Source organism: Myotis daubentonii, chromosome 13 (genome assembly GCF_963259705.1).
Source record: "Myotis daubentonii chromosome 13, mMyoDau2.1, whole genome shotgun sequence".
Taxonomy (NCBI): Eukaryota; Metazoa; Chordata; class Mammalia; order Chiroptera; family Vespertilionidae; genus Myotis; species Myotis daubentonii.
This window is the reverse complement of record NC_081852.1, coordinates 6,178,814-6,250,902: the sequence shown is the minus strand read 5'-3', so window position 1 is coordinate 6,250,902 and position 72,089 is coordinate 6,178,814. Positions and strand designations below refer to the sequence as shown.

General features: G+C 42.3%; 1 protein-coding gene across 1 annotated transcript; it reads left to right on the top strand.

Annotated features, from left to right (window-relative positions):
• The first annotated feature begins 57,455 nt into the window (after positions 1 to 57,455).
• LOC132214713 (elongation factor 1-alpha 1-like) lies at positions 57,456 to 59,218 on the top strand. The gene has a single exon (XM_059662066.1). It carries the CDS (start codon positions 57,524 to 57,526, stop codon positions 58,910 to 58,912), a length of 1,389 nt encoding a protein of 462 aa, XP_059518049.1. The 5' UTR covers positions 57,456 to 57,523; the 3' UTR covers positions 58,913 to 59,218.
• Positions 59,219 to 72,089: the final 12,871 nt, after the last annotated feature.

Below are 72,089 nucleotides of genomic sequence, written 5' to 3'. Positions count from 1 at the left end.
TCCAGGTCCCTCCATGCTGTCTCCAAGGGTAAGAGATTGTTCTTTTTTGCTGCTGCATAGTACAGTGGGGCCTTGACTTACGAGTTTAATTCGTTCCAAGACCAAGACGGAACTCATTAAGGAGCTCGTTAACTCAAATTACTCTGTCAACTTAATGCAAAAAATTGGCCGAGAGACAGCTGGTATCTCAAAAAACTCGTTAGTTGGGGCACTTGTAAGTCAAGGCCCCACTGTATTCCATGGTGTAAATGTACCACAGTTTTTTTATCCGCTCATCTACTGATGGGCACTTGGGCTATTTCTAGATCTTAGCTATTGTAAATTGTGGTGCTATGAACATAGGGGTGCATACATTCTTTTTGTTTGGTGTTTCTGGTTTCTTAGGATATATTCCTAGAAGTGGGATCACTGGGTCAAGTGGCAGTTTCATAGTTTTTTGGGAAAACTCCATACCGTTTTTCACAGTGTCTGTACCAGTCTGCATTCCCACCAGCAGTATACTAGGGTTCCCTTTTCTCCACATCCTCGCACTTGTCAGTTGCTGATTTGTTGATGGAAGCCATTCTGATAGGTGTGAGGTCATATCTCAGTTGTGGGGAAGCATGAGACTTGGTTGGAAAGTTTGTAAGGAGGACATTCCAAGAAAAGGGAAGTGTGCCGAAGGCCACCCACCTGTTCATTGGAATTCTGACTTAGGGGAGTGCTGAAGAAGGTGCCCTTCCTTGACCTTTCCAAACAAGTCTGTGCATGTGCAGACCTCCCGGTGTTTACTGGAATCCTTATGCTTAATCTTTGGGTGTCCTTTAAAGGATACTACAAACACATGTGTCCTCCCAATATTTTTTACCCTACTGATTATATCTAAAAGAGAAGCTTTATCTCAAACTGCTGCTACAATAAAAGCCTAATGAGGCAGGCAATTGAGGCTGTTTGGTTCCTTTAGCCAGGCAGTACCTTAGCCCTCTTTCACAGCAAAAGTTGTGTTGGAGTAATCCATTCTTCCGTTGCTCAGGGTCGGCTTGCCAGCCCCAACACTCGATGTTGTTTTAATTTGCATCTCTGATGATAGTAACTTTGAGCATTTTTTCATATGTCTCTTGAACATCTGTATGTCCTCTTTGGAGAAGTGTCTATTTAGGTCGCTTGCCCTTTTTTAAATTGGATTGTTTGTCTTCCTTTTGTTAAGTTGTATGAGTTCACTATATATTTTGGATATTAAACCTTTATCAGATGTATCATTGGCAAATATGTTCTCCCATATAGTGGACTCCCTTTTCATTTTGTTGATGGTTTCTTTTGCTGTGCAGGAGCTTTTATTTTTGATGTAGTCCCATTTGTTTATTTTCTACTTAGTGATCTTTACCCTACAGTGTTTGGCAAACTGCGGCTTGTGAGCCACATGTGGCTCTTTGGCCCCTTGAGTGTGGCTCTTCCACAAAATACCACGTGTAGGCGCGCATGTACAGTGCAATTGAAACTTCGTGGCTCATGCACAGAAGTCAGTATTTTGTGGAAGAGCCACATTCAAGGGGCCAAAGAGCTGCATGTGGCTCGCGAGCTGCAGTTTGCCGACCACTGCCCTAGGAGATGTATCTGTAAACATGTTGCTATGAGAGATGTGTGAGATTTTGCTGCCTATGGTTTCTTCTAGGATTTTTATAGTTTACCGAATTACGTTTAAGTCTTTTATTCAATTTAAGTTTATTTTTGTGTATGGTGTGAGTTGGTGGTCTAGTTTCATTTTTTTGCATGTATCTGTCCAATTTTCACAACACCATTTATTGAAGAGACTGTCTTGACTCCATTATATGTTCTTGCCTCCTTTGTCAAATATTGGTTGAGCATAATGGCTTTACTCAATTTCTGGGGTCTCCGTTCTGTTGCATTGATCTATATGCCTGTTCTTGTGACAGTACCAAGCTGTTTTCATTATGGTGGCTTTGTAGTTTAACTTTATATCTGGTAATGTTATTGCTCCAATATTGTTCTTCTTTTCCAATCTTGCTGCAGCTATTAGGGGCCTTTTTTTAGTCCATATAAATTTTTGGAGTATTTTTTCTAGATCTGGAAAATATGCTGTTGGTATTTTAATAGGGTTTGCATTTAATCTGCAGATTGCCTTGGGTAGTATGAACATATTAATTACATTGATTCTACCAGTCTATGAACACAGTATATTCTTCCACTTGTTTATACCTTCCTCTGTCTCTTTTTTCAATGTCTTTAGATTTCCAAGTACCAGTCTTTTACCTCTTTGGTTAAGTTTATTCCTAAGTTTTTATTTTTTTGTTGCAATGATAAATGAGATTATTCGTTTAGTTTCTCTTTCTGAGAATTCATTATTGGTGTATAAAAAAAGACATTAATTTTTGGGTGTTGATTTTGTGTTCTGCTGCATTGCCAAATTTATTTATTAAATCTAGTAGTTTTTTGGTGGAGTCTTTAGGGTTTTTTATGTACAATATCATGCCATCTGTGAATAATGAGAATTTTACTTCCTTCTTCTTTCCAATTTGAATGCCTTTTATTTCTTCTTGTGTGATTGCTATGGCTAGAACTTCCAGTACTATGTTGGATAAGAGTGGTGAAAGTGGTATCTGTATCTTGTTCCTGTTCTTAGGAGAGATGGTTTTAGTTTTTGCATGTGGAGTATGATGTTGGCTGTAGGTTTGTCACATATGGCATTTATTATGTTGAGATATGCTCCCTCTATTCCCACTTTGCTGTGAGTTTTTATCAAAAATGGGTGTTGGATTTTGCCGAATGCTTTTTCTGCATCTATTGGTATAATCATGTGGTTTTTGTCTTTCAGTTTGTTTAGGTGATATATCACGTTTCTTGATTTGCGAATATTGTACTAGCTTTTCATCTCTGGAATAAATCCTACTTGGTCATGGTGTATGATCTTTTTAACATATTTCTGGATTTGCTAATATTTTGTTGAGTATTTTAGCACCTATGTTCAGGTATCCTGGCCTGTAATTGTCTTTCTTTGTAGTGTCTTTATCTGGTTTTGGAGTTAGAGTAATACTGGCCTCATAAAAAGAGCTTGGAATGTTCCTTCCTCTTGGATGTTGTGGAATAGTTTGAGGAGTAGAGGTGTCAGTTCTTCTTTGAGTGTTTGGTAAAACTCCCCTGTGTAGCCATCCAGACCAGGCTTTTGCTTACTAGGAATTTTTGATTACTGCTTCTATTTCCTCAGTATTGGCCTGTTCAGGTTTCTGATTCTTCTTGTTTCAATTTTGGGAGATTGTATTTTTCTAGGAATTTGTCCATTTCATCCACATTGTCCAGCTTGTTGGCATATCGTTGTTCATAGTATTTTCTTACAGTTCTTTATTTTTGTACCACAGCTTTTAATCCACTCATCTATTGATGGGCACTTAGGCTGCTTCCATATCGTGGTTATTAAAAACAACACTGCAATGAACATAGGGTAAATATAGTCTTTCAAATCAGTGTTTCAGACTTATTCAGGTTTAGTCCCAGAAATGAAATTGCTGAGTCACAATACAGCTCCATTTTTTAATATTTTTGAGGAATCTCCATACTGTTTTCCATAGTGGCTGTATCAATCTGCATTCCCACCAACAGTGCACTAGGGTTCCCTTCCTGCACATCCTGGCCAACTTATTTGTTGATTTATTAATAACTAGAGGCCCGGTGCACAAAAATTTGTACACTCGGGGGTGGGGGGTCCCTCAGCCCGGCCTGTGCCCTCTCGCAGTCTGGGACCCCTCGGGAGATAACGACCTGCTGGCTTAGGCCTGCTCCCGGGTGGCAGAGGGCAGGCCCAATCCCTAGGTGCAGCCGCTGGTTGGGCTCAGAGCAGGGCCGATTGGGGAGTTGGGGTACCACCCCCTGTCATGCACAGAGCAGGACGTATTGGGAAGTTGCGGTGCCACCCTCAGTCACGCTCAGGGTAGGGCCAATTGGGGGGTTGGGGCACCGCCCCTGTCACACTCAAGGCAGGGTCGATGGGGAAGTTGCGGCGCCACCCCCTGTCACACACAGAGCAGGGCCATCAGGGGGTTGGGGCACTGCCCCCTGTCATGCACAGAGCAGGGTCAATCAGAGGGTTGGGGAGCTTCCCCCTGTCATGCACAGAGCAGGGTCGATCAGGGGGTTGGGAAGCTCCCCCCTGTCACGCACAGAGCAGGGCCCATCAGGGGGTTGGGGAGCTCCCCCCTGTCACGCACAGAGCAGGGCCCATCAGGGGGTTGGGGAGCTCCTCCCTGTCACTCACAGAGTAGGGCCAATAAGGGAGTTGGGGCACTGCCCCCTGTCACACACAGAGCAGGGCCGATCAGGGGGTTTGGGCGCCGCCCTCTATCACCCACAGAGCAGGGCTGATCAGGGGGTTGGGGCGCTGCCACTGTCACACTCAGGGCAGGGCCGATGGGGAGGTTATGGCTCTACCCCGTCACACACAGAGCAGGGCCCGTGGGGTGGGGGGGTGGGGGCGCCGCACCCTGTCACACACAGAGCCGCAGGGAGAACAGGGGGTTTGGGAGCTCCTCCCTATCAGGCACAGAGCTGGGCCGATCAGGGGGTTGGGGCACCTTCCCCTGTCAGGAACAGAGCAGGGCCGATAGGGAGGTTGTGGCCATGCCCCCTGTCACACACAGAGCCGCAGGGCAATCAGGGGATTTGGGCGCAGCACCCTGTCACGCTGATCCCGGTGCCTGGAGGCCTCGTGGCTCCGCTGATCCCGGTGCTGGGAAGCATATTACCCGTTTACTATATAGGATAGAGGTCTGGTGCATGGGTGAGGCTGGCTGGTTTGCCCTGAAGGGTGTCCTGGATCAGGGTGGGGGTCCCCACTGGGGTGCCTGGCCAGCTTGGATGAGGGGATGATGGCTGTTTGCAGCTGGTCACACACCCTTCAGGGTGGGGGTCCCCACTGGGGTGCCTGGCCAGTCTGGCTGAGGGGCAGAGGGCTGTTTTCAGGCTGGGACTGAAGCTCCCAACTGCTCCTTTTTTTCTTCTTTTTTTATTCTGGGCCAGCTTTAGCTCTGGCTCCAGCTCTGAGGCCTCTGCTGCTGAAAGAAGGTATCTGGTTTGTTTCGGTTCTATAATTGAAACAATGTATAACTCCAGCTCTGAGATCCCGGGCTCGCTGAAAGCAGGTTTCTGGGGTTTTGTTTAGCTTCTATATTTGTTACAATGTTTCTTAAACTGCAAGCTCAGAGGCTGGCAAGGCAGGCGGGGAACGTTGGAGTCCTCCGTCACTGAAGCAAGCAAGCCTCATGTTAGTTTCAAGCTGCCTGGCTGCCGGCCGCCATCTTGGCTGGCAGTTAATTTGCATATCTCGCTGATTAGGCAGTGGGAAGGGTAGCGGTCGTACGCCAATTACCATGTTTCTCTTTTATTAGATAGGATAGCTATTCTGACAGGTATGAGGTGATATCTCATTGTTGTTATAATTTGCATTTCTCTGATGATTACTGACTTTGAGCATATTTTCATCTGTTTATTGGTCATCTGTATGTCCTCTTTGGAGAAATTTCTATTCAGGTCCTTTGCTCACTTAAAAATATATACATATATATTTTTATTGATGTCAGAGAAGAAGGGAGGAGGATAGACAGATAGAAACATCAGTGATGAGAGAAAATCATTGATTGGCTGCCTTCTGCATGCCCCACACTGGGGATTGAGCCTGCAACCGGGCATGTGCCCTGACCGGGAATCTAACCATGTTCTGGTTCATAGGTCCGCACTCAACCACTGAACCATGCTGCTAGGCCTGTGCCCATTTTTTAATTGGATTATTTGTTATTTTGGTGTTGAGTTTTATATGGTATTTATTAATTTTGGATATTAACCCTTTATCCAGTGTATCATAGACTAATATATTCTCCCATTCAGTGGGTTTTCTTTTCATATTGTTGATTGTTTCCTTCATATATTTTCTGACATATCTCCTCAAGCAAGGGAAACAAAAGAAGAAATAAACAAATGGGACTACATCAAACTTTTGCCTCTGTATCTTTTGGTAGTTGCTGGCAATTCTTGGCAGCACACTTTAATTGGTTGAGGCAATTAAAACCAGAACAATCTGGCCTCCAGCCCCCCCAAGGCTGTATCCTTACCATGTGCAAAATACCTTCACTTCATCTTAACTTCTCCAGGAAACTTGAGCATTTCCATCACCAACTGAGTTTAAAATCTCAAAATATTATCAACTCAGGATGTCCCAAATCTCATCTCCTAATTCACCTAAATCAGATAAGTGTGAACCTGAATACGGTCTATCTTGGGGCAAAATTTGTCGCCATCTGTTTTTGCTGAAATCTAGAAAACAACTTATCTGCTTTCATAATAGAAGGGTGGTACAGGCAGAGGATAGACATTCCCAATCCAGAAGGGAGAATTTGGAAGGAAAAGTGTGTTACAGGTCCCAATGAAGTCCAAAGCACAGCAGGGAACATTTCATTAAGTTTCAAGGCCTGACAGTAATTTTCTGGGTCAGTCCACTCTCTGGGCCGCTGGAGGGTGATGCTCTCAGTGAGGGTGAACCTAGCTTCAGACCATGCTCTGGTCAGAAGCATTCTTCGGGTAGTCTGTTTCCTGTGTATAATACCAGAAGTATGGCAGTCTGCCTTCATTTCATCCTGACTCTGTTTCCTTCAGTCCACGCTAGCAGTGTTTCTGCTGAGAAGGCTGACTGGATCCAGGAGTCACAACCTTATCTCTTTGTTGAAAGTTTGTCCAGCCACATCTTTAGTCATGTTTCCAGAGCCTGATATATTGGGTAGTGTGGATGAACAAAGGTGCTTTATTAAATCTAACTTCACAGGGTAATCTGATCATGAATTCGTAACTGTGAAGGTCCTGGCGTGTAATTATGCCCAGGCATACAAATTCTTAGTAAAAGGTTTATCTTTGCCTTAAGTAAGCCCTGTCCATTATTCTTGTGCATAGGGTAACACACCTGTGAAATACCTCTTTTTCAGACCCCTCAGAGAACATACACGATGTTAGGTAACCTGTAATCCTGTTCCCACTTTGCTTTCTCCCACTTTCTACCTTAATTCCAAATGCATAAAGAAACTGCAAAACTGGTATTCTCCAGAGCATTTGAGATCTTGCTTTCTGGCTGTATCCTAAGTTTGGCTTGAATACAATCTTATAATAATTCTTTACAAGTTTGGATGCTTCTTAGGTTGACAATAAATTGAGAATTTTCCAATTGATGGAAATCATCAAATTGATGATTTTCCAAATCATCAAGTGCTGGATCCTTTTGCTAACAATTTCTTCCTCATTTTTTCCTTTTCATCTGCATTTTACTCTAAACAGGAAGGAGAAACCATGGCTGCATCTCCCCACTTGGCTTAAAAATTGCTTCAGCTAAATATCCAAATTTATTGCTTATGAGTTTTACCTTCCACACAATAATAGAACCTGGCTTAGGCAACTTTCTGCCACTTTGTAACAAGGATCTCTTGTTTTCAGTGTCCTCTAATATGTTCATGGTTTCCTGGTAAGGCCTCACCAGAAGAACTTTTAAGGTTAATATTTACAGCAGTGTTGTGTTCTTGACTAAATATGTATTTTTTAAGACTAGATGCCTTTTCTGCAATTCCCCTATTTTCTTTCTGACCCCTCACGAGAATCCCCTTTAACATCATATTTCTACTAACAGCCTTTTCATGGCAATCTAGGCTCCTGTCATATTTAAATTGGGTTGTTTTCTTACCATTGTGCTTTGTTTTTCCTTTTAAGCTCCCCAGTTTGTGACACTTTGTTGTGATAGTCCTTGGTACCAATACAGTTATCCTCTATTAGTTTTATAGTTTTGTCTTTTACATTTAGGCCTGAGTTAATTTATGTGAAAGTATAAGGTCTATGTCTAGATTTATTTATTTATTTTTACATATGGAAGTCCAGTTATTTCAATACCATTTGTGAAAAAGAATATTCTTTCTCCATTGAATTGTCTTTGCTCCTTTGTCAAAGATCAGTTGACTATATCTGTGTGGGTCTATGTGTGGGCTCTTTATTATGTTCCATTGATCTATTTATCCATTCTTTCATCAGTACCATGTTGTATCATAGTACATCTTGAAATTCTTAGTGTTAGTGTTCTGACTTTGTTTTTCCTCAGTAGTGTGTTGGTTGGGCCTTTTGCCTTTCCAGATACACTTTAGAATGAGTTTGTTGATAACCACAAAATAACTTGCTGGGATTTTGGAAGGGATTACATTGACTATAAATAACACGGGGAAGAATTGAAATCTTAACCATATTGAATTTTTCTATACATATACATGAAATACCCCATATATTTATTTAGATCTCAGCTTCCTTTTGTCAGTTTTTTAGAGTTCCTCATATATATCCTGTACATATTTTGTTATATTTCATTTTGTGGAGGAGTAAATGTAATGCTAATGTGTTTTCATTTCCAGTTCCAATTGTTCATTGGTGGTATATTGGAAAGGAATTGGCATTTGTATGTTAACTTTGTATCATGCAATCTTACTGTAATTGCTTATTAGTTCTAGGAGTTCTTTGTAGTAATTGTTGATTCTTTGGGATTTTCTTCAGAGACAATCATGTCATCTAAGAAGAAATAACAGTTTTATTTTTTCCTTCCAATTTGTATACTCTTTATTTCTTTTTCTTGTGTTATTGCTTTAGCTGGAACTTCCTATATGATCTTGAATAGGAGTGGTGAGAGAGGATATCTTTTGCCTTGTTCTCTATCATAGAGGTATCTAATTTCTCAACTTTAAGTTACCTGTAGATTTTTAGTTTATTTTTTTATTTTTTAAATTAAATCTTTATTGTTCAGATTATTACATTTGTTCCTCTTCCTCCCCCCCCCCCATAACTCCCCTCCACCCAGTTCCCACCCCACCCTCCGTCCTCACTCCCCACCCACTGTCCTCATCCATAGGTGCACTATTTTTGTCCAGTCTCTTCCCGCACCTCCCACACCCCTATACCCCACAAGAATAGTCAGTCCATTCCCTTTCTATGTCCCTGATTCTATTATAATCACCACTTCATTCTGTTCATCAGATTATTTATTCACTTGATTCTTAGATTCACTTGTTGATAGATGTATATTTGTTGTTCATAATTTGTATCTTTACCTTTTTCTTCTTCTTCCTCTTCTTAAAGGATACCTTTCAGCATTTCATATAATACTGGTTTGGTGGTGGTGAACTCCTTTAGCTTTTCCTTATCTGTGAAGCTCTTTATCAGATTTTCAATTCTGAATGATAGCTTCTTTGGATAAAGTAATCTTGGTTGTAGGTTTTTGGCATTCATCACTTTGAATATTTCTTGCCACTCCCTTCTGGCTTGCAAAGTTTCTGTTGAGAAGTCAGCTGACAGTCGTATGGGTATTCCCTTGTAGGTAACTGAGTTTCTTTCTCTTGCTGTTTTTAAGATTCTCTCTTTGTCTTTTGCTCTTGGCATTTTAATTATGATGTGTCTTGGTGTGGTCCTCTTTGGATTTCTTTTGTTTGGGGTTCTCTGCGCTTCCTGGACTTGTAAGTTTATTTCTTTCAGCAGGTAGGGGAAGTTTTCTGTCATTATTTCTTCAAATAGGTTTTCAATATCTTGCGCTCTCACTTCTTCTGGCACCCCTATATTCAGATGTTGGTACGCTTGAAGCTGTCCCAGAGGCTCCTTACACTATCTTCATATTTTCGGATTCTTTTTTCCTTTTGCTTTTCTGGTTGGGTGTTTTTTGCTTCTTCGCATTTCAAATCTTTGACTTGATTCTTGCGCTCCTCTGGTCTGCTGTTGGGAGTCTGTATAATATTCTTTATTTCAGTCAGTGTATGCTTAATTTCTAGTTGGTTCTTTATCACAACATCGAGGGTCTCATTAGATTTCTTGAGGATCTCACTATATTTATCGGTGGTCTCACCAGTCTTTTTGAGGGCCTTACTAACTTTATCGGTGGCTTCTAGACAGTTCTTGAGAGACCATAAAAGTGTGATTTTGAAGTCTATATCCTCCATTTCTGTCAGTTGTGTCCTGTTCTTTGTCTCCGCATTTTTTTATGCTTTCTTGGTGCACCCCCTTGTGATCTTTGTGCACAGTATTGTTGTAGTTAAGCCTTGATTGTTGTAGGTAATACTGGGGGTGATTTGACCTCCAGGCCAACTGGCTGTGCCAAGTTGCCTATAGATTTTTAAAATACATGTTCCTTAGTAAGTTGAGGAAGTTCTCCTCTTTAGTACTAGTTTTCTAAAAATCATGAATAGAATTTGAATTTTGTTAAATGCTTTTCTGAATATGTTGATATAATAATATTTTTATTCTTTAGTCTGTTTTGTTGCATACATTAGTTGATTTTCAAATGTTGAGCCAACTTTTCATACCTGGTATAAGTTCCATTGGTCATAGTGTATAATTCTTTTTATACATTATTGGATTCAATTTGCCAATATTTTTGTTGAGTTTTGTATCTCTGTTCATGAATGATGTTGGCTTATGGTTTTTCTTTCTTCTAATGTCTTTATTGGATTTTGTAGTTAACGCAGTGTTGGCTTAATAGAATGAGTGAGCAAGTACTCCCTCTGGTTCTATTTTCTGGAAGAGATTTGAGAGAATTGGTATAGTTCTTTACCCAATAAATATTTGGTAGAATTCACTGGTGAAAACTTCTGGGTCTTGTGCTTTCACATTGGAAGGTTATTAATTACTAGGGGCCCGGTGCACGAAATTTGTGCACTGGGTGTGTGTGGGGAGGGGAGTGTCCCTCAGCTCAGCCTGCCCCCTCTCACATACTGGGAGCCCTCAGGCATTGACCCCCATCACCCTCCAATCGCAGGATCGGCCCCTTGCCCAGGCCTGACGCCTCTGACAGAGGCGTCAGGCCTGGGCAGGGGACCCTCATTTCCCCCCATCACTGATTCTGCCTCCAGCCCAGGCCTGATGCCTCTGTCCTAGGCATCAGGCCTGGGCAGGGGACCCCCAGACCCCTCCGATTGCTGGCTCTGCCCCTTGCCTAAGCCTGATGACTCAGCCAGAGGCGTAGACCCCCATCACCCTCCGATCGCCTGATCAGCCCCTTGCCCAGGCCTGACGCCTCCGCCAGAGGTGTCAGGTTTGGACAGGGGACCCCCATCTCCCCCTGATCGCTGGCTCTGGCCCCCGCCCAGGCCTGAGGCCTCTGGCCCAGGAATCTTGCCTGGGCAGGGGACCCCCATCTCCCTCTGATCGCTTGCTCCACCCCCCGCCCAAGCCTGACGCCTCTGACCCAGGCTTCAGGCCTGGGCAAGGGGACCATCATATCCCCCCAATCCCCGGCTCCGCCCCCTATCCAGGCCTGATGCCTCGGCCAGAGGAGTTGACCCTCATCACGCTCCGATCACCAATCACCGGATCGGCCCCTTGACCAGGCCTGAGGCCTCCGGCAGAGGTGTCAGGCCTGGGCAGGGGACCCCCAGCTCCCCGCGGTTGCAGGCTCCGCCCCTGCCCAGGCATAACGCCTCTGGCTGAGGGGTCCAGCTCGGGCAGCGGGGACCCGCAGCTGCAGCGGCCCCGCGATCGTGGGCTCCGCTTTAGGCCCAGGCAAGGGACCCCTAGCTCCCGGGACTGCCAGCTTTGACCGTGTCCAGCTCCCATCGCTTGCTCCACCCCTACTTCCTGCTATCACTGGCCAGTGCGGCAAAGGGGCCTGATTCTCCGATCATGGCTGCCTCCCAGCTCTTAGCTCCCCCCTGGGTTTCCGATCACTGTCAGTGGTAGGGGGCTTCTTCCTGCTTTCCCTTTCGCCTCCCTGAATTGTGCCTACATATGCAAATTAACCGCCATCTTGTTGGCAGTTAACTGCCAATCTTAGTTGGCAGTTAACTGCCAATCTTAGTTGGCAGTTAACTGCCAATCATAGTTGGCAGTTAATTTGCATATAGCCCTGATTCGCCAATGAAAAGGGTATCGTCGTACGCCAATTACCATTTTTCTCTTTTATTAGGTAGGATTGATTCTTTTGTTTTTTGTTTTTAAATATATTTTATTGATTTTTTACAGAGAGGAAGGGAGAACGATAGTTAGAACCATCGACGAGAGAGAAACATCCATCAGCTGCCTCCTGCACACCCCCCACTGGTGATGTGCCTGCAACCAAGGCACATGCCCTAGACCGGAATCAAGCCTGGGACCCTTCAGTCTGCAGGCTGACGCTCTATCCACCGAGCCAAACCGGCCAGGGCATGAGTGCTACTTTTTTTAAAAAAATAATTAAATCTTTATTGTTCAGATTATTACAGTTGTTTCTTTTTTCCCCCCATAGCTCCCGTCCACCCAGTTCCCACCCTGCCCTGTGCCCTTACGCCCCCTCCCCCCACTGTCCTCATCCATAGGTGAAAAACCTTAAAAGTGTGGTTTTGAACTATATATCCAATAGTTTGCTGTCCTCCATTTCTTTCACTTGTGTCCTCTTTCTTTGTCTCCGCATTTTGGCTGCTTCCCTGTGTTGATAGAGTGGCTTTCTGTGCTAGATGTCCTATAGGGCCCAGTGGCTCAGCCTCCCCAATTACCTGAGGTGGACACTCTTGGTGCACCCCCTTGTGGGCTTTGTGCACAGTCTTGTTGTAGTTAAGCCTTGATTGTTGTAGGTATCACTGGGAGGAATTGACCTCCAGGCCAATTGGCTGTGAGAATCAGCTGTGTCTGCAGTGGGAGAACTTCTGTGCTGGAGACACCCATCTGGGGCAAGACTTGCTTCAGTGTGGCTTTGGTGCTCACTGAGTCTGCCCCCTGAATGTGTTCTTTATGGATCCAAGGAGCTGCAATCTGGATGGTCCCACTCTGACCACCAGGCACACTGGCTCCTGGATCTCTAAGGAGGTGCTAATCTAGCCTCTGCCTGAGGCTTCCAGCAGGAGCCAGGTGTGAAGCAATGCAAGTTGCCTGGGACCTTGGGCCAGCTGAAATTTGTTAGGTAATTTTCAGATTGCAAAGGGCCAGGCCTTTCATTTCGAACAGCCTCCATGTGTGGCTTGCGGCTTGGGCGGGGCGGGGTCCCAGGAGATGAACAGGGCAGAGCAAGCAGCTATGGCTGCCCTCAGAGGCCCTGCTTCTCAGTGTCCCGGCAATCGCTGCAAGCACCTCTGAGAGAAAGCCACCCTCGAGTTCCCACCAATGCCAGGCAGTCCAGTTTCTCCCATATGAGTCTGGGTCCCCAGAGACTCGCTCAGAATTGGAGCTCAGAGCTTGAGACTCCCTCCTGATTGAAAAAGATAACTGTATCCTCAGCCACCAACCCTCTCCGCATGTGCCTGCGTACCTCTGCACTTGCGCACTGCACCTCCCCTGAGTCTCCGTATGCTTTTCTCTTTCCTTCTAGTTGTAGAATTTCCACTCAGCCAGCCTTCCTGTGGTTTTGGATGATGTCCATTCTGTCTTTTAGTTGTATTCTTGAAGTGGTTGTGTGAGGCAGCAATCTCCGGTGTATACCTATGCCGCCATCTTGGTTTTCCCTCTGATTCCGTTTCTTTAATAGACATTGGTGTATTCAGATGATTTACTTTTCCTTTTTGAGAGTACTGGTAGTTTCCATTTTATAAGGAACTGGTCTTTTAAATTTGTCAAAGTTTTGGGACATCATAAAATTCCTTTATTATCCTTTTAATGTCCATGATATCAGTAGTAATGTTCCCTCTTTCATTTCTGTTATTAATAATTTGTGCTTCTCACTTTTATTCTTGGCTATAGATTTATCAGTTTTATTAGTTTTTTACAAAGAACCAGATTTTGGTTTTGATTTTTTCTCTATTGATTTTCTGTTCAATTTCATTTATTTCTGCTCTAATTTTTATTATTTATTTTATTTGCTTGTTTTAGGCATACTTTGCTCTTCTTTCTTTAATATTCTGAGGTGGAAGCTTAGTTGTTAATTTTATCTTTGTTTTCTAATATATGCATTCAGTGATACAAATTTCTTTCTAAGAACTGCTTTTGCTGCCTCTCATGAATTTTGATGTTTTTCCATTTTCATTTAGTTTAAAATATTTTAAAATTTCTCTTGAGACTTCTTTGATCTATATGTTATTTAATTTCCAGTGAGCTCTTTCTTATGCCTAGTTTAATTTCACTGTGGTATGAGAGCATACTTTGTATATGAGTTATACTCTTTTAAATTTGTTAAATTCTGTTTTATGTTCAAAGATGTAGCCTCTAAACTCTTCTAGCCTCTACCCATCACCCAGTTCCGAAGCTGCTTCTACATTAAGTAGATGTCACAGCAGCATCCCCACTTCTCAGTACCAGTTTCTGCCTTAGTCATTTTGGGTAACTATAACAAATGCCATAAACTGAGTAGCTGAAACAATAGACATTTATATCTTTGACTTCTGGAGGCTAGAAGTCTAAGATTAGGTGCTTGGGCAGGTTTTGGTGAGGGTTCTCTTCTATGTTGTGTACGGCATCTCATTGTATCCTCACATGGTGGAAAGAGGGCTAGCTAACTCTCTAGCCTCTTCTTATAAGGGCACTAGCCTCACATATGAATGCTTCACCCTAATGACCTGATTACCTCCCAAATACTCTACCTCCAAATACCGTCACTTTATAATTAGATTTTTAATATATGAATTATGGAGGGACACACACATTCAGTTCTTTGCGGAAGGAAAGCAGATGCAAACTTCCTCTCTTAGTGGAGTCACACAGGAAGCCCTTAATTTCCGCCAGCAACAAGTTGTGGCAGCTTGTGGGAAATGTCTACCAGGGAGCACACTGCAGGTAGGAATTTAGGGTCATTTTTAGAGGTTAGTTATGGAGGCACCCATGAAGGACGTCCCTGACATTCCAGACACCCAGAAGGAAAGCAGGTGCTAGCATACACTACATCATTTGTATAATTGAGGCACTCGGAGTCACTCTCACTCTTTAGGGGAAGTTTTTCCAGGCAGGTTTCTAGATGCCATTCAAGGCTAGCCTTGTAGATAGGCCTTTCTGAGCATAGCAGACTCAGGACTGTTTCAACAGCTCTTGTTGGCACACAAATGTAATGTGCATATGCTCTTGATTGATATGATCTCAGTTATGGAAATGGTTCAGCTCTACCTTATAAATAAGTAGTTATTTGGGTAATGCAAGTATACTGATACAAGCTACAGGAACTATTTTGAAATAAGAATTATAATGTAATTATTGGTTTACTTCCAAAGGAGAGAGAGGAAGGTATGAGGGAAGGAAAAAAAAGGAGGAACAGACAGATAAAAGGACCTGAAGTTCAGGGGGTTTGAGAGAATATGCCAAAGCAAGTTATGCCATCAATGAAATAAACCATAGAAGATTGTTCACTTTGGCACCCAAGTAGCAGAAGTATCCAGGTACTGAAATAATTTTTTAAAAATTTCAATTACACTTAACATAAAATATTAGATTAGTTTCAGGTGTACAACATAGCAATTAGACATTTATATAGCTTATGAAGTGATTACCCCAACTATTCTAGTACCCATCAGACACCATACATAGTTATTAAATATTATTGACTATATTCTCTATGTGGTATTTTACATCCATGTGAGTATTTTTTATAACTGGTAATTTGTACTTCTTAATCCTTTTTCATCCAGTACCCATCCCACTCTTCCCCTCTTCTCTGGCAATCATCAGTTTGTTCTCTGTATCTATGAGTCTGTTTTATTTACTTTGTTTTATTTTTATTTATTTTTTTCCCAAATATATTTTATTGATTTTTTACAGAGAGGAAGGGAGAGAGATAGAGAGTTAGAAACATCGATGGTAGAGAAACATTGATCAGCTGCCTCCTGCACATCTCCCACTGGGGATGTGCCCGCAACCCAGGTACATGCCCTTGACCGGAATCGAACCTGGGACCCCTCAGTCTGCAGGCCGACGCTCTATCCACTGAGCCAAACCGGTTTCGGCTATTTACTTTGTTTTAAAGGGTGTCCCAAAATTCACGCAAGATTTGAATTTTACGCCATTTACAGTTAATGGTGCTTGCTATTGCGACATGATAATCCAGTTTTTTTGTGCCTAAATTGCAAGATATGGATGTGGAGGACATGTGGTTTCAACAAGATGGTGCCACATGCCATACAGCCTGAGAAACAATTCAACTACTGCATGAGTCATTTTCTGGTTGTGTAATTTCCCGCTTTGGTGATCAGAATTGGCTGCCCAGATCATGTGATTTAATGCTGTTGGACTTTTTTCTTTGGGGTTTTTTGAAGTCTAAGGTTTATGCCAACAAGCCCACAACCACCCACTCCTTGAAGGAGGAAATTGAGCGCCGTATCAATGAAATTCAGCCACATTTATGCAAAACGGTCATGGAAGATTTCAACAAAAGAGTGCGTATGTGCCAGCAAAGCCGTGGAGGCCATTTACCCGATATGCTAGTCCATACATAACCCTATACTGTGTACTTTATGAATCAAAAAAAGATTTACAATTTTTAATTATAAACCTGTGTTTTCTATCAAAATTAGTTCTTGCATGAATTTTGGGACACCCTTTATAAGTGAAATGATATGGTCTTTGACTTATTTAATTTAGCATAATACCATCTAGGCCGGCGGTTCTCAACCTGTGGGTCGCAACCCCTTTGGCAGTCGAATGACCCTTTCACAGGGGTTGCCTAAGACCATCCTGCATATCAGATATTTACATTATGATTCATAACAGTAGCAACATTACAGTTACGAAATAGCAACAAAAATAATTTTATAGTTGGGTCACAACATGAGGAACTGTATTTAAAGGGCCAGAAGGTTGAGAACCACTGAATTCTAGGCCCATCCATGTTGTTGCAAATGGCAAGATTTCCTTCATTTTCATGGCTGAATAATATTCCATTGTATTTATGTACCACAACTTCTTTATCCATTCGTCTAACAATGGACAGTCAGATTTCTTCCATATCTGAGTTATTGTAAATAATGCTGTAGTGAACATAGGGGTGCATGTAAATTTTAGAATTAGTGTTTTATGTTTCTGTGGATGAATACCCAGAAGTAGAATTGCTGGGTTTTAGGTAGTTCTATTATTAATTTTTTGAAGAAAATCTATCCTGTTTTCCCTAGTGGCTGTACCAATTTTCAGTCCCACCAACAATGCACAAAGGTTCCCTTTTCTACACATCCTTGCCAATGCTTGTTGTTTGTTGATTGATTGATAATTGCCATTCTGACAGGAGGTTTCAATTTGCATTTCTCTGATGATTAGTGACATTGAGCATTTTTTTCATACGTCTGTTGGCCATGTGTATGGCCGCTTTGGAGAAATGTCCATTCTGGTCATCTGCCCATTTTTTAAATTCAGTTGTTTGTTTTCTTGCTGTTAAATTGCATATATTTTTTATACATACATTTTCAATATTGACCCCTTGTCATTGATGAATGTCTTCTCCCAGTATGTAAGTTGTATTTTTATTCTGTTGATGTTTTCCTTTGCTTTGCAAAAAATGTTTTAATTTAATGTAGTTGCACTTGCTTATTCCCTTTTTGTTTGTTTCCTTTGCCTGAGGAGATATATCAGAAAAAATATAATTTAGCATAGTATCTGAAAGTTTAGTGCCTATGCTTTCTTCTAGGAGTTTTAGTGTTTTAGGTCTTATCTTTGGTGTTTAATCCATTTTGAGTTTATGGTGAAAAAAGGTAATCTAGTTTCATTTTTTTCCCATGTATCTATTTAGTTTTCCCAGCAACATTTATTGAATAGACTGTCTTTATCCCATCATGTATTCTTGCCTCCTTTGTCATTGGTTAATTGACTATATATATGTGGGTTTATGTCTGGGCTCTCTGTTCTGTTCCATTGATCTGTATGTCTGTTTTTATGCCAGTACCATGCCATTTTGATTACTGTAGGCTTGTAATATTGCATAATACCATGATACATTTAACTTTGTTCTTCTTTTTAAAGATTGCTTTAGATAATCTGGGTCTTTTTCATTCCATATAAAAGTTAGAATTATTCTATTTCTGTGGAAAATTGCCATGATATCTTGATAGGGGTTGCATTGAATCTTTAGTTTTTATTGGGTAGTATGGACATTTTAACAGTGTTAATTCTTCCTATCTATGAGCATGGCATATGCTTCCATTTATTTGTACCTTCTTCAATTTCTTTCTTAAATGTCTTATAAGTTTTTGAGTACAGGTATTTTACCTTATTGATTACATTTATTCAAAGGTTTAAATTTTTTTTGATGCAATTATAAATGTGATTGTTTTCTTAGTTTCCCTTTCTGATAGTCATTAATGGTGAACAAACTGTAACTGATTTCTGGATATTTATTTTTTATCCTGCTACACGACTGAATTCATTGATCAATTTCAGTACTCTTTTGGTGGAATCGTTAGGATTCTCTATGTACAGTATCATGTTACCTGCAAATAATGAGTTTTACTTATTCCTTTCCAATTTGGATGCCTTTTATTTCTCTTCTTATCTGGTTGCTGTGGCTAGGACTTCCAGTAGTATGTTGAATAAGAGTGATAAAAGCAGACATCTCTATTCTTTTCCTCATCTTAAGGGAAACACTTTTAGTTTTTGCCCATTGAGTATGATGTTGGCTGTGAGTTTGTCCTTTATTATGCTGCGGTATGTTCCCTCTATTCCCACTTTGCTGAGAGTTTTTATAATAAACTAGAGGCCCGGTGCACAAAAACTTGTGCACTCGGGGTTGGGAGAGGAGGTCCCTCAGCCTGGCCTGTGCCCTCTCACAGTCTGGGACCCATCAGGAGATAAGGACCTGCTGGTTTAGGCCTGCTCCCGGGTGGCAGAGGGCAGGCCTAATCCTAGTTGTAACCCCTGGTCGGGCTCAGAGCAGGGCCCATTGGGGAGTTGGGGCCCCGCCTCCTGTCATGCACAGAGCAGGGCGGATTGGGAGGTTGCCATGCCACCCTCAGTCATGCTCAGGGTAGGGCCGATTGGGGGGTTGGGGCACCACCCCCTGTCACACTCAAGGCAGGGTCCATAGGGAGGTTGCAGCGCCACTCCTGTCATGCACAGAGCAGGGCCGATCAGAGGGTTGGGGCTCCGCACCCTGTCACACTGATCCCGGTGCTGGGAAGCCTCGCTGCTCCGCTGATCCCAGGGCCAGGACGCCTCTCGGCTCCCCTGATCCCTGGCCCGGAGGCCTCTCGGCTCCGCTGATCACCGGGGCGGGAGGCCTCTCTGCTCCGCTGATCACCGGGGCCGGGAGGCCTCTCGGCTCCGCTGATCACCGGGGCCGGGAGGCCTCTCTGCTCCGCTGTACACCGGGGCCGGGAGGCCTCTCGGCTCCGCTGATCACCGGGGCCGGGAGGCCTCTCGGCTCCGCTGATCACCGGGGCCGGGAGGCCTCTCGGCTCCGCTGATCACCGGGGCCGGGAGGCCTCTCGGATCCGCTGATCACCGGGGCCGGGAGGCCTCTCGGATCCGCTGATCACCGGGGCCGGGAGGCCTCTCGGATCCGCTGATCACCGGGGCCGGGAGGCCTCTCGACTCCGCTGATCACCGGGGCCGGGAGGCCTCTCGGATCCGCTGATCACCGGGGCCGGGAGGCCTCTCGACTCCGCTGATCACCGGGGCCGGGAGGCCTCTCGACTCCGCTGATCACCGGGGCCGGGAGGCCTCTCAGCTCTGCTGATCACTGGGGCCGGGAGGCCTCTCAGCTCCGCTGATCCCAGGCCCTGAGGCCTCTCTGCCCTGCTGCTTCAGGGCTGTTTGGCTTCGCTCTGCTTGGAGCCTGAGTATGCAAATTAACCGCCATCTTTTAGCTTCTATAATTGAAACATTGTATCTTTTGGAGTTGTTGCTTCAGGAGCTCAGAGCCCCGCAGCTGCGGGGATCCTTGACTTTCTCCATCGCTGGGGCAACCAAGCCTCCTATTCTCAGCTGCCTGGCTGCCAGCCGCCATCTTGGCTGACAGTTAATTTGCATATCTCGCTGATTAGCCAATGAAAAAGGTATCGGTTGTACGCCAATTACCATTTTTCTCTTTTATTAGTATAGGATGAGTGCTGGATTTTATAAAATTCTTTTTCTGTATCTATTGATATGAACATATGATTTTTATCCTACATTTTGTTTATGTGGTATATCAGGTTTATTGATTTGCAGATATTACACTAGCCTTGTATCCCTGGAGTAAATCCCGCTTAGTCATGGTGTATGATTATTTAATGTATTGCTGGATTAGGTTTGCTAATATTTTGTTGAGGATTTTAGCATCTATGTTCATCAGGGATATTGGCCTATAATTTTCTTTCTTTGTACTGTCTTCATCTGGTTTGGGAGTTAGGATAATGCTGGCCTCATAAAATGAGCTGCTCTTGGAATTTTTGGAATAGTTTGAGAAAAAACAGGTGTTAGTTCTTCTTTGAATATTTGGTAAAATTCGCCTTTGAAGCTATTTGGTCCAGGACTTTTGTCTGTTGGGAGTTCATTTTTAATTTCTGCTTCAATTTCATTCATTGTAATATGTATATTCAGAATTCCTGATTCTTCCTGATTCAGTTTTGGAAGATTGTATGTTTCTAGGAATTTATCCATTTTGTCTAGGTTGTTCAATTTGTTGGCATATAGTTGTTCATAATATTTTCTTATAATCCTTTGTCCTGTGGTGTTCATGGTGACTTCTCCTCTTTCATTTATTTGAGTCTTTGTTTCTTTTTCTCCTGATAAGTCTGATTAAAGGTTTGTCAATATTGTTTATCTTTTAAAAGAACCAGCTCTTAGTTTCATTGTTCTTTGTATTGGTTTTTTTTTCTTAGACTCTATCTCATGTATTTGTTCTCTGACTTTTATTATTTCCTTTCTTCTACTTACTTTGGGCTTTGTTTTTCTTTTTCAAGTTTATTTGAGCTTTTTCTTGTTTCTTGTGTAGGCCTGTATGCTATGAATTTCCCTCTCGGGACTGCTTTCTCTTTGTCCCATATATTTTGAGTTGTTGGTTGTCATTTTTATTTGCTTCAGGGTATCTTTTGATTTCTTCCTTGATCTTATTTTAACTTTTTCATTGTTCAGTAACTTGTTATTTAGCCTCCCTGTCTCTGTGTTGTTGTTATTGTTTTCCATTGTTTTTTCTTGTGATTAATTTCTAGTTTCATACCATTATGGTCAGAGAAAATGGTTGATATAATTTCAGTCTTCTGAAATATTTTGAGACTTGTTTGTGTCCTAACATGTGGTCTATCCTAGAAAATGTTCCATGTGCACTTGAAACAAATGTATATTGTGCTGCTTTGGGGTGAAATGCTGTGATATATCAATTAGATTTCATCTAGTGTGTCATCTAAGGCCACTGTTTCCTTGTTCATTTTCTGTCTGGAAGTTCTATCCATTGATGTCAATGGTGTGTTAAAATTCTCTACCTTTACTGTTAGTCAGTCTCTCCCCTTATTTTCTTTAAGATTTGCTTTACATATTTAGGTTCTTCTATGCTGGGTGCATACATGTTTATAAGCGTTATATCCTACTAGGGGCCCAGTGCATGAAATTCATGCAGGGGGGTGGGTCCCTCAGCCCAACCTGCACCCCCTCCAATCTGGGAGTTTCTGTCTGTCTTTGCAATCATATGAGCAAATTGTCTGAGACCCCAACCCAGTTTGGTTTGGTGCTCACAGAATAATAGAGGTCTTTCTTTTTTCTTTGCTCAATTGGTAGAGATTTCCTAGAAGTTGCAGGATATCTTCCTTTTAATTTTTCCTCAACACTCTGACTTTACTTATGTCTCTCACCTTTTCTTTCCCTCCATCCCCCACCCGCAACAGTAACTTGCTCCAGGCTCACTTTGCTCAGGTGTCTAAAAGACCCCACAACGCATCTGCCACCAGAACTACGATTCCCAGCATTTCTGGTGCTCTCTGCGATCTGGGCTTCTGCTTCCAGTCCAGGGGCTGCTACCAGAATTCCCTGTGTTCCCCACGCTCTTGGTTTCTGCTTCTGGTCCAGGGGCTGCAGAAACCAAAAGGACTGGGAACTCCAGCTACCCCCACTGCTGGGGTCGAACCCCAGCAGGTCCAGGGGTCCCCAAAGGTGTGGACGGAGTCGGCGAAGAAGGAATGACACGGAGACAGCGTTCAGTTGATCAGCAGCCTAGCCAGGATCTCCAGCCAGGATCTCCAGCCAAGTTCTGGTCTGGATCTCCAGAGAGGTTCTGTGTCCATGTTCTCTTGCTAGGTTCTCCAGCCAGGTTCAGTCACCAGATTCTAGTCAGGCTCTCTTGCCAACTTCTGCAGTCAGGTTCAGTCCAGGATCCCTTGCCATGCTCTCTCCAGTGAAGTTCTTCTGTCTCTAGAGAATGTTCTGTGTAGGTTCTGTGTTCTAAATTCTGTTCTAAGCTCTGTCTCTTTCTGTCTTGTTACATCTGTATTTATACCAGTTGATTCAATCCCATCAATCTCTATTCCAAAGGTTAGGGCGTTTCTTATCTCCATTCCAGGGAGTAAAGATTATGTAGTTTAAGCATGATTGTTTGTAGTTAAAGTGATTAATTACCCGCCTGGCACTTAGTTAAGGGGTTTTATTCCCTCCCTAACTTCAGGGGAAAATCCCTACCTGGGGAAACAACCTTTCTCAGAGGTGACCTTGGTTAAAACACATAGTGCCAAGAAGGTGAGCAAACATATTAAGAAAAGTATGCCATATATGCCAGGTCCCTTGAAACAGCAAGCATGGACCGGCTCCCGGCACCCCACTCCGGGCTGACAGGACCGGACACTCCAGTGGTGACCCTGGGACCCCGGCCACTCGGCGCCAGCGTTCATGCATGCTGGCCACAGGCTTAGAGTGGTCGGGGTCCCAGGGACGACTGCCAGGGATGCCTGCCACGTCGCCCTGGCTACACCGTGGATGGGTGAGCATCCCACCCTGCCCCCAGCCACTTGGCACCTGCGCGCATGCGTGCTGCCCACAGGCCCGCCATCTTTGTTGGGTTAATTTGCATACTCACTCCTGATTGGCTGTGGGCATCATGGAAGAATAGTCAATTTATATTTTTGTCTATTATTAGTATAGACTAGAGACCCGGTGCACAAAAATTTGTGCACTCGGGGGGGAGGAAGGGGTCCCTCAGCCCGGCCTGTGCCCTCTCGCAGTCTGGGACCCCTCGGGAGATAATGACCTGCTGGCTTAGGCCTGCTCCCGGGTGGCAGAGGGCAGGCCCAATCCCTAGGTGCAGCCTCAGGTTGGGCTCAGAGCAGGGCCGATTGGGGAGTTGGGGCGCCGCCCCCTGTCATGCACAGAGCAGGGCGGATTGGGAGGTTGTGATGCCACCCTCAGTCACACTCAGGGTAGGGCCGATTGGGGTTTGGGGCACCGCCCCTGTCACACTCAAGGCAGGGTCGATGGGGAAGTTGTGGCACCACCCCCTGTCATGCACAGAGCAGGGCCAATCAGGGGGTTGGGGCGCTGCCCCCTATCACGCATAGAGCAGGGCCGATCAGGGGGTTGGGGAGCTCCCCCCTGTCACGCACAGAGCAGGGCCCATCAGGGGGTTGGGGAGCTCCCCCCTGTCATGCACAGAGCAGGGTCAGTCAGGGGGTTGGGGAGCTCCCCCCTGTCACGCACAGAGCAGGGCCCATCAGGGGGTTGGGGAGCTCCCCCCGTCACTCACAGAGTAGGGCCGATAGGGGGGTTGGGGCGCCGCCACTGTCACACTCAGGGCAGGGCCGATGGGGAGGTTGTGGCTCTACCCCATCACACACAGAGCAGGGCCCGTGCGGGGGGTTGTTGGGGCACCGTGCTCTATCACCCACAGAGCAGGGCCGATCAGGGGGTTGGGGCGCCACCACTCTCACACTCATGGCAGGGCCGATGGGGAGGTTATGGCTCTACCCTGTCACACACAGAGCAGGGCCCGTGGGGGGTGGGGGGTTGGGGCGCCACACCCCGTCACACACAGAGCAGGGCCCGTGGGGTGGGGGGGTGGGGCGCCACTTCCTGTCACACACACAGCTGCAGGGAGATCAGGGGGTTGGGGAGCTCCCCCCTATCAGGCACAGAGCAGGGCTGATCAGGGGATTGGGGCGCCTTCCCCTGTCAGGAAAAGAGCAGGGCCGATAGGGAGGTTGTGGCCATGCCCCCTGTCACACACAAAGCCGCAGGGCGATCAGGGGATTTGGGCGCTGCACCCTGTCACGCTGATCCTGGTGCCTGGAGGCCTCGCGGCTCTGCTGATCCTGGTGCTGGGAGGCATATTACCCTTTTAATATATAGAATAGAGGTCTGGTGCATGGGTGGGGCTGGCTGGTTTGCCCTGAAGGGTGTCCTGGATCAGGTTGGGGGTTCCCACTGGGGTGCCTGGCCAGCCTGGATGAGGGGATGATGGCTGTTTGCAGCTGGTCACACCCCCTTCAGGGTGGGGGTCCCCACTGGGGTGCCTGGCCAGCCTGGATGAGGGGATGATGGCTATTTGCAGCTGGTCACACACCCTTCAGGGTGGGGGTCCCCACTGGGGTGCCTGGCCAGCCTGGATGAGGGGCTGAGGGCTGTTTTCAAGCTGGGACTGAAGCTCCCAACTGCTCCTTTTTTTCTTTCTTTTTTTATTCTGGGCCAGCTTTAGCTCTGGCTCCAGCTCTGAGGCCTCTGCTGCTGAAAGAAGGTATCTGGTTTGTTTCGGTTCTATAATTGAAACAATGTATAACTCCAGCCCTGAGATCCCAGCTCGCTGAAAGCAGGTTTCTGGGGTTTTGTTTAGCTTCTATATTTGTTACAGTGTTTCTTAAACTGCAGGCCCAGAGGCCAGCAAGGCAGGCGGGAACATTGGAGTCCTCCGTCACTGAAGCAAGCAAGCCTCATGTTAGTTTCAAGCTGCCTGGCTGCCGGCCGCCATCTTGGCTGGCAGTTAATTTGTATATCTCGCTGATTAGCCAATGGGAAGGGTAGCGGTCGTACGCCAATTACCATGTTTCTCTTTTATTAGATAGGATTGTTGGGTTGCTCCCTTTATCATTATGTAGTGTCCTTTGTTTTAAAGTCTATTTTTCCATTCCAGTTGTATGAAATCTCTTTTCTATGCATTCACTTTGTGTGTATCTTTCATTTTGAGGTGGGCCTCTTGTAGACAGCATATAAATGGGTCTTGATTTCTTATCCATGCAACAACCATATGTCTTTTGATTGGAGCATAAACCTTTTACATTTAAAATGATTATTGATAGGTAAGTATTATTGCCATTTTATTCTTTTAACTATGTTCCTTTTTGTAATGTTTTTCTTAAAGAGGAGCATTTAGCATTTCTTGTAATACTGATTTCTTGATAAACGAACTCCTTTAACTTTATCTTGTCTGGGAAGCTCTTTATTTGTTCTTCAAATTTAAATGATAGCCTTTCTAGGAAGAGTGGTCTAGGTTGTAGGTGCTTGATTTTCATCACTTTGAATATTTCATGCCAATCCTTTCTTGCCTGAAATGTTTCTGTTGAGAAATCAGCTGACAGTCTTATGGGAGCTCCCTTTATGTGTGTGGCTCAGTGGTTGAACATTGACCTATGAACCAGGAGGTCATAGCTCGATTCCCTCTCAGGACATGTGCCTGGGCTGTGAACTCAATCCCTTGTAGGTGTATGTGAGGTGGCTGATCAGTGATTCTCTCTCACCATTGATGTTTCTCTCTCTCTCCCTCTCATTCCTCTCTGAAATCAATAAAAAATATTATAAAAGATTCTCTCTTTGTTTTTTATCTTTGCCATTTTAATTATGATGTGTCTTGGTTTGGGCTTCTTTGCATTCATTTTATTTGTGACTTTCTGTGCTTCATGGACTTGCGTATCATTTTCTTTCACCAGGTCAGCAAAGTTTTCAGTGAATGTTTCTTCAAATAGGTTATTGATTTCTTACTCTGTCTATTCTCCTTTTAGTACCCTTATGATGAAGATGTTGTTACTCTTCATGGTGTCCCAAAGACCCCTAATATTATCCTAATTTTTTAAAAATTCTTTTTTTCTTTTTGCTGTTTTGATTGGGTATTTTCTGCTACCTTTTCCAAATGGCTTATTTCTTCTAGTGTATTCTTCATTTCAGATATTGTAGTCTTCATTCCTGATGGGTTATTATCTTTTGCTCTAGTTGTCACTAAGATTTTCGAGCATCCTTAAAACCCTTGTTTTGAACTCTATCTGATAAATTGCTTGCCTCCATTTCATTTACCTCTTTTTCTGGAGGTTTCTCCTATTCTTTCATTTGGGACATGTTTCTTTGTCTCTCCATTTTGGCTGCCTCTTTATATTTGTTTCTATGTATTAGGTAGATCTGCTATGACTTCCAGTCTTAGTAGGATGGCCTTATGTAATAGGTGTCCTAGGGGACCCAGTGGCACAGTCTCCTTGATCACCTGAGCTGGTGCTCCAGGAATGTCCCTTATTTGGGTTTTGTGGGCTTCCTGTTGTGATTGAGCCTCGTGATTTTTATTGGCCAGTTCGTACCTGGTATTGAACCTCAGACTGGCTTACTCTGAGGATCAATCGGCATGTCAGTGTACAAGCTGCTGTTCGAGTGCTGACCACATGAAGCAGAATTTGCTTTAGCAGCATCTGGTGCCTGCTGAGATCTCTCTTTGTATATGCTGCTTGTGAAGCTAATTAGATCCTGCTCTGATGTTATCTTAAGTTGGCCACTGGATTTTTTGGTGTTGGGCCCTTGGGAGGGAGTCTGATGCAGGCCAATGTCAGCCACTGCCTGTTTGGAGTGGCTACAAAGTGATCCCCAGTTTTTGCCTGCCTCTGCTATGCGTAGGTCTGCACAGGAAGGATCAAGCTGTGCATCAAGGTCAGCTTTTACCATCCGTGGTTGTGGACAGGTCAGCAAAAGTCCCAGGCACCCTAAGATACACCTCTGCCTGCCTCTGCCTGTTGGCTGCTTGTTAGACTCAGTCAGTGAAGGATTCTCTGGCAATACTCAAGTTGTGTGGTAGGTTCTCAGTGAGTCACCAGGTATGGGTGACTGGTCTTTACCAGATTGATATAGGTTCAAACTCAGGGCCAGTGCTATGTATGAGGCCACTCAGCAAATGTCCCAGGGTATATCAATTCTAACTGCCTTTTTTATGTTGGGGCGGGGTCTCAAGAAGTTATCAGAGTTTATCTGGCCCAGCCAGACCAAGATTTGGCTATGTGAAAGTTGGGCTCTGCACCAGTTGTGTGTGTGTACAAAGGAAAAAAGCCTGTCTTAGAGCCACTCAATTCAGTCTGTCCCAGATGCTGTCAGGAGCCAGGTCTCAGCAGGTTGAGGCTAATGGGAGTTGGGAGAATGGGACTAATGGATCTTTTGTGAATAGGAGATGCCAGTCAGCCTTGAGGGATGGTGCCTCCTTGAGGGGGCATGTAACTTCGAACCTGCCACACAACTCAGTCTGTCCCTGATTCTGCCACAAGGAGTTGGGAGAGAGGGGCCACTGGGAGCCCAGAGAGTGGGGCTAGCAGATCTCCTGTGATGGAGAGCGCCAGTCAGGTTCAGGGTAAAGTGGTGGGAATGGCCACGCCTGAAAACCACACTGAAACCTTCTGAGTCTGCCCAAACCTCTGCATGCCAGCAAGGTATCTGACTCTGCAGGGCACAAGCTCTGTAGAGTGGGGCTACAGGGAGTCCAGAAGAGTTACTGCTTTCCCTCAGGCTACTGCCATATGGAGGCAAATGCTCCATCCACATAAGATGGTGTTTACAGTGTGAGATAGAGACTCTACGTGGGGATCTTGGCTCCTGTCCCTTCAGCTCTCTCCCCGGAGCCACAAACCCCAGTCTTTACTCTCATGACTGTAGTCCACTCCACCCTCCCTCCATCAGAGCCCATGGTGAGTGGCTGTGAATGAGATTTTGTGCATTGGCTCTTTCAGGGGGCGCTTGTGTCTCTAGCAGACACTTTTCTCTTCTGGCAGACAGAATTTCCACAGATTTTCACAGCCAGATATTATGTGGGTGCCTCTTCCTTACTTTGGTGCTCCTCACTTGAGGTTTAGACCTATGCTTCTCAGGGGAGCCTCTGCAGCTGAAATATCTCTTCAGAATCTTAGCCACCACCTGTGGGAGCGAAACCAGCCCTTTTTGCATCTCCATTCTTTCTACCAGTTTTGATGTGTGTTCTTTTTAAAATTTTTGGTTATAAGACTTCTCTTCAGCTAGTCTTCATTTGGTTATTCAAGTTAGTTGATCTACATATGTATTTTTAAAATATATTTTTATTGATTTCAGAGAGGAAGGGAGAGGGATAGAGAGAGAAAAACATCAATGATGAGAGGGAATCATTGAGCCACAATGGCTGGGCAGAGGTAAGCCTGTGTTGCTATTCATTTTAGAACTACTTTTAGAACTACTCTGGTTGTTTCTACTAGATTTTGGGTCATTTGTATTTCACTTTTATTTGTCCCAGGTATCTTTTGATTTCTTCCTTGACCTCATTGTTAGCCAGTTCATTGTTTAGTAGCATGTTGTTTAGCCTCCATGTGTTTTTGTCTTTTTCTTGTAATTGATTTCTAGTTTTATACCACTGTGATTAGAGAATATGCTTGATATGATTTCAGTTTTATTACATTTATTGAGACATTTTATGGCCTAACATGTGATCTATTAGATAATGTTCCATATGCACTTGAAAAGAATATAGATTCTTCTTCCTTTGTTTGAAATGCTCTAAAAATATCAATTAAATACATGTTATCTCATTTGTCCTTTAAGGCCAGTGTTTCCTTGTTTATTTTCTGTCTCTATGTATGTTCATTAATGTCAAGGGTGTTAGTCCCCCTTCTGTTAATGTATTAATACTGACAATCTCTCCCTTTATGTTTGTCAATATTTGCTTTATATATTTAGGTGCTCCTACATTGGATGAATAAATGTTTAGAAGAGTTATATTCTCTTGTTTGATTGAACTTTTTATCATTATGAAATGTTATTTTTTGTCATTTGTTATAGCCTTTGTGTTAAAGTCTTTTTGTCTAAGTAGTGCTACCTTAGCTTTAAATTTTTTTAAATTTGCATTTAATATCTTTTCCCATACATTTAGTTTTTGTGTGTCTTTCAATCTGAAGTGGATCTCTTGTAGGAAGTATATGTATGGGTTTTCCAATCTTCTCAGCCACCTTATGTCTTTTGATAGGAGCATTTAGTCCATATACATTTAAAGTAATTATTGATAAGTATACAGTTATTGCCATTTTATTAATTGTTTTCTGATTGTTTTTATCATTCTCTTTCTTAATCTTTTCTCTTGTATATTGATGGTTTCTGTAGTGTTGTTTTTGGATAACTTTCATTTTTTGCATATCACTTGTAGATTTTTGTTTTGTGGTTACTATGTGCTTCATATATGACAAGCTATTTTTTGTAGCAGTCTACTTTAAGTTGATGGTCACTTAATTTGGTACACATTCTAAAGTCATTATAGTTTTTACTCACTCCCTTCATGTTTATGTTTTTGTTATTAGTTTTCACTTCTTTTGTGTTTACATGTGTGTGTGTCCCTTAATATTATAATTTCACATGATCTTCCTACATTTGCATTTTATTATTATTTTTTATGAGGTGTTTTTTTGTGTGTGAGAGAACATTAATTGGATAAATTACAGAGATAGGAAAAATTAATTCCTAAAAGAAATGGGCTTCTAAAACAAGTTATGTTATGAGGTGTTTTTAAAAATGTATTTTTTTAATTTTTATTTATTTATTTATTTTAGAGAGAGGGGAAGGGAGAGGGATACAGAGATAGAAGCATCAATGAGAGGGAAATATTATTGATTGGCTGCCTCCTGCCCCCCCCTGCCCCCACTGGGAATCGAGCAATGACCAGGAATCAAAACAGTGATCTCTTGGTTCATGGGTTGAGGCTCAACCACGGAGCCACACTGGCCAGATATCTACTTTTGCTCTTTAATTTTTATACTAGCCTTATTGTTGGTTAATTCACTGCTTTTATTAAGTGTTTGCCTTTTCAGTGAGAATTTTTTACCTTTTCATATTTTCTTATTTATCATTTTGATATTTTCCTTTTTTATTAAAGAAGTTTTTTTTAACATTTCTTGTAATACTAGTTTAGTTATGATGAATTCCTTTAGCTTTTTCTTTCTGGGACACTATCTCTCCTTCACTTCTAAATGATAACCTTGTTAAGTAGAGCAATCTTAGTTGTAGGTCTTAGCTCTTTGTCACTTTAAATACTTTCCTTCCTTCCTTCCTTCCTTCCTTCCTTCCTTCCTTCCTTCCTTCCTTCCTTCCTTCCTTCTTTCCTTCCTTTCTTCCCTCCCTCCCTCCCTTCCTCCCTCCTTCCCTCCTTTCTTTTCTTTTCTTTTTTTTCTTTCCTTCCTTCTCTCCTTTCTCTCCTAGGTACCACTAGGATGAGATTGTTGGTATACTTTGATGTTGTCCAAGACTATCCTATCTTATTTTATTTATTTATTTATTTTATTATATTATATTTTATTAATTTAATTTAATTTTAATTTTATTTCTGTTTCTTTTGGGTGTTTTTTAGTATTTTGTCTTCCAGATTACTGATTTGATCTTCTGCTTCATCTAATCTGATTTAATTCCCTCTAATATTTTCTTCATTTCAGTTATTGTACAGGGGTTGGCAAAAGTAGGTTTGCAGTTGTAATACAAATAAATAATACAATAATAAATAAATCCCATATAATAAGAGCCTAATACGCTAAGTGTCCAGTCGTCAGGTTGTCTGTTCAACCAATTGAGGCACAAATGCTAATGATATGCTAAGGTCACTCAACCACTCGCTATAATGTGCACTGCCCACCAGGGGACAGATAGTTGACTGGACACTATGACGTGCACTGACCACCAGGGGGCACACACTCCGACTGGTAGGTTAGCTTGCTGCTGGGGTCCCACTCATCAGGGCTGAGTGAGATGGGCCGGACATGCCCTGGTGCCCTCCCGCAGTCCCTCCCTGGCTGGACAACCTCCTATTCTCTCCCCACCCCCAATCGTGCACCGGTGGGATCCCTCGGTCTGGGCTGCACCCTCTCGCAATCTGGGGCCCCTTGGGGGATGTCCAAGAGCCGATTTTGGTCCGATCCCGCAAGCCAGGCTGAGGGACCCTACTGGTGCACAAATTCATGCATTGGGCCTCTAGTAATAAGAATAAAGTTGTGTTACTCATAACTATAAACTTACTTTACCTACCCCTTTTATTTTTATTTTTATGGTCTTTATCTCTTTATGGAAGTTCTCATGGATTTTATCTATTCTTTCCTTATGTTCATTGAGCATTCCTGTAACCAATGTTTTGAACTTTGTATCTGGTAGATTGCTTGTCACCATTTTGTTTCATTCTTTTTCTGGATTTTTGTCATGTTTCTTTGTGTTCTCATTGTGGTTGCCTCCCTGTGTTTGTTTATATGTTAGGTCAGTGGTTCTCAACCTTCCTAATGCCGCGACCCTTTAATACAGTTCCTCATGTTGTGGTGACCCCCAACCATAAAATTATTTTCGTTGCTACTTCATAACTAATTTTGCTACTGTTATGAAATGTAATGTAAATATCTGATATGCAGGATATATTTTCATTGTTACAAATTGAACATAATTAAAGCATAGTGATTAATCACAAAAACAATATGTAATTATATATGTGTTTTCCGATGGTCTTAGGCGACCCCTGTGCAAGAGTCGTTCGACCCCCAAAGGGGTTGTGACCCACAGGTTGAACTGCTGTGTTAGGTAGATCTGCTATGTCTCCAAGTCTTACAGATGGCCTTATTTAGTAAGTCTCCTCTGGGGCTCAGTGGCACATTCTCCTTGGTCATCTGATCCAGGTGCTCCACGGATGTCCCTTCTGTGGGTTTTGGGTGTGTCCTCTGGTTGAGTTGAGCCTTTATTGCTGTCAGTACATCGGTGGGATTGATCCTCAGTCTTACTGGCTGTGAGGGCTATTGGTGACAGTGTATGAGCTGTTGTGTGAGGGCTGACTCCATGGAGTGGGATTTGCTTTAGTGGGCATCTGGTGGCTGCCAAAACTGTTTTTGGTTTGTCATTTATGAAGCTATTTTGGTGACGCTCTGGTGTTGTCTGAAGCTGTCTCCAGGTGTGTTGGTCCTGGGGCCTATTTTTAGGGACCAGTGTAGGCCAACATCAGCCACTGCCTGTGACTGGCCCAGGGCCACATGGTAGCACTAACAATCTATGGTTGGTTGCCATCTCTGCTGGGCTTAGGTACCTGGAAGAGGCTATGCTGCGAACTGAGGCTAGCTGCCAATAGTGCTCTGCTTGGGACCACTTAGCAAGAGCTACAATGCATTCTGAGACCAGCTGCTGTTTGTTTGGGATTTGTGTGGGAGGAAGGTAAACAGCATGAACCAAGGCAAGCTGCTTATGTGGAAATGCTATTGAAAGAGGTGTGGGCTGTGAGATGAGTTGGCTATGGTGTGAGTTGGCTGTAAGCATGAGGTTCTCAGGGAATCATCAGGGTGGGGTGGACGATGTTAGCAAGGTTAATGGTGAGCCAGGTACCTGTCTGCATCTGCTGGCTAAGTAGGGAGAAGGTTCAACAAAGGGACACTGACATTTTCTAGAACTTTCATCATGAAGAGAACTGCTTTGTTGCCTTCCCCTCAGCCCTCATTCTGAAGCTAGTCAATTTAGTTTCTTCCTGTATGTCCCTGGAGCTTTTTATATTGCTATCCCCGTGCTCGAACTCAGAGCAAGTAAGTTAGTGATCAAGTGATCTGTGCTTACTCCCTTTAAGACCTTCAGTGCCTAGGTATCTAGCAGTCTTTTGTCTTTCTCTGACACAATTCCCACAGTGTTTCAGGCAGATGTTATGGGGACTCCTCTTCCTAGCACTGGCAGCCTGGGCTGGGACCCCTCACTTATCAGGGGGAACCCCACAGCTGAGATTCATCCCGATTCTAAATTACCATGGGGACCTGCCTGTTCCACATCTGCACCCCTCCTACCAGTTTCACTGTGGCTTCTTTATATCCTTATTTATAAGAATTCTCTTTAGCTAGTCTTCAGTAATTCTCTATGATATGTAATTTAGTGATAAGTTGGATATGGTCATGGGAGATGGCCAGCACAGTGGTTACCTACTCTGCCATCTTGACTGAAGTCAATAAATCATTTTTAAATGATGTTCTTAGAGAATAGTTATTTTTACTAATGTCATTCAAATAATTGAAAAGTATTTGCTCAAGTGTGGATTATGGTAACGGCCAGTCCCTGTGTTGCTAGTGACTAAGCATTGTTGACATAGGGTTCCAACGTTTTTGTTTGTTTGTTTTTAAAATATATTTTATTGATTTTCTACAGAGAGGAAGGGAGAGGGACAGAGAGCCAGAAACATCGATGAGAGAGAAACATCGATCAGCTGCCTCCTGCACACCCCCCACTGGGGATATGCCCGCAACCAAGGTACATGCCCTTGACTGGAATCGAACCTGGGACCCTTCAGTCCCCAGGCCGATGCTCTATCCACTGAGCCAAACCGGTCAGGGCAGGTTCCAACGTTTTTAATACAAACAGGTTAGTAAGGACCCATGAAGGGCGACAGTCATTTTTTTAAATTTCTATGATTGGAGGGTGTCAGAGCCAGCTGGAGCCTTGCACAAGCTTTGGCGCTCTGAATGGCTCTGAGTCCTTGTGTTCTCAACTCTTCCAAACTACTCCAGGGAGGTCCTTCTCGAACTCTCCCTACTGTACTAACTGCTGGGACCTTAGTCCAACAAGTGTCAGAAACACAGGTCAGTTCTTGGTGGCAGGGCAGATGGAGAAGCCATGAGAGGTTGTGGGTATAAGAATGAGTCTTTATTATATAAGCCAGTGGCTATATAGCCATCAGACAAGACAATTCTTCACAGCAGAGTCCATACAGGCAGGCAGCTGGCACCAGCTGGTTAATGTGTACATCTTTCCCACAAAGCAGCATTAGTCTCTGTACCCACAGCTATTATCTGAGCACCCCGCACACTGCCTCTAAACTCACCGCCTTACATCGTAGCGGTATCTCAGCTCTCTGGCTCAGCAGCTTCTTCTGTCTCTCCTTCCCAGCACACTGGCTGGTTAACATGGCGGCTATATCTGAGCTCCCTTTGAGATCTTAGCCTTACATCATAGCAGTTCCAGCTTTCAGCTCCATCTGAGCTCTCTAGCCTCTCTTCTTCACACACTTGCTCTGCCCAGCTGCTTTCTCTGCCCTCTCTCTATGGTCAGTAACCTGTATATTACTCCAGAGGCAAAGAAGGGTAGTTGCCAACAGTGACATCAATAATTTGGGTTACAGAAGTGTACTGTGTGTCCTTGCGCCCGCTTATGGTATCTTGGCCTTGGGCATCTTGATTAGGCTCATGCCAAAACGGCCTTGAACATCCCGATGTATGAATAACAAGACCTCTGTGCTCTCATTGGCATGGTTTCCACAGAGAGTAACAACCATTTTTAATGTTTAAACATTCATCAAAAATTTGATTTTAAAAATTTCTTTTACATAATTATTTCTATACTAGAGGCCCAGTGCATGAATTTGTGCACAGGTGGGGTCTGGCTGGCCCACCCTGATGGGGGCTATTGGGCTGGGCTGGCGGGGGAGAGATCATGGGTGGTTGACCAACTGATTCTGCCCCTGATCAGAGTGGGCAATTGGGGGCTGGCCTGGCCTGGGGGAGGGGCCACTGGAGGTTGTGGGAGGGGGCAGTCGGGGCCCTGATCGGGCTGGTTGGCTGCTGCATGCGCCTCATAGCGACCCAGCTTTCCAGTTGTTTCGGTCGTTCCATCGTTCTGGTTGCTTGGCTTTTATATACATAGATATTTTACTTTAGTCTTATTGAAATAGATGACCTTTTTATGGCTTTTTAAAAATCAATTTTACTGAGGTATAATTATATACAAGAACCCAAATCTTGTGAATAAAGACAGCTTTACTTTATCTTTCCCAATCTGAATACCTTTATTTCTTTTTCTTGCCTGATTGTGCTGGCTGGAACTGCCAGTGGCTATTGAAGTACCACTTTAGCACTTTATTTCTCCCCTCTTCACAGCCCCCAACCCTTACACACACACACACACACACACACACACACACACACACACACACATTACAGAGAATGATTAACAAAGTACTGATCAAAAATGAAATTTTCTAATGATAACTTTACTTTCTTGGTTTTCTTTATAATTCGAAAAAAAACAGCAACATTATTTTTTTAAAAAAAATACTGTATTACCCTCTATCCCCATGCTTTTCAGAGTAACTCTCCACCAGTGCTTCGCCTATACTTTGTTTTTTATGATGATTTCTGAACTCATCTCATTGGACCATAAGCATCTTGGGGGGCAAATACTGTAACTTTTTCATTTTTGGATCTTTAGTGACTAGCACATTTTAGACACTAAAGAAATGTTTGATGATTTAACTAATGAGGCAGACCTGAGAGCTATTGTGGTTTCAGTTTCAGACCACCACGATAAAAGCAAGTATCTTACTAAAGCCAGTTACAAGCATTTTTTGGTTTCCCAGTACGTATACTATACTGTAGTTTATTGTTTACAAGAGCAATATATATATATATATATATATATATATATATATATATATATATGCCATAATTAAAAATACTTTATTGCTAAAAAATGCATCATCTAAACCTATTAGAAAAATGGTGACGTAGGGTTGCCACAAACCTCCAGTATGTAAAAAAAAAAATGCAATTAACTGTGAAGCACAATAAAGCTAAGTGCAATAAAAAGAGGTATCTCTGTAATTCCATGAAAATATGTATATTTCACTAAGTAATCTGCATAATCATGTCAAGAATTCTAGAAAATGGCAGTCGATAGTGGAACCTGAAAAAGTGTTCCTCTTTTGTGATACAACATTGAGGATGGAAGAAAAAAGCTCCAACATGGGACAAAGTGTTTGATTTATCTCAAACTCTCTTAAAACTAAAGTAGATGCCAGTAAAGACCCTTTTTTTTCATGTGGATACAAGATGCCAAAATATAGAATTTTAACCTGAGGCTACCCTCAAATCTTTTAAAAATTCTATCATGTCCCACTCTCTGAGACCTAGACTGGCCTAGAGAGAAGGGAATAAGAGAAATTCCAAATATGCAGGACTGAGTAATTTTGCTGCCCAACCTGAAGCCACTTCAGGGATAAGAGTTCCCTCCTGTGAAATCTGTGTTTCCTGTGATCAAATTCCAAGTATGAGCTTCTTGGACTATTATTATTTAGCATATTTTATACTTTTTTGAAATTGTTATTAGTTTAGTTTTTTATAATGTAATGCTTTTTCTAATTATAAAGAAAACCTATATTTATGTAGAAAGGAAAGTTACCATTAGGGTGGTTAATATCTCAGGACAATCTACACTAATAAAAGAGAAAAATGGTAATTGGCGTACGACGATACCCTTTTCATTGGCTAATCAGGGCTATATGCAAATTAACTGCCAACTAAGATTGGCAGTTAACTGCCAACAAGATGGCGGTTAATTTGCATATGTAGGCACAATGCAGGGAGGCGAAAGGGAAAGCAGGAAGAAGCCCCCTGCCACTGACAGTGATCGGAAACCCAGGGGGGAGCTAAGAGCTGGGGGGCAGGGCAAAGGCAGCCCTGGGGCCACCTTTGCCCTGCCCCCCAGCCATGATCGGAGAATCAGGCGCCTTTGCCGCCCTGGCCAGTGATAGCAGGAAGTAGGGGTGGAGCCAGTGATGGGAGCTCGGCACGGTCGAAGCTGGCAGTCCCGGGAGCTAGGGGTCCCTTGCCTGGGCCTAAAGCGGAGCCCACGATCGTGGGGCCGCTGCAGCTGCGGGTCCCCGCTGCCCGAGCCGGACGCCTCAGCCAGAGGCATTAGGCCTGGGCAGGAGCGGAGCCTGCAACCGCGGGGAGCTGGGGGTCCCCTGCCCAGGCCTGACACCTCTGCCGGAGGCCTCAGGCCTGGTCAAGGGGCCGATCCGGTGATTGGTGATCGGAGGGTGATGAGGGTCAACTCCTCTGGCCGAGGCATCAGGCCTGGGCGGAGGGCTGAGCCGGGGATTGGGGGGATATGATGGTCCCCTTGCCCAGGCCTGAAGCCTGGGTCAGAGGCGTCAGGCTTGGGCGGGGGGTGGAGCAAGCGATCAGAGGGAGATGGGGGTCCCCTGCCCAGGCATGATTCCTGGGCTAGAGGCCTCAGGCCTGGGCGGGGGCCAGAGCCAGTGATCGGGGGGAGATGGGGGTCCCCTGTCCAAGCCTGACACCTCTGGCGGAGGCGTCAGGCCTGGGCAAGGGGCCGATCAGGCGATCGGAGGGTGATGGGGGTCTACGCCTCTGGCTGAGGCATCAGGCCTGGGCAAGGGGCAGAGCCAGCAATCAGAGGGGTCTGGGGGTCCCCTGCCCAGGCCTGATGCCTGGGCCAGAGGCATCAGGCCTGGGCTGGAGGCAGAACCAGTGATGGGGGGAAATGAGGGGCCCCTGCCCAGGCCTGACACCTCTGTCAGAGGCGTCAGGCCTGGGCAAGGGGCCGATCCTGCGATTGGAGGGTGATGGGGGTCAACGCCTGAGGGCTCCCAGTATGTGAGAGGGGGCAGGCTGGGCTGAGGGACACTCCCCCCCACACACACCCAGTGCACGAATTTCGTGCACCGGGCCCCTAGTAAATTATAATCTTTAGTGTTTTCTGTCACATAGAAATTATTTGTATTACTACTGAACAAAAATCTAAGGTAACATGTAATTGATTAAGTCTAGGACTTTTAACAGTAAGCAATGATTTGAACAAAGTACAATAATACATAAGTAACTATGTGTTATCTACATCTACATATATGAAAGCCTAATATGCTAAGTGTCTGACCGTTTGACTGATAGCTATGACACACACTGACCACCAGGGGGCAGATGCTCAATGCACAGGCATGGAAACATGGAACAGACTGATGAATCTCAGAGGGAAGGGGGAAGTAAGGAGGGTGGGAAGAGATTAACCAAAGATCTTATATGCATACTAGAGGCCCGGTGCGTGGATTTGTCCACTGGTGGGGTCCCTTGGCCTGACCAGCACCCTCTTGCAATCCGGGATCCCTAGTGGGATGTCAGAAAGCCAGTTTCGGCCTGATCCCCACAGGCCAGGCCAAGGGATCCCACAAATCTGTGCACCGGGCCTCTAGTAATTAAATAATCCTTAAGAGGGCCTGTTTACAGTGTCCTCATGTAGCATTGAGAGGACATGCCACCTTTCTCTTTGCCTTACTTTCATGTTTTAAATAACCTTTCTTAACACCCTATATCTGAAAGTTTTAAAATACATATGTTTTAAAACATTAATTTTTAAATTCAGATTATAGCAATCCGATTTCATTTGGAGGTAGCTAATTGAAAGATCACTGGACAAAATATACTCTAGGCTTTAACCAAAGCAGGGAATGCAACATGATTTCACAGGTCTATATGGGAAGGATTAGCAGAGAAACTAAGCTTGTCCTATGTGAGGACTTTTTTTAGCTTGAACATGAACTCCCTGAAGACAGACACACTCTGTGGTTAATTCTTGTATCCATTCATACTGTATTCCTAAGCATCTATGTCAGCATAGTAGGGCATTAAGAGAACTAAGCCACTGAGCGACAGTGACCGAATAAATGAGCAATATGCCGAGGCTGTGAAACCGTTAGTAGTCTAAGAAAATCCTTTGCATTGTGTGTTTGACCAGGTGAACAATTATGTGCTGGCCTCAGGATACTAGTTAGACCTTCTGCTGAATCTCAGGACATAAGAAGCCTTTATCCATCTTATCTGCACACAGGGACATGTCTTCACCCAGAAAGGCTACAGCAGAACCCGGTAGGTTCTCATGCAGCACACACTTTGGGTATGTGGGGACCAGAGGAACTAGAGTAGTGCTTCCCAGACTGTAAAAATGCGCGGAAACATGCACATTGGTTAATTGTTAACCTGCGGATTTGTTAACCTGGGATTCTGATTCACTGCGTCTGTGGTGGGGCCTACGAGTCTGAATTTGTACAAAGGCTATATACTTAGAGTAGCAAGGATTAGGCTCGTGTTTTATTTTCTCTTTACAAATAACCTTTCTTTTCTGATTATAAATATATTTACTGTGGAGAATTAGGAAGTACAAAGAACACAGAACCACAAAGAAGAAAGCTCTTGGTACATAATACTAATGCAGTTTTAATTCGATGCCAGCTCTTTCCCAGCGGACTCATATTGCCATTGTCTAACCTCAACCAGGAGTAGCTTGCTTTCATTTTTCAACCTCTCTTATCTTTCTTCACTCCTTCTGTTCAGCTCAGCTCCTGTTCCACCTCCTGCTCTGCCCTCCTTGTTGTCAGCATTGCTCACTGCAGGTTTCAGCTCATGCTGTGCATGGGGCTGCTCCCTGGCCCTGCAGCTCCAACTCCAGAGTCCTCTCGTCCTGTTTCCACTCTGGAGGCAGCTTGCTTTCTAATTGTGATATTACTGGTCCATAGCACGTATGTTGTTTTCAGTTTTTTCTTTCTGTTATTGACATTACTATTGACAATTTATTCATATTAATAGATTTTATTCTTTGGTTGAATTCTTTAGGATAAATTCTCAGGATTGAGTTTCTTGAGCTAGTGAGTCTGAATTTTGTATTACTTTTGCTATCTATCGCCATATTATTTTCTAGAAGAGGTTAAGCATGTTATCAGCAGGTTACCAGTTATATTGTAACCTCACCACACTTGGTATTATCACAGCAAGAAGAAATGTTCCTAATTTATTTGTTATGAAATGATGCCTTGAGCTTCCTTAAGTTACGTTTCTCTGATAACTGTCCATGATTATTTATTTTCTTTTGTGTAACCAGAATTCCAAAAATTGATTTAGAGACAGAGAGGGAGAGAGAGCGAGCCGGAGAGCAAGAGAGGGGGGAGGGAGGGAGGAGGGAAGGGAGAAAAGGAGGGAGGGGGAGAGAGAGAGAGAGAGAGAGAGAGAGAGAGAGAGAGAGAGAGAGAGAGAGAGAGAGAGATATCAGTTCGTTGTTCCACTTATTTATGTATTCATTGGTTGTTTCTTGTATGTGCCCTGACAGGATTGAACCTGCAACCTTGGCATATTGGAATAGTGCTCTAACCAACTGAGCTACCTGGTCAGGGCTGTGTAATCAGATTTTTAAAAAATTCTGTTTGATCCTTTTTTTTCTTTTAAATTTACTTGTTTAGTAACAAGTTCTATCAGTTAATTATCTTCTGACTTCTCAAGAGTCTGATGAAATTCTAAAGTTTACTGGAGTCTTTTAAAATATAATTTTGACTTGACTTCTTTTCTATTTTATGTTCTTAATACTCCACTACTTCATTTCAGCTTCCTTGGCAAAGTGAGAATAGTTGAGGCACCTATTTACTTGAGACATTTGCAAATCAGTAGGCAAGTGGCCACAATGGGTGGATTTCTTTAAAAGAAATTACAGTGAAAGTAGCGATTCTTATATTTTATTAGCAAAACATTTTAGATTCTAAATATTTTTTTAATATTCAAAAAGTGCTACTTATGTTATGGTAGTTTATAGGTCTGTTCTTTATTGTTATTTAGTTAGGTTTCTTTGATCAAGAAAAGAGAATGCTTTATAAAATTGAAAAGTTAATATATAGATGAATTTAAAGTCCAACATAAGAGAGAAAGACAGACAAAAACAGAGAGAGAGAAAACCAAATTACTTTAAGTTAATTAAAATCTTTAGCTACAGACACAGTCCCTAAATCACTAAAGCATTTAGTTTTCATAGAATTCCAGGTGGAATTCTCTTTCTGGGCTCCCATAAGTCTTTATTTCTTTATTGGAATGCTTATTCATTATCTCATACTTATTTTTATATTCCCCTATTGAAATACAAACTCCTTGAGGTTTAAGGTAGTCTTTTTCTTCTTTGCTTAAGGAAGATGTTTGTATATTGTAGATGTTTAATAACTGTTTGTTGAGTTGACCATTATCTCAGAGCTGCTCTCAGTGGTAGAAGAAAGCAGAGAACAGCAAAAATACTTACTAATCTGTAGTTTCTACAATATACCGTGCTTTGAGAAAGAACAGATTAGCAATTTTGTTTTACAACAGATTTTATTACCAAGCAAATAGTCCGTGAGCCCTTAGTAAAAAAATGAAGTGATCTTTAAGAACAGAGTGCTTTTCACTCAGAATAAGACAGGTTGGCCCAGCCTGTAACTAGTCTAGAGCAGCCTTGGATTAAGAGGAAACCCCTCTTTCTGATGTGTAGGTACTCTTCTTCCTGGCCATGCTAAGTAAGGTCAGGATGACCCACACCATCAGACCACAGGGGATTCTTTGCTTGGGGCACCTGGTGGCCCTAAAATTTCCCTGGAACCCTATTGAAAGGACAAACAAATAGATGCTTGCTGAAATCAGAAATGATCCTTTTATGATCAATTCACTAGTTTAACTAATTTGCTAGCCACTTAGATGTCCCATTGACAAAGTCTTTGTGAACATTCTCAGCCTTCTTTATGCTTCAGGCTCCTTTAAAATTGAACCACGATGACCTGAAATTTCTGGTGATTTTATTGCATCAAGTCCAATATTCAGAATTGTACAGAACTATCTAGGACCTGAGCTAGCTGGCCCAGGGTTATGCTTCTTTGTCAGTCCCTGCATATCCTAGAGGAGAACAGAGTTCTCATTGTAGTAAGTGTTAATGTTAAAACAGATGACTAGGTTCTGGTTCTTTGTGCTAGTTTGTCTTTAGTTTCTCTAGTTAACCCCACTTTTTCTTAAGAGATGTTTGTTTCTTTCAGACCTTTCCATGCATGTGTCTGAGAGAGGACCATGTTTAAATCTTGCACTTTTTAAGGCCCTCTAAGTTCATTTGTACCTACTAATAAGCCAGATGGGGTACTTAAAGGAATCACTGGGAAGTACTTCGGATGCTGTGCTCTGTATGTGTAAAATGACAGGCTACATGGTGCCCAAATACTGTACTAATACCCAACAGATATTTCAATCATAGTTGTTATATCCTTCACTCCTAGTTCTGTACTTTCTCTATAGCCGTCGTCACTCTGGCTTTGGCCAGGAATCTCAATTCACAAAAACATATAGGATGCAACACCAGGAGCTGCTACTAGACTTCAATGGATACACTATTGCATTCCATAGGCCACTGAGACACATTCAACCCCCATGAACTCTCTATCACCTTACACTTTAAGAAACTTGAAAGCTGCATTCTAGTTCTTCCTGAGTCACTGAAGTTATAAGGTTACCCCCTTTCTATTATCATTATTTCCATTCACATTCTTCCTGTCTTCCACTGTTCCTTACATATGCAGCCCATGGGGCATTGGCATGCAGCCAGGACTTTTAGGATATGCTCCACAAATAGACCATACGACAGGCCTGCTCCGAGCCCTAGCCAGGAGAAAGGCTGGCCATCAGAGCAGCTTATAGGAAGCTGAGGCTCAAATAGACTTTCCTAGGGATAGGGTCTCAGCTGGGCGATGAAGAGACATCCTTGCCTTACTTCAAGACCAGGGAATCTAGGCATAAATATAATGGGGAAATAGATGTTTAAAAGCCTGGTGCTTTTACTTATTTTATTTATTATTTTATTTTTGAATCCTCACCAGAGGATATATTTTTTTTTATTTATTTATTTATTTATTTATTTATTTATTGAGAGAGAGAGAGAGAGAGAGAGAGAGAGAGAGAGAGAGAGAGAGAAAGAGAGAAATATGGATCAGTTGCCTCCCATATGCAACCTGACCAGGGACAGGACCCACAATCTAGGCATGTGCCCTGACTGGGAATTGAACACGCAACCTTTTTGGTGTAAAGATGACACTCCAACTGATTGCGCCACCTGGCTGAGGTGAAGGCCTGCTATTTTTAGACTTTCATATCTGTAGCCCCTAAGTCACACATGAACACACATAAAGTGGGGTCTGACGTCTTTTCATTTTTCAGGGACCCCATTAATTTATGGCATTTTCCCCTTTATATTTCATTCTTCAGACTGATTCTTAGCACCCCTTCTCCAGCTTTGACCTTTTCTATTCCTTCTTTGATTCTGGTTTGGACTCTTCTGGCTAAGTGATTATCATGATTTTGAAAAATATACCTTGTTCATTGTAGAGTACCAATTTAGAATCAATGATGGAAGGCCACATGCCCACCACCATAACAGAAAAGCTTTTCCCATTGCCCAGCACCTTGCATTTGTTCAAACCTGGGGAAAGTACTCTTGTTGTTAGAGAAACATATAATAAAATTAATCACACAATGAAAATTGATTAAAAAATTCATTATTTTATAGACATTTATCTCATGAATGTTCTGGTCTGGACACTGTATTTGATAGGTTAGAAATAGAGAAGTAGATAAAGCATGGTCTCTCTAAGGAGACCAATATACTGAGGAAGTTTGTGTGCAGGTAAATCATAATATAAACAGTAATGCTATAATATAACCATGTGGGGAAATGGCTGTAGTAAAGTAATCTCAGCAGAAATCCTACTGGAACGACAGTGAAGGGGTGAAAAGATGTAAACCTACAGAGCATTTTAGGAGAGGAAGTAACAGCAGAGGAAAGGGCTTACCATTTCAGACTATGGGAATCAGGTGGACAGTGACTTTAGCAGGGCAATGGAGTGGGGAGGGGAAGCGGTCAATGAGAAACTACCAGATTTTCACATTAGAACTATGAAATACTCAGGAATTAAAGCAGTGGTTCTCAACCTGTGGGTCGCGACCCCTTTGGCGGTCGAACGGCCTTTTCACAGAAGTCGCCTAGGACCATCCTGCATATCAGATATTTACATTATGATTCATAACAGTAGCAACATTACAGTTATGAAGTAGCAATGAAAATAATTTTATGGTTGGGTCACAACATGAGGAACTGTATTTAAAGGGCCAGAAGGTTGAGAACCACTGAATTAAAGGAAAGTGGAGCTGACACAGAGACAAGATGGCGGCGGTATAGGCAGAAGCGTCCCAAGGCTTGTCCCGGAGCAAATAGAATGAGCAGCTGAAACAGATACCATCCATCCCAGTATTGGCAAAGTATACTCAGCTGGTGAGACAGTTTGCAGCCGGGAAGGGCAGAGTTCCCCTGGAAAGGTAAAAACCAGGGACCTGGACAAGAAAGTTTGCCAGATCTCTGAGCCCAGAGGGTCAGAGGGAGACCGTGCGACACCCAGCCGCGTCCCTTGGGACAGGCACAGCCCCTGACTGGGGAAAGGAAATCTGCAAGACTGTTGGCGCCGGAGGATTTGAGATCTGGGTTCCATAATTACGGAAGACTGAGACCAGAGGGGGCAGCCTAAGGGCTGACCAGACCATGCAGTGCTGGTAAGAGAGGAGCTTACAGAGACTCGGTCTTCCTCGTTTCTGCGGATGGCATTTGTTTGTTTTCACTGAACCTTGTTTATAGGACATTTTGGATACAGACACTCACCTGTGCTGAGGAGCAGGAGAAGGTGCGGACAAGTGGAATCTGGGAAGAGGCTGGGGAGAGAAGGGGACCCAGGAGAGGTGGCAGCAAATTGAGTGGAGTCATGCCTGAGCCCAGGACTTGGGCAGCCATTTTCTCCTGAGGATATAACTTCCACCTCCAGCCTCCAGGCAAGGAATTCAGCCACATCCAGATTCCATCCTGAATGGTATGAAGGATTAAACAAATCTGATTAGGCCCTGGGAGTTAACAGGGTGTGGTCTATAGAGGGACCTTCAGTCCCAACAACAGAGAAAAAAAAAAGTCACAGACACTCCAGAAAACTGGGATCTTAAGCCAGCCAAAGGAATGACATTTCAATTTTTCATTTTTATTTTATTATTATTATTTTATTAGCTCTTTTTTTCCGCTTTTTTCTTTGTTTCCCTTTTTCTGTTTGTTGCTATTTTTTTTGCATTTTTCTTTGTTCTCCTTTTTTGTTTGTTGCTTTATTTTCTACTTTTTTCACATTATTTCTTCATCATTCAATTTTATTTTATTTTTACTTGTTATTTTCTATTTTTATACCATTTTTTAAAATTTTATAAATTAAATCTTTATTGTTCAGATTATTACAGTTGTTCCTCTTTTTTTATCCCCATAACTCCCCTCCACCCAGTTCCCACCCCACCCTCCTCCTTCACTCCCCACCCACTGTCCTCATCCATAGGTGCACGATTTTTGTCCAGTCTCTTCCCGCATCCCCCTCACCCCTTTCCCCCCCAAGAATAGTCAGTCCACTCCCTTTCTATGCCCCTGATTCTATTATAATCACCAGTTCATTCTGTTCATCAGATTATTCACTTGATTTTCAGATTCACTTGTTGATAGATGTGTATTTGTTGTTCATAATTTGTATCTTTACCTTTTTCTTCTTCTTCCTCTTCTTAAAGGATACCTTTCAGCATTTCATATAATACTGGTTTGGTGGTGATGAAGTCCTTTAGCTTTTTCTTATCTATGAAGTTCTTTATCTGACTTTCAATTCTGAATGATAGCTTTGCTGGATAAAGTAATCTTGGTTATAGATTCTTGGCATTCATCACTTTGAATATTTCTTGCCACTCCCTTCTGGCCTGCAAAGTTTCTATTGAGAAGTCAGCTGACAGTCGTACGGGTACTCCCTTGTAGGTAACTGACTTTCTTTCTCTTGCTGCTTTTAAGATTCTCTCTTTGTCTTTTGCTCTTGGCATTTTAATTATGATGTGTCTTGGTGTGGTCCTCTTTGGATTCCTTTTGTTTGGGGTTCTCTGCGCTTCCTGGACTTGTAAGTCTATTTCTTTCAGCAGGTAGGGGAAGTTTTCTGTCATTATTTCTTCAAATAGGTTTTCAATATCTTGCGCTCTCTCTTCTTCTGGCACCCCTATAATTCGGATGTTGGTAGGCTTGAAGCTGTCCCAGAGGCTCCATACTCTATCTTCGTATTTTGGATTCGTTTTTCATTTTGCTTTTCCAGTTGGGTGTTTTTTGCTTCTTCGTATTTCAAATCGTTGACTTGATTCTTGCAATCCTCTAGTCTGCTGTTGGGAGTCTGTATAATATTCTTTATTTCAGTCAGTGTATGCTTAATTTCTAGTTGGTTCTTTATCACAACCTCGAGGGTCTCATTAGATTTCTTGTAGGTCTCATTAAGTTTATCGGCAGTTTCTAGGAAATTCTTGAAAAACCTTAAAAGTGTGGTTTTGAACTCTATATCCAGTAGTTTGCTTTCCTCCATTTCTGTCACTTGTGTCCTTTTTCTTTGTCTCCACATTTTTTATGCTTCCCTGTGTTGATAAAGTGGTTTTCTGTGCTAAGTGTCTTCTAGGGCCCAGTGGTTCAGCCTCCCCAATTACCTGAGGAGGACACTCTTGGTGCACCCCCTTGTGGGCTTTGTGCACAGTCTTGTTGTAGTTAAGCCTTGATTGTTGTAGGTATCACTGGGAGGAATTGACCTCCAGGCCAATTGGCTGTGAGAATCAGCTGTGTCTGCAATGGGAGAACTTCTGTGCTGGAGACACCCCTCCGGGGCAAGACTTGCTTCAGTGTGGCTTTGGTGTTCACTGAGTCTGCCCCCTGAGTGTGTCCTTTATGGTTCCATGGAGCTACAAACTCTATTTTTATACCATTTTTTAAAATAAATTTTTTACAAATATATTATTTTGTTCCCTTTCTGTCTCTTCTTATTCACTCATCCCTTTTCTACCTCCGCTATACTGAAGTGAGGTCCTCCCCATATTTATCCAATTCTTAACCTTATTTCTTGTATATCAGCTCAGCCTCTACAGATCATGCCCCACCCTCTTTACTGGGTGTTTGTATTTGTTTGGTTTATCTATTGGTTCTGTGGTGTTTTCTCCATATATATATGTGTGTGTGTGTGTGTGTATATCTATCTATCTATCTATCTATCTATCTATCTATCTATCTATCTATATTCCTTTTTATTTTCTCTCCTATCTTTTTTTTTCTGTTCTCTCTCGCTCTCTCTCTTAGATATCATTTGTACTCTCTTTTCTCTATCCTAATTCTCTTTTCTCAGGTGGTCACTTATATTGGGGTTATCGGTGTCGTGAATACATTCATGCTTTGTTTCCCTTGAGTCATGTCTTGTTAAGGTGAATTTTATCCTTTCTGGCTAAAGTGCTAGAGAGCAAGCCACATAACCAGACACCTGGAGAGGAGGAGCAGCGACGCATGCAGCTCACTTCTGTCCAAAGAGCAGCAGCCGTGCAAGCAGCCCACCCCCATCCGAGGAGCAGCAGACTTGCAATCAACCTACCCAAGACCAAGGAGCAGTAGCCCCAAAAGCAGCCCACCACATCAGAGGAACAACAGCAGTGGGCAGCCAGCCCCCATCAAAGGATCAGCAGCCATGTGAGCAGTCCGTCCCAGTTCAAGGAGTAGAAGCTGCGTGTGTAGCCTGCCCCCATCCAAGGAACAGCAGCCTCGTGATCAGCACACCCTCTGTCTGAGGAACAGCAGCTGTATGAGAAGCCTCCCCCCACCAGCCAGAGGAGCCACCAGGGCTGTGAACAGCACCCACCAGAGGAGCTGCTGCCAACTGAGGAGCAACTGCTACCACAACCGCCCAAGGAGCAACTGCAGCCCGAGGAGCCTCAGCCACCCAAGTAGCAGCCCCCGAATGACTCAACATCTAGATCTGTTGGTGAGATAAAACATGGGTAGACAAAGAAACCCCCAAAGGAAAGAAAAGGAGGACTCACCAGAAAAGCAGCTCAGTGGAACAGAGAAATGCAACATGTCAGAAAAAGAATTCAGATTAAGGGTCCTAAGTGCATAAACCAGGTGGAGGAAAAAATCAACAGTTTATGCAAGAATCAAGAAGAAACAGATGAAAAAATCAACAACTTATGTAAGAACCAAGAAGAAATGAAGAGTGATATAGCTGCAATAAAAAACACCATTGAAAGTTTCAATAGTAGAGTAGGAGAAGCGGAGGACCGAATTAGTGAACTGGAAGACAGGGAAACAAAACACACCCAAACTGAACTGCAACTGGAGAAAAAATTAAAAGACAGGAGGAGAGCCTAAGGGAGCTATGGGACAACATGAAACAAAACAACATAAGAATAATAGGGGTGCCAGAACAATAGAAAGAGGAACAAGTGTTAGAAAACCTATTGGAAGAAATAATATCAGAAAAATTCCCTGAGGTGGGGAAGAAAAAGTCACACAAACACAGAGTCCCAAACAAGGTGCACCCAAAAAGACCCATGCCAAGACACATTAATGTTCATGGCAAATGTTCAGGACAAAGAGAGAATCTTAAAGGCTGCAAGAGAGAGACGGAAAGATACAAGGGATCTCCCATTAGATTATCAAATGATTACTCAACAGAAACAAATCAGGCCAGAAAAGAATGGACGGAAATTTACAAAGTGATGCAAAGCAAAGGACTGAATCCAAGAATACTCTATCCAGCAAGGCTATCATTCAAACTTGAAGGGGAGATAAGAAGCTTCACAGACAAAAATGGTTAAGAGAGTTTATCACCACCAAGCCAGCAATGCAAGAAATGCTAAAGGGACTGGTGTAAAAAGAAGAAATAAAAAGCTCAGAAAGAAAACAGCCACACACACACACAAAAAGAAATGGCTACAAACAAGTACCTTTCAATAATAACTTTAAACGTAAATGGACTAAATGCTCCAGTCAAAGGACATCGAATGGCTGAATGGATTAAACAATATGACCCATATATTTGCTGTTTACAAGAGACCCACCTCAGAATAAGGGACTCATATAGACTGAAAGTGAAGGGATGGAAAAATATCTTTCAGGCAAATGGAAATAAAAAAAAAGCTGGGGTAGCAATACTTATATCAGAAAAAATGGACATCAAAGTGAAGGCCATAACAAGAGATAAGGAAGGCCTTCATAATACTAAAGGGATCGATATAACAAGAAGATATAACCCTGATTAACATATATGCGCCCAATGCAGGAGCACCAAAATACATAAAAAAACTCCTGGAAGATACCAAGGGAGAGATCGACAACAATACAATCATAGTAAGGAACTTTAATACACCACTGACATCACTGGATAAATCCTCTAGACAAACAATCAGCAAAGAAACAGCAATCCTAAATGACTTACTAGATCAGACGGAATTAATTGACATCTTCAGAACATTTCACCCTAAACCCACAGAATAAACATTCTTCTCAAGTGCACATGGGTCATTTTCAAAGATAAACCATATATTGGGTCACAGGCAAAGTCTCTTCAAATTCAAGAAGATTGAAATCATACCAAGCATTTTCTCAGACCATGAGGGCATAATATTAGAAATAAACTACAATAAAAACAACCCAAAATACTAAAAAACTTGGAAGCTGAATAGCATGTTATTAAATATTGATTGGGTTACCAATGAGATCAAAGAAGAAATTAAAAACATCCTGGAAACTAATCACAACGAAAACAGAACAATCCAAAACCTATGGGACACAATGAAAGCAGTCCTGAGAAGGAAGTTTATAGCTCTACAGGCCGATCTCAAAAAACGAGAAAAAATGGTAGTAAATCATCTAACTCTATATCTCAAAGAATTAGAAAGAGAGCAACAAGAAAACCCAAGAGTGAGCAGAAGGAAGGAGATAATAAAGATTAGAGCAGAAATAAATGACATAGAGACCAAAAAAATAATACAGAAAATCAATGAAACTAAGAGCTGGTTTTTTGAAAGGATAAACAAGATTGACGGACCTCTAGCCAGGCTCACCAAGAAGCAAAGAGAGAGGAGCCAAATAAACAAAATCAGAAATGATAGAGGGGAAATAACAACAGACCCCACAGAAATACAAATGATTGTTAAAAAATACTATGGACAGCTGTACTCCAACAAACTAGACAACCTGGAGGAAATGGACAAATTCCTAAAAAAATACAACATTCCAAAACTCAATCAAATCAGGAAGAATCTAAAAATCTCAATAGGCCAATAACTATGGAAGAAATTGAAGCAGTCATCAAAAAGCTTCCAGCAAACCTCAGCCCAGGACCAGACAGCTTCACAGGGGAGTTTTACCAAACATTCAAGGAAGAACTAAAACCTATCCTCCTCAGACTACTACAAAAAATCCAAGAGGAAGGAACACTTCCAAGCTCATTCTATGAAGCCAGCATCACCCTAATACCAAAACCAGGTAAAGACAACACAATGAAAGAGAATTACAGGCCAATATCCCTCATGCACATAGATGCCAAAATCCTCAACAAAATCTTAGCAAATCGGATCCAGCAGTACATCAGAAAGATCATACACCATGACCAAGTAGGATTTATCCCAGGAATGCAAGGATGGTACAATATCCGCAAATCAATAAACGTGATACATCACATAAACAAATTGAAAGAAAAAACCCACATGGTCATATCAATTGATGCAGAATAAGCATTTGACAAAATTCAACACCCATTTTTGATAAAAACGCTCAGCAAGGCGGGAGTAGAAGGATCATACCTCAACATAATAAAAGCCATATATGACAGGCCCACGGCCAACATCATCCTCAATGGACAAAAACTAACACCATTTCCCCTAAGAACAGGAACAAGACAGGGATGCCCCCTCTCACCACTCCTGTTCACCATAGTACTGGAAGTGTTAGCCATTGCAATTCGGCAAGAAGAAGAAATAAAAGGCATCCAAATTGGAAAAGAGGAAGTAAAACTGTTCTTATTTGCAGACGACATGATATAATACATACAAAACCCTAGAGACTCCATCAAAAAACTACTAGACTTAATACATGAATTTGGCAATGTAGCAGGATACAAAATTAACCACAAGAAATCTGAGGCATTTCTATACACCAATAGTGAACTTTCAGAAAGAGAGATTATAAAAACAATCCCGTTTACCATCGCACCAAAAAAATTAAGCTACCTAGGAATAAACTTAACTAAAGAGGTAAAAGACCTCTACTCAGAAAACTACAGGACGTTGAAAAAAGAGAGGAAGACATAAACAGATGGAAGAACATACCGTGTTCATGGATTGGTAGAATCAAGATCATTAAAATGTCCATACTACCCAAAGCAATCTATAAATTCAACGCACTTCCCATTAAAATACCAACGGCATACTTCAGAGATCTAGAACGAACTCTCCAAAAATTCATCTGGAATAAAAAAAGACCCCGAATAGCTGCAGCAATCCTGAAAAAGAACAAAGTAGGTGGGATCTCAATACCAGATATCAAGTTGTATTACAAAGCCACTGTTCTCAAAACTGCCTGGTACTGGCACAAGAATAGGCATATAGATCAATGGAATAGAATAGAGAGCCCAGAAATCGGCCCGAACCAATATGCTCAATTAATATTTGACAAAGGAGGCAAGAACATACAATGAAGCCAAGATAGTCTCTTCAATAAATGGTGTTGGGAAAATTGGACAGATATATGCAAGAAAATGAAACTAGACCACCAACTTTCACCATACACAAAAATAAACTCAAAATGGATAAAGGACTTAAATGTACGACAGGAAACCATAAAAATTCTAGAAGAATCCAAAGGCAACAAAATCTCAGACATATGCCGAAGCAATTTCTTCACTGATACAGCTCCTAGGGCACTTGAAACGAAAGAGAAAATGAACAAATGGGACTACATCAAAATAAAAAGCTTCTGCACAGCAAAAGAAACCATCAACAAAACAACGAGAAAACCCACTGTGTGGGAAAACATATTTGCCAACGACATATCTGATAAGGGCCTAATCTCCAAAATTTATAGGGAACTCATACAACTCAACAAAAGGAAGATAAACAGTCCAATCAAAAAATGGGCAAAGGACCTAAATAGACACCTTTCAAAAGAGGACATTCAGAAAGCCAAGAGACATATGAAAACATGCTCAAAGTCACTAATCATCCGAGAGATGCAAATCAAAACAACAATGAGGTACCATCTTACACCTGTCAGACTGGCTATCATCAACAAATCAACAAACGGCAAGTGCTGGAGAGGATGTGGAGAAAAAGGAACACTTGTGCACTGCTGGTGGGAATGTAGTCTGGTGCAGCCACTATGGAAGACAGTATGGAGTTTCCTCAAAAAACTGAAAATGGAACTCCCATTTTACCCTGTGATCCCACTTCTAGGAATATATCCCAAGAAACCAGAAACACCAATCAGAAAGGATATATGCACCCCTATGTTCATAGCAGCACAATTCACCATAGCTAAGATCTGGAAACAGCCTAAGTGTCCATCTGTAGATGAATGAATTATAAAACTGTGGTACATCTACACGATGGAATGCTATGCTGCTCTAAAAAGGAAGGAACTCTTACCATTTGCAACGGCATGGATGGAACTGGAGAGCATTATGCTAAGTGAAATAAGCCAGTCAATGAAGGAAAAATACCACATGATCTCACTTATTCGTGGATAAGAGAGACCATTATAAACTTTTGAACAATAATAGATACAGAAGCAGAGCTGCCTCAAACAGATTGTCAAACTGCAGCGGGAAGGCCGGGGAGGGTTGACGGACAGGAGGTAGGTGGGTAAGCGATCAACCACAGGACTTGTATGCATGCATATAAGCATAACCAATGGACATAAGACACTGGGGGATAGGGGAGGCTAGGGGACTGTCTAGGGCGGGGGGGGGGGAAGAAATGGACACATATGTAATACCCTTTGTATTACTTTAAACAATAAAAAAAAAGACTCAAAAAAATAAATACTATGGACAGCTGTACTCCAACAAACTAGACAACCTGGAGGAAATGGACAAATTCCTAAAAAATACAACATTCCAAAACTCAATCAAATCAGGAAGAATCTAAAAATCTCAATAGGCCAATAACTATGGAAGAAATTGAAGCAGTCATCAAAAAGCTTCCAGCAAACCAAAGCCCAGGACCAGACAGCTTCACAGGGGAGTTTTACCAAACATTCAAGGAAGAACTAAAACCTATCCTCCTCAGACTACTACAAAAAATCCAAGAGGAAGGAACACTTCCAAGCTCATTCTATGAAGCCAGCATCACCCTAATACCAAAACCAGGTAAAGACAACACAATGAAAGAGAATTACAGGCCAATATCCCTCATGCACATAGATGCCAAAATCCTCAACAAAATCTTAGCAAATCGGATCCAGCAGTACATCAGAAAGATCATACACCATGACCAAGTAGGATTTATCCCAGGAATGCAAGGATGGTACAATATCCGCAAATCAATAAACGTGATACATCACATAAACAAATTGAAAGAAAAAACCCACATGGTCATATCAATTGATGCAGAATAAGCATTCGACAAAATTCAACACCCATTTTTGATAAAAACGCTCAGCAAGGCGGGAGTAGAAGGATCATACCTCAACATAATAAAAGCCATATATGACAGGCCCACGGCCAACATCATCCTCAATGGACAAAAACTAACACCATTTCCCCTAAGAACAGGAACAAGACAGGGATGCCCCCTCTCACCACTCCTGTTCACCATAGTACTGGAAGTGTTAGCCATTGCAATTCGGCAAGAAGAAGAAATAAAAGGCATCCAAATTGGAAAAGAGGAAGTAAAACTGTTCTTATTTGCAGACGACATGATATAATACATACAAAACCCTAGAGACTCCATCAAAAAACTACTAGACTTAATACATGAATTTGGCAATGTAGCAGGATACAAAATTAACCACAAGAAATCTGAGGCATTTCTATACACCAATAGTGAACTTTCAGAAAGAGAGATTATAAAAACAATCCCGTTTACCATCGCACCAAAAAAATTAAGCTACCTAGGAATAAACTTAACTAAAGAGGTAAAAGACCTCTACTCAGAAAACTACAGGACGTTGAAAAAAGAGAGGAAGACATAAACAGATGGAAGAACATACCGTGTTCATGGATTGGTAGAATCAAGATCATTAAAATGTCCATACTACCCAAAGCAATCTATAAATTCAACGCACTTCCCATTAAAATACCAACGGCATACTTCAGAGATCTAGAACGAACTCTCCAAAAATTCATCTGGAATAAAAAAAGACCCCCGAATAGCTGCAGCAATCCTGAAAAAGAACAAAGTAGGTGGGATCTCAATACCAGATATCAAGTTGTATTACAAAGCCACTGTTCTCAAAACTGCCTGGTACTGGCACAAGAATAGGCATATAGATCAATGGAATAGAATAGAGAGCCCAGAAATCGGCCCGAACCAATATGCTCAATTAATATTTGACAAAGGAGGCAAGAACATACAATGAAGCCAAGATAGTCTCTTCAATAAATGGTGTTGGGAAAATTGGACAGATATATGCAAGAAAATGAAACTAGACCACCAACTTTCACCATACACAAAAATAAACTCAAAATGGATAAAGGACTTAAATGTACGACAGGAAACCATAAAAATTCTAGAAGAATCCAAAGGCAACAAAATCTCAGACATATGCCGAAGCAATTTCTTCACTGATACAGCTCCTAGGGCACTTGAAACGAAAGAGAAAATGAACAAATGGGACTACATCAAAATAAAAAGCTTCTGCACAGCAAAAGAAACCATCAACAAAACAACGAGAAAACCCACTGTGTGGGAAAACATATTTGCCAACGACATATCTGATAAGGGCCTAATCTCCAAAATTTATAGGGAACTCATACAACTCAACAAAAGGAAGATAAACAGTCCAATCAAAAAATGGGCAAAGGACCTAAATAGACACCTTTCAAAAGAGGACATTCAGAAAGCCAAGAGACATATGAAAACATGCTCAAAGTCACTAATCATCCGAGAGATGCAAATCAAAACAACAATGAGGTACCATCTTACACCTGTCAGACTGGCTATCATCAACAAATCAACAAACGGCAAGTGCTGGAGAGGATGTGGAGAAAAAGGAACACTTGTGCACTGCTGGTGGGAATGTAGACTGGTGCAGCCACTATGGAAGACAGTATGGAGTTTCCTCAAAAAACTGAAAATGGAACTCCCATTTTACCCTGTGATCCCACTTCTAGGAATATATCCCAAGAAACCAGAAACACCAATCAGAAAGGATATATGCACCCCTATGTTCATAGCAGCACAATTCACCATAGCTAAGATCTGGAAACAGCCTAAGTGCCCATCTGTAGATGAATGAATTAGAAAACTGTGGTACATCTACACGATGGAATGCTATGCTGCTCTAAAAAGGAAGGAACTCTTACCATTTGCAACGGCATGGATGGAACTGGAGAGCATTATGCTAAGTGAAATAAGCCAGTCAATGAAGGAAAAATACCACATGATCTCACTTATTCGTGGATAAGAGAGACCATTATAAACTTTTGAACAATAATAGATACAGAGGCAGAGCTGCCTCAAACAGATTGTCAAACTGCAGCGGGAAGGCCGGGGAGGGTTGACGGACAGGAGGTAGGTGGGTAAGCGATCAACCACAGGACTTGTATGCATGCATATAAGCATAACCAATGGACATAAGACACTGGGGGATAGGGGAGGCTAGGTGACTGTCTAGGGCGGGGGGGGGGAAGAAATGGACACATATGTAATACCCTTTGTATTACTTTAAACAATAAAAAAAAAGACTCAAAAAAATAAATACTATGGACAGCTGTACTCCAACAAACTAGACAACCTGGAGGAAATGGACAAATTCCTAAAAAATACAACATTCCAAAACTCAATCAAATCAGGAAGAATCTAAAAATCTCAATAGGCCAATAACTATGGAAGAAATTGAAGCAGTCATCAAAAAGCTTCCAGCAAACCAAAGCCCAGGACCAGACAGCTTCACAGGGGAGTTTTACCAAACATTCAAGGAAGAACTAAAACCTATCCTCCTCAGACTACTACAAAAAATCCAAGAGGAAGGAACACTTCCAAGCTCATTCTATGAAGCCAGCATCACCCTAATACCAAAACCAGGTAAAGACAACACAATGAAAGAGAATTACAGGCCAATATCCCTCATGCACATAGATGCCAAAATCCTCAACAAAATCTTAGCAAATCGGATCCAGCAGTACATCAGAAAGATCATACACCATGACCAAGTAGGATTTATCCCAGGAATGCAAGGATGGTACAATATCCGCAAATCAATAAACGTGATACATCACATAAACAAATTGAAAGAAAAACACCACACGGTCATATCAATTGATGCAGAATAAGCATTCGACAAAATTCAACACCCATTTTTGATAAAAACTCTCAGCAAGGCGGGAGTAGAAGGATCATACCTCAACATAATAAAAGCCATATATGACAGGCCCACGGCCAACATCATCCTCAATGGACAAAAACTAACACCATTTCCCCTAAGAACAGGAACAAGACAGGGATGCCCACTCTCACCACTCCTGTTCAACATAGCATTGGAAGTATTAGCCATTGCAATTAGACAAGAAGACATAAAAGGCATCCAAATTGGAAAAGAGGAAGTAAAACCGTCCTTATTTGCAGATGACATGATATTATACATACAAAACCCTAGAGACTCCATCAAAAAACTACTAGACTTAATACATGAATTTGGCAATGTAGCAGGATACAAAATTAACCACAAGAAATCTGAGGCATTTCTATACACCAATAGTGAACTTTCAGAAAGAGAGACTAAAAAAACAATCCCGTTTACCATTGCACCAAAAAAAATTAAGCTACATAGTCATAAACTTAACTAAAGAGGTAAAAGACCTCTACTCAGAAAACTTCAGGACGTTGAAAAAAGAGATAGAGGAAGACATAATCAGATGGAAGAACATACGATGTTCTTGGATTGGTAGAATCAACATCATTAAAATGTCCATACTACCCAAAGCAATCTATAAATTCAATGCACTTCCCGCTAAAATACCAACAGGATATTTCACAGATCTGGAACAAACTCTCTAAAAATTCATCTGGAATAAAAAGAGACCCTGAATAGCTGCAGCAATCCTGAGAAAGAATAACAAAGTAGGTGGGATCACAATGCCAGATATCAAGCTGTATTACAAAGCTACTGTTCTCAAAACTGCCTGGTACTGGCACAAGAACAGACATAAAGATCAATGGAATAGAATAGAGAGCCCAGAAATCGACCTGAACCAGTATGCTCAATTAATATTTGACAAAGGAGGCGAGAACATACAATGGAGTCAAGACAGTCTCTTCAATAACTGGTGTTGGGAAAATTGGACAGATACATGCAAAAAAAAAATGAAACTAGAACACCTGCTTACACCATACACAAAAATAAACTCAAAATGAATAAAGGACTTAAATGTAAGTCGGAAAACCATAAAAATACTAGAGGAATCCAAAGTCAACAAAATCTCAGACATACGCCGAAGCAATTTTTTCACTGATATAGCTCATAGGGCATTGGAAACTAAAGAGAAAATAAACAAATGTGACTACATCAAAATAAAAAGCTTCTGCACAGCAAAAGATACCATCAACAAAACAACAAGAAAGCCCACTGAATGGGAGAACATATTTGCCAATGTTATCACCAAAAAGGGTTTAATCTCCAAAATTTATAGGGAACTCATACAACTTAACAAAAGGAAGATAAACAATCCAATAAAAAAAATGGGCAAAGGACCTAAATAGACACTTTTCAAAAGAGGAGCTTTTTCGCAACGGGTTTGCCGCCAGAACACAGGTGTTGTGAAAACCACCGCTAACTCAAACCCAAGATGGGAAAGGAAAAGACTCACATCAACATCGTCGTCATCGGACACGTAGATTCCGGTAAGTCCACCACTACCGGCCACCTGATCTACAAATGTGGGGGCATCGACAAGAGAACCATCGAGAAATTCGAGAAGGAGGCTGCTGAGATGGGGAAGGGCTCCTTCAAGTACGCCTGGGTCTTGGATAAACTGAAGGCCGAACGGGAGCGCGGTATCACCATTGACATCTCCCTGTGGAAATTCGAGACCAGCAAGTATTACGTGACCATCATTGATGCCCCAGGGCACAGAGACTTCATCAAAAACATGATTACGGGCACATCTCAGGCTGACTGTGCTGTCCTGATTGTTGCTGCTGGTGTTGGTGAATTTGAAGCAGGTATCTCCAAGAACGGGCAGACCCGTGAGCACGCCCTTCTGGCCTACACACTGGGTGTGAAACAGCTGATTGTTGGTGTTAACAAAATGGATTCCACTGAGCCACCCTACAGCCAGAAAAGATACGAGGAAATTGTTAAAGAAGTCAGCACCTACATTAAGAAAATCGGCTACAACCCTGACACAGTAGCATTTGTGCCAATTTCTAGTTGGAATGGTGACAACATGCTGGAGCCAAGTGCTAATATGCCTTGGTTCAAGGGATGGAAGGTCACCCGTAAAGATGGCAATGCCAGTGGAACCACGCTGCTTGAAGCTCTGGATTGCATCCTGCCACCGACTCGTCCAACTGACAAGCCCCTGCGTCTGCCCCTCCAGGATGTCTACAAAATTGGTGGTATTGGGACTGTCCCTGTGGGCCGAGTGGAGACTGGTGTTCTCAAGCCCGGCATGGTGGTCACCTTTGCTCCAGTCAACGTTACAACTGAAGTAAAGTCTGTTGAAATGCACCATGAAGCTTTGAGTGAAGCTCTTCCTGGGGACAATGTGGGCTTCAACGTCAAGAACGTGTCTGTCAAAGATGTTCGCCGTGGCAGTGTGGCTGGTGACAGCAAAAATGACCCACCAATGGAAGCAGCTGGCTTCACAGCTCAGGTGATTATCCTGAACCACCCAGGCCAGATCAGTGCTGGATATGCACCTGTGCTGGATTGTCACACAGCTCACATTGCTTGCAAATTTGCTGAGCTGAAGGAGAAGATTGACCGTCGTTCTGGGAAAAAGCTGGAAGATGGCCCCAAGTTTTTGAAATCTGGTGATGCTGCCATCGTTGATATGATTCCTGGCAAGCCCATGTGTGTTGAGAGCTTCTCTGACTACCCTCCTCTAGGCCGTTTCGCTGTTCGTGACATGAGACAGACTGTTGCTGTGGGTGTCATCAAAGCAGTGGACAAGAAGGCAGCTGGAGCTGGCAAAGTCACCAAGTCTGCCCAGAAAGCTCAGAAGGCTAAATGAATATTATTTCCAACACCTGCCACCCCAGTCTTAATCAGTGGTGGAAGAATGGTCTCAGAACTGTTTGTCTCAATTGGCCATTTAAGTTTAATAGTAAAAGACTGGTTAATGATTACAATGCATCGTAAAACCTTCAGAAGGAAAGGAGAATGTTTTGTGGACCATTTGGTTCTTTTGTGTGTGTGGCAGTTTTTAAGTTATTAGTTTTTAAAATCAGTACTTTTTAATGGAAACAACATGACCAAAAATCTGTCACAGAATTTTGAGACCCATTAAAATAACAAAGTTTAATGAGAAAAAAAAAAAGGACATTCAGAAAGCCATGAGACATATGAAAACTTGCTCAAAGTCACTAATCATCCGAGAAATGCAAATGAAAACAATGAGGTACCATCTCACACCCGTCAGAATGGCTGTCATCAACAAATCAACAAATGACAAGTGCTGGAGAGGATGTGGAGAATAAGGAACACTCATGCACTGCTCGTGGGAATGCAGACTGGTGCAGCCACTATGGGAGACAGTATGGAGTTTCCTCAAAAAGTTAAAAGTGGAACTCCCATTTGACCCTGTGATCCCACTTCTAGGAATATATCCCAAGAAATCAGAAACACCAATCAGAAAGGATATATGCACCCATATGTTCATAGCAGCACAATTCACCATAGCTAATATCTGTAACAGCCTAAGTGCCCATCAGCAGATGAATGGATTAGAAAACTGTGGTACATCTACAGGATGGTATACTATGTTGCCATAAAAAAGAAGGTGTTTTTACCATTTGCGACAGCATGGATGGAACTGGAGAGCATTATGCTAAGTGAAATAAGCCAGTCAGAGAAAGAAAAATACCACATGATCTCACTCATTTATGGATAATTAAGACCATTATAAACTGATGAGCAAAAATAGATACAGAGGCAGAGCAACATCGAACAGACTGTCAAACTACAGCGGGAAGGCTGGGGAGGGCTGGGAGTGGGGGAGGTAAGAGATCAACCGAAGGACTTGTATGCATGCATACGAGCATAACCAATGGACACAAGACACTGAGAGGCATGGGAGGCTAGGGGAGGGTCAAGGGGGAGAAAAAAAAGGAGACATGTATAATACTCTTTGTAATACTTTAAGCAATAAAACAATTTAAAAAAAAAGAATAAGGTAGCACCTAGGAAGCACTCCAAAAAAAATAAATAAATAAATAAGTAAAGGAAAGTGGAGCTAAGAGTAGGAGGATTGTTTAAAGTCTATTAGCATTTTTAGACTCTTAGATCCCTTCTCTCAGCCCGTGCAGCAGGATAACTGTTCTAACTTTATTTAACAGTAGGTGGTAGGCTTGATCTATAGAGAGGTGAAGATGGAGGAGTTCTTTTGGGTTGAACATTGGCTGAGCTAAGAGTAGGAGTGGGATGCTAGACTGAAAATAGGGAAGTCATTGAAAGTCTGACTCCTCCTGCCTCCTTCACCTCAACTATCTTCTTTCTGCCACTCAATTCTCAGATTTATACTCCACAGACAGGAATCTATCTATCTATCTATCTATCTATCTATCTATCTATCTATCTATCTATCTATCATCTATCTATCATTATCATCTATCTCCATATCTTTCTCTCTCCCTGTCAATTATCATATATAAGGACTAATACTAGTCAAGGAGTCACATACACACAGTCCTTATTCAATTTCTTAATATGTCAGGGTTATGCATGAATCTATCACCAGAGTTCACCAAATACCTAACAAAAGTCTTTGTGTGATCCAAATAAACAGGAAAAAATGAATTCAGAGGCAGCAGGTAGAAAACAAACAAATAAGTAAATGTAATTAATATTCTGAAAGAACTAAAAAATGATATTGCCTCAAGAAACACAAACAATGTTTTAAACAAGAAACATTTAATACTTATATACATATATGCATAGCTCATGGACAGGTAATAGTGCAGAGAAGGCCTAGGGAGGGGACAGGAGCCTGGTGGAGGGGATCAATAGGGGGCATAAGGGGGTATCTGTAATACTTTCAAATATTGATATGGTTGTGTTTTTTTTTAAAAAACCCCGCCAAAATGTCATCTATCTCTAAAAATGTTCAATAAACAAAAGGAGCTCTTAGGAATTTAGCAAATATTTTCAAAAATAAAATCATAGTTCAAGATAAAGTTAGAAATATCTTTCAGAAAATGTAATAAAACAATAAAAAGATAGAAAATAGATAAAAGATAAGATTAGGGGATGAATCCAAGACAGCCTGAATTTAACTAATAGGAATTTAGGAAAAAAATGAAAATTGAGGAGTTATTCAAGATTAAAGAAGATTAAAGAAAAATTTCCAGACTGAAGGACATGAGTTTCTAGATTGAGAGTAAGTTCACATGCACAGCAAAATGAAAGAAAAAAAGAGAAACCACATCAAGACTGCTGTTACCTTGTTTTTCTGACTGGAAGTCAGTGGGGTGTTACACTCCCTGACTATGACTGTATTACTGTCAATCTCTCCCTTTATGTTTGTCAATATTCGCCAGTACATTTTAAGTGCTTCTACATAAGGTGTATAAATGTTTATAAGGTTTATGTCCTCTTGTTGGATTGATCTGTTTATCATTATGTAATGCCCTTCTTTATCTCTTATATAATCTTTGGTTTAAAATCTATTTTGCTTGATATAAGTATTGCTACCTCAGTTTTCTTTATTTCCTTTTGCATGACTTTTTTTTTCCATCCTTTTCAGTCTCTGTGTGTTTTGGGATCTGATGAGGGTGTCTTGTAGACAAAATGTGTATTGACTTATTTTCTTATGCATTCATCTATCTAATGTCTTTGATTGGATTATTTAAGTTATTTGCATTTATAGTGATTATTGATAGGTATATATAATTATTTCCATTTTTGAATTCATATTTATGTTCTTTTCTTCCCTTTTTAAAGAAATCTTTAACATTTCTTGTAATACTAGTTTGGTGGTGATTAACTTTTTTCACTTTTTCTTTTCTGGGAAGTCTTTATCTCTCCTTCAATTATAAATGACTAGAGGCCCAGTGCACAAAAATTTGTGCACTTGGGGGGGTCCCTCAGCCTGACCTATGCCCTCTTGCAGTTTGAGACCCCTCGGAGGATGTCCATCTGCTGGCTTAGGCCCGCTCCCTGGGGGATCGTACCCAAGCTGGCAGTCAGACATCTCTCTGGCAGCCCAGCAGCCCTCGAGGGATGTCCACTTACCAGCAGGGAGCAGACCTAAGCTGCAGTCGGACATCCTTAGCACTGCTGAGGAGGCGGGAGAGGCTCCTGCCACCACCACTGTGCTGTCAGCCATCAGCCTGCTTGTGGCTGAGCAGAGCTCCCCCTGTGGGAGCACACTGACCACCAGGGGACAGCTCCTGCATTGAGCATCTGCCTCCTGGTGGTCAGTGTGTGTCATAGTAACCAGTCATTCTCAGTTGTTCTGCTGTTAGGGTCAATTTGCATATTACCCTTTTATTATATGGGATAGGATGGCCTTGTTGAGTAGTATAGTCCTGGTTGTAGGTCTTTGCTTCTCATCATGTTGAATATTTCTTGTCATTTCCTCTGGCCTGCAAAATTTGTGTTGAGAAATGAGCTGACAGTCATATGGGTGCTCCTGGATAGGTAATTAAATGCTTTTCTCTTGCTGCTTTTAAGATTCTCTCTCTGTCTTTAACCTTTACCATTTTAATTATGATGTGTCTTGGTGTAGGCCTCTTTGGGTTCATTTTGTTCTGGACTATCTGTGCTTTCTGGACATCTATTTCTATTTTCTTTTCCAAGTTAGGGAACTTTTCAGTCATAAAAAATAAAGTTCTCAATTCCTTATTCTCTTTCTTCTTCTTCTGGTACTGCTATGATTAAATGTTGTCACAATTATGTTGTCCCAGAGATCCCTTGTACTGTTTTCCTTTTTATTTTTTTCTTTATTGATTAAGGTATTACATATGTGTCCTTATCCCCCTATTACTCTCTCACCACCCCCACTCATGACCTCACCCCTATGGTGTCTATGTCCATTGGTTAGGCTTATATGCATGCTTACAAATCCTTTGGTTGATCTCTCTGCCTACCTCCACCCTCCCCTACCTTCCCTCTGAGGTTTGACGGTCTGATCAATTATACTCTGACTCTGGATCTGTTTTTGATCATCAGTTCATGTTGTTTATTGTATTCCACAAATAAGTGAAATCATGTGATATTTATTTTTCCCTGACTGGCTTATTTTACTTAGCATAATGCTCTCCAGTTCCATCCATGCTTGCAAATAGTAAGAGTTCCTTCTATATTTTTACCGCAGCATAGTATTCCATTGTGTAGATATACCAGTTTTTTAATCCACTCATCTGCTGATGGGTACTTAGGCTGTTTCCATATCTTAGCTATTGTAAATTGTGCTGCTATGAACATAGGGGGTGCATATATCCTTTCTGATTGGTGTTTCTAGTTTCTTGGGATATATTCCTAGAAGTGGGAGTTCACTGGGTCAAATGGGAGTTCCATTTTTAGTTTTTTGAGGAAACTTCATACTGTTCTCCACAGTAGCTGCACCAGTCTGCATTCCCACCAGCTGTGCACCAGGGTTCCTTTTTCTCCACATCCTCGCCAGAACTTGTAGTTCGTTGATGACAGCCATTTTGACAGGTGTGAGATGGTACCGCATTGTTGTTTTGATTTGCATCTCTCAGAGGATTAGTGTCTTTGAGCATATTTTCTTTTGTCTCTCAGCTTTCCTTATGTCCTCTTTCTAAAAGTACCTATTTAGATCTATTGCCCATTTTTTGATTGCGTTGTTTATCTTCCTTTTGTTAAGTTGTGTGAATTCTCTGTAAATGTTGGAAATTAAACCCGTATCAGTAATAACATTGGCTAATATGTTCTCCTATGCAGTGGACTTTCTTGTTGTTTTGTTGATGGTTTCTTTTGCTGATCAGAAGCTTTTTATTTTGATGTAGTTCTGTTTGTTTATTTTTTCCTTAGTTTCCATTGCCGTTGGAGCTGTATCAGTGAAGATACTGTTTTGGCATATGTCTGAGATTTTGCTGCCTTTGGATTCCTCTAATATTTTTATGGTTTCCTGTCTTATGTTTAAGTCCATTATCTATTTTGAGTTTATTTTTGTGTATGGTGTAAGTTGGTGGTCTGGTTTCATTTTTGCATATATCTGTCCAATTTTCCCAACACCAGTTATTGAAGAGACTATCTTGACTCCATTGTATGTTCTTCCTTCCTTTGTCAAATATTAATTGAGCATATTGGTTCGGGTTGATTTCTGGGCTCTCTATTATATTCCATTGATCTTTATGTCTGCACTTGTGCCAGTACCAGGCAGTTTTGAGAACAGTGGCTTTGTAATACAGCTTGTTATCTGGCATTGTGATCCCTTCTGCTTTGTTCTTTTTTCTCAGGATTGCTGAATCTCTTTGGGGTCTTTTTTTATTCCAGATGAATTTTTGGAGAGTTTGTTCTTGGTCTGTGAAATATGCCATTGGTATTTTAATGGGGAGTGCATTGAATCTATAGATTGCTTTGGGTAGTATGGACATTTTAATGATGTTGATTCTATCAAATCCATGAACACGGTATGTTCTTCCATCTGTTTATGCCTTCCTCTATCTCTTTTTTAATTGTCCTGTAGTTTTCTGGGTACAGGTCTTTTACCTTCTTAGTTAAGTTTATTCCTAGGTATCTTAATTTTTTTGGTGGGATGGTAAATGGGATTGTTTTTTAATTGTCTCTTTCTATAAATTCACTATTGGTGTGTAAAAATACCATGGATTTTTTGGCCTTAATTTTGCATCTTGCTGCATTGTGAAATTCATTTATTAAGTCTAATAATTTTTTGATGGAGTCTTTAGGGTTTTCTATGTACAGTATCTTGTCATCTTCAAATACTGACAGTTTTACGTTTTCTTTTCCAATTTGGAGAACTTTTATTTTTTCTTCTTGTCTACTTGCTATGGCTAGCATTTCCAGAACTATGTTGAACAGGAGTGGTGAAGGTGGGCATCCCCGTCTCGTTCCTGTTCTTAGGCAGAATGGTTTTAGTTTTGCCCATTGCGTATGATGTTGGCTGTAGATTTGTCATATAAGGCTTTTGTTATGTTGAGTTATAATCCCTCTATTCCCATTTTGCTGAGAGTTTTTTTTTCATCAAGAAAGGGTGTTGGATTTTGTCAAATGCTTTTTCTGCATCAATTGATATGACTGCAATTTTTATCTCTCAATTTGTTTATGTGATGTATCAAGTTTATTGGTTTGCAGATATTGTACCATCCTTGCATCCCTGGGATAAATCCTATTTGGTCATGGTTTATGATCTTTCTGATGTACTGCTGGATCCGATTTGCTAGAATCTTGTTGAGGATTTTGGCATCTATGTTCCTGAGGGATATTGGCCTGTAATTCTCTTTCATTGTGTTGTTTTTATCTGGTTTTGGTTTTAGTGTAATTCTGGCTTCATAGAATGAGCTTGGAAGTGTTCCTTCCTCTTGAATTTTTTTAGGATAATTCTGAGGAGGATGGGTTTTAGTTCTTCCTTGAAACTACCCTGTGAAGCCATCTGGCCCCAGGCTTTTGTTTGCTGGAAGCTTTTTGATGACTGCTTTAATTTCCTCCATAGTTGTTGGTCTATTGAGATTTTTAGATTCTCCCTGATTGAGTTTTGGAAGGTTGTATTTTCCTAGGAATACATCCATTTCCTCTAGGTTGTATAGTTTGTTGGAATAGAGTTATACTTTATGACAATTCTTTGTATTTCTGTGTGGTCTGTTGTTATTTTGCCCTTTCATTTTTGATTTTGTTTATTTGGGGTCCTCTTTCTTTGCTTCTTAGTGAGCCTGGCTAGAGGTTCATCAATCTTGTTTATCCTTTTAAAGGACCAGCTTTTGGTTTCATTGATCTTTTGTGTTGTTTTTTTGGTCTCTGTATGTCATGTATTTCTGCTCTGATTTTTATTATCTCCTTCCTTCTGCTCACTCTGGGCTTTTCTTGTTGCTGTCTTTCTAATTCTTTGAGTTATAGAGTTAGATGATTTATTACCATTTTTTTTTTTGAGGTAAGCTTGTATAGCTATAAACTTCCCTCTCAGGACTGCTTTCACTGTGTCCCATAGATTTTGGGTTGTTGTGTTTTCATTGTCATTCGTTTCCTGGATGTTTTTAATTTCCTCTTTGATCTCTTTGGTAACCCAACCATTGTTTAATACAGGGGTGGGCAAACTTTTTGACTCGAGGGCCACAATGGGTTCTTAAACTGGACCAGAGGGCCAGAACAAAAGCATGGATGGAGTGTTTGTGTGAACTAATATAAATTCAAAATAAACATCATTACATAAAAGGGTACGGTCTTTTTTTATTTTTTATTTTTAGTTTTATTCATTTCAAACGGGCCGGATCCGGCCCACGGGCCGTAGTTTGCCCACGGCTGGTTTAATAGCATGCTATTCAGCTTCCAATTGTTTGAATTTTTTGGATTGTTTAGTTTATTTCTAATATTATGCCATTTTGGTCTTACAAGATGCTTGATATGATTTCAGTCTTCCTGAATTTGGAGAGACTTTGTCTGTGACCTAATATGTGGTCTATCTTTGAAAATGTTCCATGTGGACTTGAGAAGAACGTATATTCCATGGCTTGGGGGTGAATTCTTGTGAAGATGTCAATTAAGTCCATCTGCTCTAGTTTGTCATTTAGGATTGCTATTTCTTTGCTGATTTTTTGTCCTCAGGATTTATCCAGTGATTTCAGTGGGGTATTAAAGTCCCTTACTGTGATCTTATTGTTGATTTCTCCCTTGATATCTTCCAGGATTTTTTAATGTATTTGGGTTCTCCTGCATTGGGTGCATATATACTTACCGGGGTTATATCCTCTTGTTATATTGATCCCTTAGTATTATTAAGTGGCCTTCATTATCTCTTGTTATGGCCTTCACTTTGAGGTGTATTTTGTCAGATATAAGTATTGCTACCCCAGCTTTTTTTTCATTTCTATTTGCCTGAAATATATTTTTTCATCCCTTCACTTTCAGTCTGTGAGACTCCCTTGTTCTGAGGGAGGTGGGCCTCTTGTAGACAGCAAATATATGGGTCATTTTTTTTTTTTTTTTATCCATTCAGCCACTCGATGTCTTTTGATTGGAGCATTTAGTCAGTTTATATTTAAAGTTATTATTGATAGGTACCTGTTTGTAGCCATTTTTATTCTTTGTGTGTCGGGGTCCAGCACCAGCAGGTCCAGGGGTTCCCAAATGTGTGGATGGAGTCATCGAAGAAGGAATGACACGGAGACAGCGTTCAGTTGATCAGCAGCCTAGCCATGTTATCCAGCCAGGTTCTAGCCAGGATCTCCAGCCAGGTTCTGTCTTTTATTGTCTAGTTACATCTGTATTTATACCAGTTGATTTTAATCCTATCAATTTCTATTCCAAAGGTTAGGGCGTTTCTTATCTCCATTCCAGGGAGTAAAGATTATGTAGCTTAAGCATAATTGTTTGTAGTTAAAGTGATTAACTACCCTCCTGGCACTTAGTTAAGGGGTTTTATTCCCTCCCTAACTTCAGGGAAAAATCCCTACCTGGAGAAACAACCTTTCTCGGAGAGGTGACCTTGGTTAAAACACATAGCTCCAAGTAGGGGAGCAAATATATTAAGAACAGTATGCCATATACACCAGGTCTCTTGAAACATATGCTGTGCAGATGTTTCTTCCCTGCAGCGACTGTGTCAAGAAGCAAGGATGTACCGGCTTCTGGCATTTGTGCCTGTGTTTCTTCTTCCCTTTTTATTTATTTATTTATTTTTACACCAGTTCCTTTAGCATTTCTTGCATTGCTGGCTTGGTAGTGATAAAGTCCCTTAGCCTATTTTTTATCTGTGAAGCTCCTTATTTCCTCTTCAATTTTGAATGATAGCCTTGCTTGATAGAGTATTCTTGGATTTGGTCTCTTTCTTTGCATCACTTTGTAAATTTCCTTCTTTTCCTTTCTAGCCTGATGTATTTCTGTTGAAAAGTCATTTGATAATCTAATGGGAGATCCCTTGTATGTAACTTTCTGTCTCTCTCTTGCAGCCTTTAAGATTCTCTCTTTGTCCTGAACGTTTGCCATTGTAACTATGATGTGTCTTGGTGTGGATCTTTTACAGTTCATCTTGTTTGGGACTCTCTGTGCTTGTGTGAATTTTTTCTTCCCTACATCAGGGCAGTTTTCTGACATTATTTCTTCAAATAGGTTTTCTAACCCTTATTCCTCTTCCTGTCATTCTGGAACCCTTATTAATTGTATGTTGCTTTGTTTCATATTGTCCCAAAGCTCCCTTAGGCTCTCCTCCTGTATTTTAATTTTTTTCTCCAATTGCAGTTCAGTTTGGGTGTGTTTTGCTTCCCTGTTTTCTAATTCACTAATTTGGTCCTCCACTTCTCCTAGTCTACTGTTGAAACTTTACATGTTTTTTTTTTTTTTTATGGCACTTACATCACTCTTTATTTCTTCTTGGTTCTTACATAAGTTGTTGATTTTTTTCATCCATCTGGTTTATGACCTGTAATACCCTTATTCTGAATTCTTTTTCTGACATATTGCATGCCTCATTTCACTTAGCTGCTTTTCTGGTGATTTTTCCTTTTCTTTCCTTTGGGGTTTTCTTTGTCTCCCAATTTTTGTTATCACTGAAGGTTCTAGGTGTTGAGTCATGCAGGGGCTTCTCCTTGGGCAGTTGTGGCAGCGACTGCTCCTCTGCTGGTGGTGGCTCCTCTGGTGGGCGCTATTCCCAGCAGAGGTGGCTCCTCTGGCTGGCAGGGGTAGGTTGCTTACATGGCTGCTGCTCCTCGGATGGAGGCGGGCCGCTCATGGGGCTGCTGCTCCTCAGATGGGGGAGGGCCGCTCTTCCTCATATGGGGCGGGCTGCTTGTGGGGCTGCTCATGGGGGCTGCTACTAGGACAGGGGTGAGCTGCTCGTGTTGCTGCTGCTCCTCAGAAGCGGGTCGGCTGCTTGCATGGCTGCTGCTCCTTGGATGGGGGTGGGCTACTTGTGAGGCTGATGCTCCTCAGTTGGTGGTGGGCTGTGTGTTAGTCTACTGCTCCTCGAATGGCAGTCAGGCTGCTCACACAGCTGCTGCTCCTAGGATGGGGGCAGGCAGCTCGTGCAGCTGCTGCTGCTCCTATGGGGGTAGGCCATGTGAGGCTGCCACTCCTCGGGTGGGGTTGGCTGCTCGTGGGGCTGCTGCTCCTTGCATGTGGGTGGGCTGGTCATGTGGCTGCTGCTTGTGTGGTCACGGTGCCCTGGGCTAAAGAATTGGGCCAGCCAGAGGGGAGCATGCTTTTGAACTCACAGTAGCCTGCACCCAGGGTGGCTGGAGTCTCAGTGACCATGGGACCTCAGTTGAGGCAGCAGGTCCCTGGCAGGGGTGGCTTTAGAGTCCTGGGTGTTTTTTGAGGGCACCTTGGGTGGAGGTGAGGCTCTGATCCAAGTCACAGCAACCCTCCCCTTCAAAGAGGCACGGCCTCTACTGAAGAGCTGGCCGCTTCAGGACTATTTGCATTGGTAGCAGAGGCTGCCTGATTAGGCAAGCCCAGTCAACCTGCCCCCAAAGATCCTGTGGGATCTAACTGTGACACACACACACACACACACACACACACACACACACACACACACCCCACACGTCCACACACTCCTCTTTTGCTCCCTCACTTACTCATACTCTTACCCTCACTGCTGCCTTCTTCCTGCCCCTGTAGTTGGGCCTGGAGTGTTATTGACCCATTCGTGGATGGAGTCTCCTCTCCAGGTGTCTGGTTATGTGGCTCGCTTGCTCTACTACATTGACCAAACAGGATAAAATTCACATGGACAAGACACGACATCAAGGGAACAAAACACAAATGTACTCATGATACTGATAACCCCAATATAAGTGACCACCAGAGAAAAGAGAATTAGGGGAGAGAAAAGAGAGTACAAATGATATAGAAGGGAGAAAAAATGGTATAAGAAAGAAGAAAAAGGAATAAAAAGGGAAAAATATATATGGAGAGAAAACACCAGAGAACAAACAGATAAACCAAAATATACAAACACCAAATACCCAGTAAAGAGGGTGAGGACAGAATCTTATATACAGAAAGTAAGGTTAAGGAATTGGATGAATATGGGGAGGACCTCAGTTCAGTATAGAGGAACTAGAAAGGATCAGTGGATAAGAAGAAAGAGATAGAGAAGAAAAACATAATAAAAATAGAAAAAAATTAATTAAAAAATAGGATAAAATAAAAAATTAGAATGATGAAAAATAATGCAAAAAGAAATAGAAAATAAACAAATGAAAAAAGAAAAATAAAGAAATGCTGTAATGACCAGAATGACCGGTTGCTATAACACCCACTGCAGCCAACCTCCTGCAGCCCCTACCCCAGCTGCCCCTGCCCCTGATTGGCCTCTCGCACCTTGATTGAGTGCAGGGTGGCTGTCCCTGTCCCTGATTGCTCCCCCACTCCAATAGGGGGCGGGGCTGGCTGGCCAACCTCCTTCAGCCCCTCTTCCTGCCTGGCCCCATCTCAGATCAGCCCCCCACCCCGATCAGGGTCAGGGCCGGCCAGCCAACCACCTATGGCCCCTCCCCCAGGCCTCTGGCCCCTGATCGGCCCCACCGCCCCATTCAGGGGCAGGGCCAGCCAGCCCACAGCCCTTCCCCATGCCTGACCCCACCCAAAATCGGCCCCCTCAATCAGGGGTGGGGCCCACTGGCCAATCATCTGTGGCCCCTCCCCTCAGCCTGCCCAGCCCTGATCACCCTGATCGGGGTGGGCTGGCCAGCCAACCTTGCACCATCTCCTCCTCCCCCCGATAGGCCAGATCCTGATTGGGGCCAGGTGGACCAGCCCCCACCTGTGCACAAATTCATGCACTGGCCCTCTAGTAATAAAATAAAATAAGATAAATGAAAATGAAAAAGTGAAGTGTTGTTCCTTTGGCTAGTTTAAGATCCCATTCTTCTGTACTGTCTGATGCTTTTCAGTTTCCTGTTGCTGGGACCGAAGGCCTTTCTTTAGGCCAGTCCCTGAGGGCTACCAGGGACTTTTCAGATGTTTTTTTTTTGTATCCTTTTTTGCCACTTAGGGTGTAGTCTGGGTGTGGCTGTATTGGTTACCTGGAGACTGCAGGGAGGGGCTATCTCTTCAGGAGAAAATGACTGCCTGGGTCCCCGCACATCAGGTATGACTCAGCACTATTCTCACAGCCACCTCTCCTTGTCTCTCTCCTTTCTACAAGTCTGCACCTCCACCTGTACCTCAGCCACGGGTGAGTGTCTGTATTTGAAAGGTCTTATGAACTAGGTTCAGTGAAAAATAAGCAAAGACCAAAAAGAGGGGAAAGAGCTGAGCCACTGGGAGTCCCTCTTCCTCTGACACAACACGGCCTGGGCATCAATCCAGGCCTGAACCCTTTGGGTTCAGTCTTTCATGGCTGTGGACCTAGATCTAGAATCTTCCTTTCTACAGTCAGATGCTATGCCTGTCCCAAGGGATGTGGTCTCAGTGCTGTGTGGTTTCCCTCTGACCCTCTGGGCTCAGAGATCTTGCAGTTCTCTCCATCCCAGATCCCTGATTTTACCGTTCTCCGGGCATCCTCTGCCCTTCCCGGCTGCGAATTTTCTCACCAACTGTGTCTACTTCACGGATTCGGGGTGGATGTTATTCAATTTAGTTGCTCATTCTACCTGCTCTGTGACAAGGCTCAGGACACGTCCGTCTATTCCGCTGCCATTTTGTCTCTCCTGTTCTCCTTTTAAAATTTATTCTTTTTGCTGTTTTGAGTGGGTGTTTTCTGCTACCCTGTCTTCGAAATCACTAATTTGATTTTTTGCTTCTACTAATTAATTCCTTCTAATGTATTCTTCATTTTTCACTTGTTCTTTTTTATGTTTTCTATTTAGTTTTATGTTTAGTACCTGTTTATTGAAGTTCTCACTACATTTCTTGAGCATTGTTATAAACAGTGTTTTGAACACTATAGATTGCTTGCCTCTATTTTGTTTAGTTCTTTTTTCTGGCGTTTTCTTCTGTTCTTTCATTTGGGATGTGTGCGTTTTTCTCTTCATTTTGGCTGCCTCTTTCTGTTTGTTTCTATGAATTAGGTAGATCTTCTATGTTTCTCCATCTTGGAAGGTTGCCTT

What these genes read in the sequence shown, in the direction of transcription:
- LOC132214713 (XM_059662066.1), top strand. Translation starts at nt 57,524, where the DNA reads ATGGGAAAGGAAAAGACTCACATCAACATCGTCGTCATCGGACACGTA.